The sequence below is a fragment of the Oncorhynchus nerka genome, linkage group LG27 (assembly GCF_034236695.1).
Source record: "Oncorhynchus nerka isolate Pitt River linkage group LG27, Oner_Uvic_2.0, whole genome shotgun sequence".
NCBI lineage: Eukaryota > Metazoa > Chordata > Actinopteri > Salmoniformes > Salmonidae > Oncorhynchus > Oncorhynchus nerka.
The window spans coordinates 72,130,138-72,202,226 of record NC_088422.1 but is presented as its reverse complement, the minus strand read 5'-3'; the positions used below and the strand labels follow the sequence as shown (position 1 = coordinate 72,202,226).

Below are 72,089 nucleotides of genomic sequence, written 5' to 3'. Positions count from 1 at the left end.
TTAGAAAATTATTATTGATAACTGGGTATTTTGGGTGGCAGGTAGCCTAGTGGTTAGAGTGTTGGGCCATTAACCGAAAGCTTGCTGGATTGAATAACTGAGCTGACAAGGTAAACATATGTTGTTCTGCCCCTGAACAAGGCAGCCAACCCACTGTTTCCTGGTAGGCCTTTCATTGTAAATAAGAATTTGTTGTTAACTGACTTGCCTAGTTAAATAAATGTGAAATCTTTAAAAAAATAAAGGTTCCATTCAGAAATGTATGAGCATGGTTTTTTATAGAACCTTTAAAAACGAATTCTATATAGCAGCTAAAAGGGTTCCTGTATTTTTAAGCTCCAAATAACCCTTATTTGGCTCTATATCAAAAACATATTTAAAAGTGTGTACATCACATGAGTAACGTGTGATGTGTAAAAGTCACCGTCTCTGTCTGTTTTCCCACCCAATCAGAGGGACTAGTCCTACTCCTCCCGCCCTGCCTGTGTTGCTGGCCAAGCTTCATCCTGTTCACGAATCACGCTGAAAAGGAAAGTCTGCCACTCACTGAAAAACAGCTCAGAAAAATATTGGTTGCTTTTTACTCTAATGCTGGTTGCCATGGAAATAGAAATGTGCCAAACAAAGGACAGAGGGAGAGGGAGAGAGGAAGAGAGAAACAGGAAGGAAAGGAGATAGCTTAACAACTCACGTGATGCGTGTGTGTGTGGTTTGTCTTGCATCCAGTAAAATATTTATTCAGGTGTGATGGAGTAAGTGTGTATGTTTGCTAAAGGAAGTTCAAAAGCCATCAAGACACCTATAAATATGTGTGAAACGTCTTGGACTTTTGATTGGTGATTATTTGGCTACTTTTATGCGTATGTTCAAGAGGAAGAGAGAGGAGGGAAGAGGGAGAGATTGAGCGAGAGAGAGAGAGACCATGTATTTGTGTGGGTGTTACGTGGGTGTCCTAATGGATTGGATGACTACGCTCTTGGTGTTGCACGGTTGTTTGCTGTTAAACTAGTATTCTCTCATGTGGTGAGCTATGTACTCTGTCAGTATTCTTTGATATTACTATGAACTATGAATAGGCATAGTATTGAAAAGGGTTTTACTCTGAAACATTCAAGGAGTATATTGCCTACTCCAGTCACGCTGAAGGCTAAATGAATGTTCGTATCGCCTACAGTCATATCACCCACTATAGTGAAGTTTGATACTGATATTTTTTGCACTGCACTACTACATAAATGGAATATGTTACATCTTTTTTTCACACTTTCTTTTCGAGAGCTGGTGCTGTTGGAGTGTGGGGTGAACTGTAGAACACTAATGAGAGTTTCAGGGAGAGCAAGGTACTGAGCGAAGAAGGAGAAATGGAATAGAGATTGGCCAATCAATTATTATTCCCTCCATTTTCTAAATGAAGAGCAGAGCACTAAGAGGTCAAGCAGCACTGTGGGTGGGCTGAAGTGAGAACAGACTGACACCTGAACTCAACAGGAGAAACACTGGGGAGTCCGGGGCTCAAATTCACAAAAACCAACATTGGACTACCAGTGGTTTACTTTTCATTTGCCACATGACATCATGCTGCCGTTATACCCTAAGATATCAAATCAATCTGATTCTCAGTTAGGTCTTAAACCAGAACTAAAATCGTGCATAATTTGGTCAGATCTGTCTCGTCTGTCCACAAGAGATTAGTTAGGACCTAAATTGAGGTCATGGTTCTGCAGCATCCATTGCCCGGCTGGAGAGCATTAGCATTGTTTGAGGTTTTACACCTTACCAAAGAAAAGGTCATTAGCAGATGAGGTCAGTTACCTGGAAGAGAGGCACCTGGTGGGTGATTCTGCTTTCCTGTTGGCTGGAGAGATGGAGAGAGAGAGAGAGAGAGAGAGAGAAAGAGAGAGAAATAGAGAGAGAAAATACATGAGCAGATGCTCACTCTCACGCAGCACAGTGAATTGCCCATACCCTGCCTAAACAAACCCAGCCCATCACAGGCAGGTGTGTGTGTTGTAGCACTGATACAGAGTACAGACATCTGTTCCAGTGACCTTTGAACCCCAGGTCTGTTTTCATGGCAGGTAGCAAAGCCCTTATCATCTCCTGAGAACTCTAAATGGCTGATTGGAACCATCGGGGAGCATGATGAACCATGGTGTATAAACACAATGTGAGCCACTCCCTCTGGTCCAGGCTTTTTATTCATTGTCTCATTAAGCACTCTTTATACACAGGGATTAAAATAGAATCAAATCAAATTGTATTTGTCACATGCGACGAAAACAACAGATGTAGACTTTATTGTGAAATGCTTACTTACAAGCCCTTAACACAATGCAGTTCAAGAATCCCACCCTTACAGAGAAAATGACAGTATCGACTGGAATTGCAGAAATACTACACCAATATTTTTATTTTATTTTACAAGGCAAGTCAGTTAAGAACAAATTCTTATTTTCAATGACAGCCTAGGAACAGTGGGTTAACTGCATTGTCCAGGGCAGAACGACAGATTCGTACCTTGTCAGCTCAGAGATTCAATCTAGCAACCATTCAGTTACTAGTCCAATGCTCTAACCACTATGCGACCTGCCTACCCATATCATAATAACCAGAATGTTGCAGTAATAATGTTTCATACATGAAAGAATATCTAGATCTGTGATATATGCAAATGTGTTTTCATCAACTACATTATGTCAGACCCGAACATTTAGTGCCACACAATAAAAAAGCTAGTATATTATATTGAAGTCATTAGTATAACGCTCAACAAACTATATCTTTGTGCGCTCTTCATAAGATATATTTCCATGTCTCATTTATACCCACCAAGACACTTGTATACAAATCAAAGCACATTTCTTTGGACAAAATACAAAATTCAGGTGTTCATTCAATCAGGAAAAAACTATAACTCTACATATTTTGAGTAGATAATACTGTTTAAAGCAGCACATTGACATCTGAAAAGATTACATGGTCTCTTGCTTTGTGAAACATTATGAAACTGCTAAATGCCAGTTACAGGCTCTTTGCTGCTGTCTTGGATAAAAGAGAGGAAATATGCATGTAAAAAGCCCAATTTGAGATCAATACAAAGAACAATTTGCCTCCATGCGTTGTTCCTGAGGGTGGAGAGACTGTGTTTAAATACAAGCTGTTTCTTTGAAAGGCTGAGGTGCTGGTCTCCAGCGGAGAATGGAGGCGATGTTCTGTATACTGTAGTCCACACACAGTGGGACAAAGCAGGAGCAGATCAGCCAGATGTAGTCAGGCAAGCATGCTGGTACGCTACTATACATCTACTTGTTTAACAGGACAGGAATACAGTGAGACAGTGGTCAACATGAACAGAATAGTGTGTGTCTTATTTGAACAATAAAATGCCTTGTGAATAAAACATATAGTGACTTTTATCACATTAAAAAGGAACTACATGATTTGTACCAATCATTGATATTGTTGCTAATTTCTCTATGATTATCAAGGAATTAAGATTATAGATGTAGTCTTAATGCATTAAGGGGTTAATTGGAGGTGTTTTCAATTGGGTTTTCACAATGCATGCAAAAAATGTGGAAGGGGTTTAACCAGATCTAGGACCAACAGGCAACAGCTGTGGAATCTATCTCCCTAATATGAACAGGTATATAGTATATTGCATATTCATATGTATCTGTTGAATGGCTTGGTGGAAGATTGGCTGGAGTTGTGGTGTGCCCTTTAAAAAAAAAAAGATATTCAGGGACTTTCAAATTCAGTCTCCTCGATGGTGACGTCACCGATGTTCGGAATATTGACAGGCCACCTGTCGGGCGACCTGCTCTTTAAAGCCGCAGGACTGTAACAACGCTAGACTTCTCTCTCTTTACACATGGCAAAGAGACGGGCCGTCATCTTTCTTCCTCAACATATAGCAAGAGAGTAAGCGACAAATAAACGGAGGAACAGAGATAGAGCAGGTTGACAGAGGGAGAAGGAAGTGCTATAGGTTGGCGCTAATTCATGATGTGCAGTTTATACCATCTGAACATAGTCCTTCTCAGCAAACCAGTGACGCGTGTGGCATCAGAAACCAGGGAGGATTGAAGGAAGAAATGCACGCTGTGTCTAAGTACTCTGAAGGTAAGATACTTGTATTTACTGTGTGTGTGTGTGTGTGAGTGAGAGAGAGAGAGAGAGAGAGAGGGGGGGGGGAGATTATGTTGGGGTCGGGGTGAAAGGAGAGAGGATGCCGGACAGTGCAACAGGTAGGCTGTAGCAAGCAAAAACCAAGCACACCGACAGCTTTTTCCTCCACCTACACAGTAAACTACTTGGGCTACATTCGTCGGTCAAAAGCATTGCTAAAGAACCCCCGATTGAAATATATTTATTGTAGGCTAGGTACCATTTATATAGTTCCCATAAACCATGACCTTTCGAACCGTAGACTACATTATATATTTATTCACGATTCCTAGGATTAGGATTGAGCAGCTGTAGTGCACCGCTATCAAACGGATTTGCAGTTCATTATTTGTAAAAACGTCTTCTACTTTGCTTTCCGATAAGTAGGCTATATGTAACCATTTCCGTTCGGACACATAATTTATTATTGCTTTATGCTACTTCCGATAGATAAACCATCCATAGCACACACACAACACTATCATCTGCCGTTCAGCACCACCGATGTGGACAGCTCCTTTCGCTATGTGTTGGTTGTAATTGGCCTGTTAGTTTCCCACTGTAAATGATCCACGGTAAACACAAAACTAGCAGATATATTTTATACAAATCATAGTTGCATAACAATTGCAGGTTAACGAGTATACCTGTTCATTGTTCCTGTTTAACCAATTGAAATGTCAGAATAGGGCAGCTGTACTTATTGATGCATTATGTTAAACTGGTTGAGAAAATGAGTAGCATATAATATGAGCAAACATGTTTAACAAACAGGTTGGTTAAATGAATTCAGTGGGTTTGGTGTAGTTATTTGGAACCAACCAGTATACATAAATGTAGAAATTAACCAAACCAATTCATGCTAGGAGTCAATATTTGATGGCTGATTGTTTGTGGAGAAATGATTTATGATATTGATGCTTCTGGCCCCCCCAAGGCTAAACAGATATGTGCAAGCAGGGATGCATCTGCCAGGAGCACATCGCGCGAAATTCAGTCTCAGCTCTAACCTTGAAGAGGGCAATCTGCTTCTGAAAGAGCAGCTCTTTTGAAGCGCCACAGGGTATAGAAAACACACACACACAAAAACAGGTCTAAATGGATTTTTATGTGTGTGTGTGTGTGTGTGTGTGTGTGTGTGTGAGAATGGATGCCATTTAAAGAGATACATTTGAAGTGCAGTCCCAGTAGTTAATGCCCAAGTGGCCAGTTTGTATGTGGGTCCCCATGGAGCCCAGGGGAGGAGACCCAGCATCTGAACTGTCCTTTCATCAGCCTGTCAGGGCAGGGAGCTGGTCACCCACACTGAGAAAGAGCACCCAGACTCCTCATCACCACACAACTCAGATATTTAAAGAAGAAATCCACAACAGCTGAGATGAGACAGGAAAGAACACAGCTGATCAGAGGAAGCGAGAGCAAACATTCACTCCAAATGCACTAATCTTTCTATGCTCCAATGAAAATAAACAAAGGATAATAGAATAGAAAGTGAATCATGTTTCAAAGCATATCCATCCCTGTTGGTTTATGACGATAGATTGTTCACACAGCTTTTGGTGTCTTAGAATACATTTCCATGGTTTCGCGGAAGCAGAAGGGAAGGAGAAACAGTGTGAACGGTATCTATGGAGAAGGAGGTGAGGTGGTGGTGTGGATGCATGGTAGAAGTCTGTTATACAGTCAGTTTGGTGGATAACATGTAGTCAGAGTTGAAGCTCAGTCCTAATGTAATGCAGAAGAGTGGGGAAGGAACGTGGCAGATCTGACGCCAGATGGATGAGTTGAGAGTCAGTCAGTGTGGCTGTGTGCCCAGAGAGAGTCACCAAGCCTCTCAGAGGACCATATATTCACTTACTGACATGGACACCATGGCCCTAACCCCCTAGCCGCTGTCTCTAACCAACCATTCCTGGGCATCCACACATCATAATATTACTACTCACATATCTCTCTTATGACTGACTACATTGCCTCTTATGACTACCTCAACCCCCAACCTTTTCTACACACTTACCCCCACCATCACCTCCAATCACTCTCCCCCACACCTTGAACACCCTCCATCACCCCAATCTATCACCCTGCATCTACCTGTAACCTTCATAACCCATCCCCCCTCCATCCCATCCCTACCCCTTCTGCAACAGCAGCCTACACTTCAACCCCAGAAAGTGGGTTAACGGCCATGATGTGTGTTTACCTTCCACTACACCACTGTATACCTCCATCCCTGACTTCCTCCCTCCATCCCCCAGCACCTTACTTTCCCTGAAATTTGTTTTATTACAGTAACAAGAGGGCTGCACTTTAGAAATCAGTAGAAAGTCCCTGAGCTCGTCTTCTTCACGCCCGTCAGAGTGTAGAAAATCCACTCTGAAATACATCTGGCACAGAAAGAATCTTACACTAGACGGGGAATCGTACGCAATAACGAGGTAAAACGATTTGGAGAGCGTGCAGTGCACACTAACGGAGTCACCATAGAGCACATCCATTGGGGAGGGGGCCAGGGTGGAGGGGGGCCACTGCCCCCAGTCTTCTCTCCTGCTGAGGCATGGCTGTGGGTGGTGAGGCATGGCTGTGGGTGGTGAGTCGCCAGGCTCCAGCTGGCCTACTGTCTGTGGCAGCAGCTCTGGTGCAGGAGTGGAGATAGATCACGCCCCACACATGAACAGGGTCACTGATAGCACAGCACCTGACATGAAATTACACACTAAGAGCAATGAAACATGGAGAATAGAGAACAAATACAGCGGACAGTTGCAGTCGGGCTACACCTCATGTGATCTTTTACTGTCATTTGATCATACACCAGCAAAATGTTATTTCGGTTAGTGTCTCCTGAAAATGGGATCAAACTGCCGATCCTTTGAGGTGACGGAGAATTGTAATCGAATGTGTATTGACCCAAAGGTGTTTTTATTTGATTTGCTGGGTAATTGATAAGAGAGAATACAGTCTGGATAGCCTGGGGATGTGGTGGATTTGATTTTCCTGCATTTTCCGGTCAGCAGCTGTAAGGTAAGATGTAATATTAGGACCTACAGGATTTCTTCCATTGTGCAAAATTCAGTTTCTAGCCACAGTTTTTACAAGAAGCCACATATTTAGAGCTTGTTTCCAAAGGCACCCCATTGGCCCATAAGATTACCCTTTAAGACAAAACAAAATAAATATACACAATGATAAAATGATCCAATGATCCCTTTAGATAATGGTCATTCTTAATTCAATACTAGGGAGGCTCTCTAGGTAGGACATGTACAGTGTTGTTGGGAATCACTCCATGTAGATGAGCTACAGTAGAAAATCATTCAATTGCAATTACAGCAACAGTGTGCACTGCACTCTCTCCCAAACATGTTTTCTCGTTGTAGAGTACGATTCCCCGTCGAGTGTAAGATTCCTTCTGTGTCAGATGTATTTCAGGGTGGATTTTTTTACACTTTGACGGGCGTGAAGAAGATGAGCACAGGGACTCTGGACTGATTTCTAAAGCGCAGCCCTCTCGTTACTGTAATAAAACAAATTGTTCATGTAACTCGACAGAGACCTCAGGGGAGACATCATGCTTGAGTAGTAAAGAGAAGCTGAGCTGTGCTCCAGTCATAGCAGACACTGGATCGTGTGCTGTTTCTAGAGCTCTGATACCTCCTCAGATCTGCCGACAGGCCACAGGCAGGTATTCTATTATTACATACAATAAGAAACAACAACGCCTGCTGTATTTCATGTTCCCCTGCCACTGTAATGTTAGTCTGTCAAACTGCATTTCAGATTGATTTGAGCTGTTTTCTGAGCCGTTTGCTGTCACTCGCGTAAAGATGAAGCCCCTGGGAACAGAGTGAAAGTAGTACCTAGGGCCATAAGGGATTATTTAGTGGTGGATGGGGGGGCTGTCTTGGCTCCTAACTCCCAATGTACTCCTGACAGTTATTCCCTCATCAGCTTCTTAATGTGAGATCAATAGGGAAGCCCCCACCAGTGTTTGTGTGTACCTGCATGCATGGGAGTGCCTGTCTGTTTGTTCATCTGTTTGTGTGTGTTTGTGCACATCATGCAGTATGTATGTATATCTGTGTTGTTATTGGAGATAGGGGAGGGTCTGTTTGTCTCCATAAGTCTCTCCACTAATCAGAGCCGCTCCACGCCTGTGGAGATACAGAACTAATGAAACGAGGGGTGAATAAAATGCCATTTAAGAAATTCCTGCCATGTTCCCTGCTGACAGGGCTGGGTTATGGGATGTTATAATGGAGTTAAGGTGAGGCCAGAGAGCTGCCCTAAGGGCATGATTATTCTCACTCAGAGTTATTGAATTAAAGTCCCCCTCATTCTCATTTCAGTCTGGTTCTGGAAAACTGGAATGCATTTTTCTTTTTATACCTGATTGTTTGGCCTCAGGGAGTCTGTTTTATCTTTCTCCCCCATGCCAGGTGCATGCTGGTCTAGTTTGTCAGTGTTACTTGGAATCAGAATGTTTACAACTGCACTGTCTAGACATTGTGATTTTAAATGTAACGACATATACTGTATCTAAGTGTTCTTCCTCTTTTGTTCACCATTCTACATCTTATGTCGAAAGGAGAATGTGAAATGTTCCAAGGTGGTGTATTTTAGTCACGGGGTCAGGCCGAGACAGGAAGAAACATGCTTTTGTGTTTGTTATTTTCTCCTTTTTTGTGTGTTGATGCAAAAAAAAAAAAGCAAATTGCCAGCATTTTATGAATCATAGTCTGCCATAATTATAGGCGCTCTAGTTGAACATTAGTTTCCATTCAAAGCGTACAAGGACAGAATTGGCCCTGGCCCCTCTCTGCCCGCTGTGTCGGTAATTGTATAGAGGACAGGCCTTCATTTGAGCTGGAGAGCATAATTCAGCCGGCTTTAATAATACATTACCATTCCATGCTGCAGCTATTAGTTCTGCCAGGACTCCAGCAGAAATAAGAGGAACATATTCCAGACCTTTTTCCTCATGAAGACCCCAAGTAAATATATAAATGGATGCAGAGGCAGGCTCTGCTATTTTGAACGAGTCTCTCATATTCACACTAGCGGCTGGCCCTATTATGGTTAATATATATTTAATTGGGAAAACGTATTTGATCCAAGTCAATTTCACTCTCACAGTGGGACTCCTAACGTAATACATTACCCATGGCGGTGGCAAGTTACCCTTTCCTCCCCAGCCAAGTCTGCTCCCATTGAGTGGAGCTGACTCCCAATACAATGCTATCCAATTATGACCTCTGCTTTTGTTTGTGATAACCCAAGCAGTTCCTTATGCAAAATAAATGGGACTTGAATATAGGCTAATCAGGCCAGTTAGCACACAGCCAAACCCGTCAGTGGGGGTAATGACAAAAAGCTATTTAGAGGCTAATAATTATATATTCATTGATATAGAATGATGTGTTTGTGTAGGCGTGTAGACAAAGAGAAAGCAAGAGGGATGGAGAAGAGTGGAGAGACGGTATTGTGACTACTTAGCCTTAGACCATTTCAAATGAAGCAGATTAGCCACAGTTCCAGTCAGAGGCGGCCAACACAGCTCCATACTACCTGCTGAGATCAATAGGGAATCATTCATTTACCCAAGTGCCTTATTTCACATTGACTCGTTTAAAATTCATGGACCCAACTCCCTTTCAGCACCTTTTCAGCATCCAAACAGGTTGAACTGCCTTTGATGAGCAAGTTGCTAACTTGACACTGACTGTTATACTTCTGCTACTCAGTATGTTCCGACCGTTAAACAGAATGGCTAAATATTCATCAGAGAGGATAGCGGGTGAGGTATCATGTCCTATTTGAACTCTTTATTTCTACTTCAATGCATCCAATCAAGAGATCTGATCGTGATTGAAAGTATCTTAGGAAAATTATGTGCATAAACACGGTCCATTGCACATTTAGTTTCTCTGTGTCCCGCCTCGTCACTTGGACCATTGGTTAAACTATGCATTAAATGCAGATTGAGCGTTTACAAGGACAACCCCTCTCCATTGATGGGTTTTATTAGACTCAGAGTGATGTGGCTGTATTGACTGTGTCCTTCCTGACCACTGAGAGAGGAGGGGGACATAGGTGACAGTCTCTGGAAATGAAGGACAATATTAAGGATTTGGGAGGGACTGCCCACTCACAGGAAAGGGCATTGGGATTTTACACCATGACATTATTAACTTCTCCAAAACAGGATTTGTAAGGGCACATAGAGCCTTAATAAACAATTCAAACAGTTTAGTAGCTATAACTGCAGTCTTGAATTTATTTGTCTTAATTACCTATTAATTAATACAGGTGATAAATTCAATCTTACAATGTATCTGGCTGGCCCTGATCGAGCTTGTCATGTCTTTTTATTTTCCCTAGGGAGATGACACTGCATCGTGACTCAGAGGGCTAACATCCAAGCTGGCCTTACAGAACGCTACAACAGAAACGGAGCCACAGCTCAAGGTGAAGAGTTCTGACTTTTGTGGTCCTGGACACTATGGAAGACTAGTGATTTTGTTGTTGTAAATTCAGCACCCAGACAACAAGTCATAGTCTACCTCAGTGTCCAGAACTCATGCATCAATGACACCTCAAGCTTTTAGTAGAGACATAATCATAGAACGCTTAGGAAGAGTGGACTCTTTTTTTATTTTTTATTGTAGGATGCACTGTAACCTATTGTCATTTCCTATGGCTCATGTGTTCTTTGACGTTTCATCATAAATTCACATAATGTAAGTCTATTACCATTAAAGAAAACTATCCATCTTGATTGAGGCAACTTTTATTCTTCTTTTAAAATACAATGGCTTTTGTCAATTCTGTGTTTAGGCTACATCTGATGTTAAAATGGACACGTTTCGGCCATAGAGGCTTCAATCATCAGATGCTGATGAAGACTTTATGGCCAGCCAAAATGGGTCCATTGTGAGTGTTGATATGGAATAAATACTCATATTTAATCCTCTTCGTTCCTATGTGGAACATAAGTTTTCTATGAGAGAGCGCCACTGCTGCTGATCTCCAGCCTTTTTGGGAAATGTGTTGAAATATGTTATAAAATAATGGATTATGTGATTATGTGTTGTGAGTTCTTATTCGATCAAGTCTTAAGAAATCTTAGCGTAGGTCCTTAACTTCTTCTTTAGTGTTACCACTAAAAAATCAGAAGGTTATTAACACTGTAATAACACAATGCACACACTCTGTTTACAGATATCATTCCATGGCCCTTGAGTGGCAAATAGTAAGTAGTAAGCCTTGGACAGGAAAGCCTTGTCCGTGCCAGACGGACCATAGTGCCAAATGACTCTGTATAATTTCCCAGCAGTATAGCCTTGATCAATGTAGTGAAATTCTAGACCTCTATAGAATTTTAAATAAATTTGCCGCAAGGAAAGAAGAATGTATTGGTGGAAATGAGTTGTGTTTATTGAATTTACAGTAGTTACTGGATGCAAAGAGAGATGGACAGATATGAAATGGAAGCCTAATGACAGCCATTTGTAATAGCTTTTTTTATATGAATATGCATCACAGAGAGTAACAATGAGAGTGGGCGTTACCTTCAACTCTGAGATCAGTGTAGGATGTTTCCATGGTTACTACCATGGCAACCTTTACCAAAAAACAGACATCAGCCTAGAACAAATCAGTATGGAATAGTCTGATTTCCATGGCCTCGAGGGTCATTGTTGGTGAAACTCAACAACCCTTTCACTGTGCTGTAGAACTACATCTCTATGGAAAAGGGGCATGCTGTAGAAAGCTGGATAATTGAATGGTGCCTCAACTGAAATGGACAGACAACCAAAATATAGATTTAACTGCTACAATAATATCAGGCTATACTGCAGGAAGAATAATCTCCAAGGTCTTTTTGCAACATTGAGTATTACAAATGGCCTGAAGTACAGTGAAAAATTTGGTATCATCTATTATGGATTCATTTCCAAATGCGCTGTATAAAACAATGTTGGAAAAATACCTTTGGGATCATTTTAGCAGTAGACCTCGGTCTACATTTTTCTTAGGTCATTAATTGTGCCATAGGGTTACGTTGAGTTGGTTTGAGACAGGGGCTCAGCAGCAATAGCCTCCCGAAATGGCTTTCCAAGCATAGATCCAATAGTCTCAAAATCAATTTCTTAAAGATCCAATGCAGCCACTTTATCTCTATATCAAATAATTTATGGGTAACAATTAAGTAACTTACTGTGATTGTTTTCACAGGGCCTATAATGAGCAAGGATGTGATACTACAACCAAAACATGACATTTACATAAATTCTTAGTGTTATTATTGGTGTATTTGTAATTATTTGCCATCTTTTATTTTGGATTTGCATTCTAGTATTTGGGAAAGGTTATTTTTAACGTGACTCCATCTGGCTTTCTGCAGAAACATGACAAACATGATCCATACAGCTCATTTGGAAAGTATTCAGACCCCTTGACTTTTTCCATACTTTGTTACGTTACAGCATTATTGGGGCGGCAGGGTAGCCTAGTGGTTAGAGCGTTGGACTAGTAACCGGAAGGTTGCAAGTTCAAACCCCAGAGCTGACAAGGTACAAATCTGTCGTTCTGCCCCTGAACCAGCAGTTAACCTACTGTTCCTAGGCCGTCATTGAAAATAAGAATTTGTTCTAGGCAAGGCAAAAACAGTTTTTTTTAGAAATTGTACCAAATATATATCTTTGTGTAACATTTAAATTTGTTTGATCTGAAACATTTAAGTGTGACAAATGTGCAAAAAAAAAAAGAAATCAGGAAGGGGGAAGATACTTTTTCAAGTATTTGCCCCCTTCCTGATTTCTTATTTTTTTTGCACATTTGTCACACTTAAATGTTTCAGATCATCAAACAAATTTAAATGTTACACAAAGATAACCCAAGTAAACACAAAATGCAATTTTTAAGTGATCATTTTATTTATTAAGGGAAAAAAGCTATCCAAACCTTGATGGCAAACCTTCATGAACAAAGTAATTTCCCCCCTTGTTAAATCATGCATTTACTGTGGTTAATCACATTTTTTGGAAAGCCGAGTTCAATTTCACTAGCCACACTCAGGCCTGATTACTGCCAGACCTGTTGAATCAAGAAATCACTTAAAGAGAACCTGTCTGACAAAGTGAAGTAGGCCAAAAGATCTCAAAAAGCAAGACATGACGCGATCCAAAGAAATTCAGGAACAGATGAGAAACAAAGTAATTGACATCTACCAGTCTGGAAAGGGTCACAAAGCCATTTCTAAAGCTTTGGGACTCCAGCGAACCACGGTGAGAGCCATTATCCACAAATGGAGAACATTTGGAATAGTGGAGAACCTTCCCAAGAGTAGCCGGCCTACCAAAATTACCCCAAGAGCGTAGCGACGACTCATCCAAGAGGTCACAAAAGAACCCACAACATCCAAATAACTGCAGGCCTCACTTGCCTCAGTTAAGCTCAGTGTTCATGACTCAACCATAAGAAAGAGACTGTGCAGAAATGGCATCCATGGCAGAGTTCCAAGGCGAAAACCACTGCTGACCAAAAATAACATAAAGGCTCGTCTCACTTTAGGCAAAAAAACATCTTGATGATTCCCAAGACATTTGGGAAAATATTCTGTGGACTGACGAGACAAAAGTTTAACTTTTTGGAAGGTGTGCGTCCTGTTACATCTGGCGTAAAAGTAACACAGCATTTCAGAAAAAGAACATCATACCAACAATCAAATATGGTAGTATGATGGTCTGGGGCTGCTTTGCTGCTTCAGGACCTGGACGACTTGCTGTGATTGATAGAACCATGAATTCTGCTCTCTACCAAAACGTTTGTGACCTCAAGCTGAAGCGCACTTGGGTTCTGCAGCAGGACAATGATCCAAAACACACCAGCAAGTCCACTTCTGAATAGCTTAAAATAACAAAATGAAGGTATTGGAGTGGCCTAGTCAAAGTCCGGACTTGAATCCGATTGAGATGCTGTGGCGTGACCTTAAAAAGGAGCTTCATGCTCAAAAACCCTCCAATGTGGCTGATTTAAAACAATTCTGCAAAGAAGAGTGGGCCAAAATTCCTCCACAGCGACATGAAAGACTCATTGCCAGATATCGCAAACGCTTGATTGCAGTTGTTGCTGCTGACGGTGGCACAACCAGTTATTAGGTTTAGGGGGCAATTACTTTTTCACATAGGGCCATGAAGGTTCAGATAACTTTTTTCCTTAATAAATAAAATCATCACTTAAACTGCATTTTGTGTTTAATTGGGTTATCTTTGTAATATTTAAATTTGTTTGATGATCTGAAATTTTTAAGTGTGACAAATGTGCAAAAAAATAAGAAATCAGGAAGGGGGCAAATACTTTTTTTTTTTATATATATATATACATACACACAGTATACAGTATATACACACACACACTTTACTCAGTACTTTGTTGAAGCACCTTTGGCAGCGATTACAGCCTCAAGTCTTCTTGGGTATGACACTACAAGCTTGGCACGCCTGTATTTGGAGAGTTTCTCCCATTCTTCTCTGCATATCATCTCAAGCTCTGTCAAGTTGGATTGGGAGAGTCGCTGCACAGCTTTTTTCAGGTCTCTCCAGAGATTTTCGATCGGGTTCAAGTCCGGGCTCTGGCTGGGCCGTCAAGGACATTCAGAGTCGTTGTCCTGTTGGAAGGTGAACCTACGCCCCAGTCTGAGGTCCTGAGCGCTCTGGAGCAGGTTTACATTTACATTACATTTAAGTCATTTAGCAGACGCTCTTATCCAGAGCGACTTACAAATTGGTTTCATCAAGATTCACTCTGTACTTTGCTCCATTCAGCTTTCCCTCGATCCTGACTAGTCTCCCAGTCCCTGCCACTGAAAAATATCCCCACAGCATGATGCTGCCACCACCATGCTTCACTGTAGGGATGGTGCCAGGTATCCTCCAGACGTGATGCTTGGAGTTCAATCATGGTTTTATTAGACCAGAGAATCTTGTTTCTCATGTCAGAGTCCATTAGGTGCAATTTGGCAAACTCCAAGTGGGCTTTCATGTGCCTGATACTGAAGAGTGGCTTCCGTCTTGCTACTCTACCATAAATGCCTGATTGGTGGAGTGCTGCAGAGATGGTTGTCTTTCTGGAAGGTTCTCCCATCTCCACAGAGGATCTGTGTCAGAGTGACCATCGGGTTCTTGGTCATCTCCCTGATCAAGGCCCTTCTTCCTCGATTGCACAGTTTGGCCTGGCCGCCAGCTCTAGGAAGAGTCTTGGTGGTTCCAAACTTCTTCCATTTAAGAATGATGGAGGCCACAGTGTTCTTGGGGACCTTCAATGCTGCAGAAAACAGCATTACATCCCCAACAAAGACGGAACAAGCAGTAATCTGTCTAATAGAATCTTCAAAATTAAGTATGAATGAAATCAAAGACTGTGGCGTTAATCATTTATGAAACTCAACAGAAAAACTATAGTGAACTATAGTGCCTTTCCAAATCATGTCCAAGCAATTGAATTTACCACAGGTGAACTCTAATTAAGTTGTAGAAACATCTCAAGGATGATCAATGGAAACAGGATGCACCTGAGCAAAATTCCAAGTCTCATAGCAAAGGGTCTGAATACTTATGTATAAGTTTTTCATTTTTAAGAAATTTGCAAACATTTCTAATAACTTGTTTTTGCTTTATCATTATGCTGTATTGTGTGTAGATTGAGGAACATGTTTAATTTAATCCATTTTAGAATAAGGTTGTAATGTAACATAATGTGGAAAAAGGGAAGCGGTTTGATTCAGATAACATAATATAACCATGTGGATATTGCAATAATAATAATGAGACTATGATTAACCATGTTTTAATATTGAAGGATAAACTGCCAAATAACCTACTGAATATTTGTGAGAGTACTCTTATTTTTCCTGTCTTATTCAAATGTAAAAAAACGGAGAAGATTCAGAATCATAGTTTGTTTGATTACAGTCATTGGACCAGAGCGGTTTCAATTGAACACGCTCAGCACATTACTTGGGACGGGTTGTGAATAGATACAGTACAGCTACGAACGGAAGTGACTTTTCATAGTACGCTAGTAGAGGATTTTAGCTAACCCTTTTCCTAACCTTAACCTAATTATCCTAACCTGCGGTCATGGATGTATACCCAAATATATGTTCTATCTGTGCCACCACATAGTCGAACCCCTTTGGATGAGCATCTGCTAGTGTTTACTGAATGACATCACTTCATCCAAACATTCCCACACCTTCCCTGCAACTCTTAAGTCTCTGCTGGAGGGTAATGGATTGGAAGATGAAAAGTTAAAAGTTTTCAGTAAGTGAATACATTGCAATATGTTATTTACGTATTCATTTGACACATTTGTTTTTTCCTGCTTTATGTATGCATAAGAGGTACGGGATAACTAATTTGTGTGTAACAAGAATAAAAACGTTTTAGCTAATGTTAGCTAGCTAACTTTTTTTGGCCAAATTCTGCTAGCTAACGATGGCGTTCTGTGAAGATACTCAACCAAATGAGCTATTTTGGCAACTAACGTTACGGTATACGTATGTATTTTGTTCTCGTAAAACAATGTTAGCCAGCTAACCCTAGTGAGTTAGCAACAAAAGTTACTTTCCTCGCTAGTTAGCCAGCTAGCTACCGAGACTATCATTAGATCTGGTCCATCTCGCGATGACAACGAATTGGCTGGTCATTTTTTATTTATTTAACTAGGCAAGTCAGTTAAGAACGAATTCTTATTTACAATGACGGCCTATACCAAAAGGCCTCATGCGGGACGGGGGTATGGGATTAAAAATAAATACAATATAAATATAGGACAAAACACATCACAACAAGAGACAAGACAACACTTCATAAAGAGAGACCGGAGACAACAACATAGCAAGGCAGCAACACATGACAACACAGCATGGTAGCAACACAAAATATGGTACAAACATTATTGGCACAAAGGGAAAGAAGGTAGAGACAACAATACATCACACAAAGCAGCCATAACGATCATCTGCTAACATCTTCAGTCTGAGTGTTGTTTTTAGCTGTAAATTACTTTTGTTTAGTGACTGGCATCGATATACCATTGCTGTAACTCCGAGTAAAGATGTTGCCAGAGTGATGGATAACGTTTTCTTATGTGCGCACATGGTGGCATACCTTTACGCACTTTGGTCCACGCTCATACGACGGATCGCCACTAATGCAAGCGCAACCGACGTCAGTGGTCGAAAGTATTTTATTTGGGATAGGGGTCAGAGAGGAATTTGCGAAGCGTTAGTATGTATGGGCTAATATTTACCTGAACTTGTCGCCCGCCTTCCTACCTTTGGGACAATGACTCCCATTATTAGGGCGGAGACATGAACATCTCGTCATTATATACAGATCTCTGGAAAACTTCAAATCATTGATTGGGTTCGTATATGCAATGGACACGCAATGGACCAGAGCTATGCCACCCTGTGTGTAGCTAAGCTAAAGCTAGCCTGCAGGCTGTGCGAGTTCCAATTCAAAGTTTTTGTTTACTTTGCAGCCAAGACGTCAGACATCTTTTCTATGCTAATTAATGTATACAAATCCCCAAAACAAATTCAGACTGGATGTGCTGTTTAGCAGATGACTAGCCATCAAATGACTAGCACATCTTGTTTTGCTAGATGCTTATTTTATTATGACCAGATAACAATGCCATCTATGAAGTTCCCATCATAGCATGGACTCATTGGCATTGTTTATATAACGATAGAGCTAGGCCTATATTTAAGCAATAAGGCCCGAGGGGGCCAATATACCATGGCTAAGGGCTGTATCCAGGCACACCGCAACGCAGATAGCCTGGATACAGCCCTTAGCCGTGGTATATTGGCCATATACCACAAAGCGTATTGCTATTATGAACTGGTTACCAATGTAATTAGATGGTTTTATACCATGGTTTTCAGCCAATCGGCCTTCAGGGCCAGTTTATAATATATTATTTACACAATATATTTGCTGTGCCTCTTTCTATTAGTATTTTCTTTCTTTCACACATTTTATTTCTTTCCAACATGGATCACATTGAATGTTAACATATTTTCTGTATGAGGATTATTGATGGGGGTTTTCTGTATGAGTGTATGAGTTGATTGTGGTTATTTTGGCCTGTGGAGGATGTCCTGTCTAAGATGATTGAACTCACAAACCAGAAACCCTGAAGGGACTCCTGGACCCCTGACAGCTAGCCCAGCCTGTCAGCGATGTCTCCCAAAGTTCCTGGCCATGGCAGGTCGGAGGACATGGCGGTGCAGGTCGCTGTTCGAGTGCGCCCCCTGCTGCCCAAGGAGCTGCTGCACAGACATGAGAGCTGCATGACGGCTGACCCTGAGCAGCGCAAGGTCACTCTGGGTCACGACCGACACTTCCACTGTGACTTCCTGTTTGAGGAGAACAGCTGCCAGGAGGAGGTGTACGCTGTGTGTGTCCAGCCCCTCATAGAGGCCTTCTTTCAGGGTTTCAACGCCACTGTCTTCGCCTATGGACAGACAGGCTCTGGCAAGACATACACTATTGGAGAGGCCAACATTTGTGAGTTTCTGGTTTCTTCCCTGCTACCTGCAATGTTTGGTCATTTAATAATTTTTGTTCTATGGCTTTTGAGTCCAATCAAAGGAGATGTACTAGCTTGTAGTGTAGAGGAGCGGAGAATGGATGCACGTCTTCTGGTGTGTGATATATAAATGCTGATATGCAGAGAGTTCACACCCGTCCTGGAAGCCAACTGCACTTCCTACAATTCAGCTGCCACAGCCTGCGGGAACAGTCCATACCAGACAGGCTTGCCATCTGATCTACTGGTGTGTGAGATGGCAAAGCTGTGTGGGTGGGTTATGGTTATAACACAGAGCGTGTGTGTTTGTGTGAGATGAAGTATGTGTTATATTAGATCAGTTCTGTGGTGCATGTGTATGTCAGAGGTACGTGTTCCTTCAATGAAAACAGTGCAAAGCTGCAGGCAATGGTTTTATATACGTACATATTTAATTATCTTCAGAGGTTACTAGGATATATATATGTATATGAACCCAGTGTCTGTGTGTAGCTTCCTTTAGGGATGAGGAGCAGGGCATTGTCCCCAGGGCTGTGGCTGAGGTCTTCAAGCTGCTAGATGAGAATGACCTCAGTGACTTCTCTGTCCGAGTGTCTTACCTGGAGGTGTACAAGGAGGACTTCAGGGACCTGCTGGAGGTGGAGACCGACAGCAAGGACATCCACATCAGAGAGGATGATAAGGGCAACATTGGTATGGATTTTATTTTTTTTTCTCAACAAATATTTATCACAAACAAGCATCTCTCTGTGTTGTCAGGGATCTTAAATTTCAACATGAGGGTAGGGAGTAGTCAAAGTCATGTGTGTTAGTTATTCATGGCTCTGTCTGTGCTCATGTTTGTGCGCTTCCCTGCAGTGCTGTGCGGGGTGAAGGAGTGTGAGGTGGAGGGGCTGGACGAGGTGCTGAGCCTGCTGGAGTCTGGCAACACAGCCAGACACACAGGCGCCACCCAGATGAATCCCCACTCCAGCCGCTCACACACCATCTTCAGCGTGCACATGGACCAGCGCCGCGGCGACTCCCAGGCCCATGGTAACCCCACCACAGGCACCGGGCCTCACATCCTCTCCTCTAAGTTCCACTTTGTGGACCTGGCAGGGTCGGAGAGGATCCTCCGCACAGGGAACACAGGGGAGAGGCTGAAGGAGAGCATCCAGATCAACAGTGGGCTGCTAGCCCTGGGGAATGTCATAGGAGCCCTGGGAGACCCCAAGAGGAGAGGCACCCATATACCATACAGGGACTCCAAAATCACCAGGTATGTAGTCCTCTAACATTTGGGGACTCATAAAATGGTGTGCAGGATATATTGCTTTCCTCCTTTTATTTTGCAAATTATTTTCCCCCGATTGACTTATGACATTTAAAATCTGTATGCAGGATCTTGAAAGATTCTCTGGGAGGAAACGCCAAAACACTAATGATTGCATGCATCAGCCCCTCCTCTGCGGACTTTGACGAGAGCCTGAACACACTGAACTACGCCAAGCGGGCCCGCAACATCCAGAACCGGGCCACGGTGAACTGCCGAGGAGAGCCGGACCGTGTGGAGGGGCTGGAGCAGAAGATCCAGGCGCTCCGCAGGGCCCTAGAGAACCGTCAACGCTCAGAGACCCGTATCATCGCCCGCTTGGACCCAGACAAGCGGTCGCGCCCAGGAGAGGGAGAGATCATCAGACTGCAAGCCCAGAGTGCCCACTACAGGACCTGCACTGACACTGCATACAGGTGAGATTAAACTGCTTTATTTTTCTTTATAATCATTGGCAATAAGTTCAGTAGTTGACTAGATGTAATATAATCAGTTTCATAAACAAAGTGCACTTTATTGTGAGGACAGATGTGTGTGGGTGTTGTTTGGCTAATGAGCTCAGGAGTAGTTGTCTGAATATGTAAGTCTGTGTACCCATCCCCAGGTTGCTGTGTGAGCTGCAGGGTGAGGGGACACTGTCTGCGGAGCACGTCCTTAGGGTGAAGGACTGGCTGTGTTCTGTGGAGGAAGAACGCAGCGGCCTGACCACTGCCTCAGGACCTGACAGCGGCATCGAGAGCAGCTCCACCGAAGACACCTCCGCTCTGAGGAGGGGGAGGGCTGCTGTCAAGAACCAGGTCATACACACATTAACAATCACTACATCGCTCACTACATATTCATAAAGCTCCAATTTATTCAAAGAAAAGGCTTAGCAAAATATTTTATCTTATCAACAAGAGGTTCATCCTAGGGCTGGGTAATATATCGTATTTTGAGGTATACTGGTATGGACTGCTATGGGTTTTAGCTAAAACGTTTTTGTTGTTGTTACACACAAATTAGTTATCTCTTATGCATACATAAAGCAGGAAAAAACTAATGTGTGAAATGAATACGTAAATAACATATTGCAATGTATTCACTTACTGAAATGTTAACTTTTCATCTTCCAATCCATTACCCTCCAGCAGAGAGACTTGAGAGTTGCAGGGAAGTTGTGGGAATGTTTGGATGAAGCGATGTCATTCAGTAGATACTAGCATATGTATACTGCTATGGGTTTTTACAATGCTGTTTATAGCGATATGTTGATACAGTGCTAAGTTAACAGTTCTATAAAGTGGACTACTTCACTGTCAGTTTTTTCCTAGTTTGATTTGAGTTTAAAGCAGTCAGAATGGCAGAAGCCCAGTAAAACCACTTAAAATGAATTTGTTGTTGTAACTCACCAAAGTAAAGTTGTTGCCAGAGTAATGGATAACATTTTCATATGTATGCACATGGTGGCATACTTTTAAGCACTTTGGTCCACATTCATCCGTCGGATATCCACTAGTGCACCCAACGCTAGTGGTCGAAAGTCTTTTCTTGTGGATAAATGATACCCGGCACACACAGAGAAGGTTCCGAGAGGAACATATGAAGAAAAAGATTTCACTGCTCATAAAACATACTTAGAATGTTGATTTTTCAGAAACATAAAATACTGTCAAATACCGCCATGCTGTCAAAAATGAGAAAAATATTGTCATGTGATATTTTGGCCATGTCACCCAGCCCAAGTTCATCCTATCCTAAAACATTCAACCAACTTGATGGAGTTATGGTGGTAAAGCATCAATCATCTCACCGAACAATCCAGGAAGTGTTGTGCTCTGTGACTCATAATGTATCTGTCATTGAACCCCACAGGAGGCAGAGAGTGGTGGAGAGGAGTTGGGCCGTGAGAGGGAGGAGAGTGTGGCTCAGCTCCAGGGCCAGGTCCAGCAGCTGGAGAGAGAGAACACAGACTTCCTGGCTGCTCTGGAGGATGCCATGGAGCAGTACAAACAGCAGGTCAGAACTACACAGCATTTTGACTTCTCACTGGCATTTTGGTGTTCAACATGACAGCACTGTAATCATCAAATCAAATAAATTTATAAAGCCCTTCTTTTCTCAGCTGATGTCACAAAGTGCTGTACAGAAACCCAGCCTAAAACCCCAAACAGCAAGCAATGCAGGTGTAGAAGGAAAAACTCCCTAGAAAGGCCAGAACCTAGGAAGAAACCTAATCATCAAAGAATAAAAGCAAATACATTTTGTCTCATTTCTTAGTCTGTCCTCACTTGCCTCCTATCATTTCCATCTTGAGAGATGATCAACATTGTTCATTGTTTCAATGTTATATTCTCTCCCCCTCCCCTAGAGTGATAAGCTGCAGGAGCAGCAGGATGTGATAGTGGAGCTGCAGTGTCTGCTCTCAAGGCCAGGTGTACCGGGGCTAGGATTACACCTGACACCACGCCCCCACACCGCCCCCCAGGGCTCCATACGCCACTCCCACAATGGACTCACCAACAGACAGGCATGAAGTTCTAGTCTCAACATTAATCAGTAGTGTGTTCCACAGTGTATGTCGCTGTGTGCTATGAGTGTGACTGTGTTGGCTGTAGGTTGGTCCACTGGGCTGTGTGGAGAGCAGCTCGTTTGGTGACCAGATCCAGTGTGGTTATGGTCAATCTTCTTATGACCACGAGGACCTGGGAGGGGGAGAGGTGAAGGACTCTGAGGAGGAGGACACTTACGTCAACATGAGCCATGACAGACGGAAGTATGGAGAGAATATCACATCTTTATTTAAAACTGAGTGAGATCATGCAGATTATAGAATGCCCAAGCATCATTGACTGTCTAGGTCATTGATGGCTACTGTATGTATCTCTTAGACACGTGAATCTGACTTGGACTAAGAGAGATATCATGGGTGGATCAGCAGCTGGAGGGAGAGGTCTCCTGTCTCAGCTGCCTGCCTCTGAACAATTCTCCACCAGGCGACCATGTGAGTCCCACAGCAGGACGAGGCCTAATACAATTCTAAATGAACTAATTCAAAGTTAAGTTATGACTGTGGAAGCACTAACATGTGTTTGCATCCCCTTCTCTCTGTGCAGCCAACTCCAGTGTAGGGGAGAGCTCAGTGGGTTTGGGGTCAGAGTGGGGCCTGCTACAGGCCCAGCAGAAGATCAGAGAGCTGTCTGTCACCATCCGCATGAAGGAGGAGCTCATCAGAGAACTGGTCAAGACAGGTACATACCTAAGACCATTCCTATCCTGGCTTTCTATATGATGGCAATCACATGCCTGTTTTCTCCCCATAAACAATACGCATTGTACCATGGAGTGGTGGGACAGATGTTATCGTGTGTTACTGTAGGTAAGGACGCCCAGGCTCTGAACAGGCAGTACACCCGTAAGATCTCTGCCCTGGAGGGGGAAGCTGAGCAGGCCAGGCAGGAGGTCCAGGAGGCCCAGAGACAGCTTCAGGACCTGGAGAAACATGAGAAGGAGACCAGCGGTGTCACTGACAGGACCAGGGCCCAGGAGTGTCGCAGGAAGATAGCTGCAGCACAGAACAAAGTACAGGTCGGTCTGTCTGAGTCAGACTCCTACACTAATGCATACTGTACACTCGTAACATCAGTTAGAGTGTCTGCTCATAGTGGATGTTTTGTATTTGCCTGTGTCGGTTTGTTCATATATATATATATGTGTGTGTGTGTGTGTGTGTGTGTGTGCGTCCGTGTGTGTGTGTGCGCGTTAGGTCCTGAGCCAGCGTCAGAGGGACACTGCACGGTTGGCCTTGCTGTCTGCGCAGAGCGAGCGGCGTGTTTCGGAGCTGGAGCGCAGCGTGCAGGGCATGAGGCAGCAGCAGGAGCAGCTGCAGAGACGTCTGCGACACGAGAGCCAACAGAAACGACGCCTGGAGACAGAGATGCAGCGACGCACGCACAGAGTCAAGGTGCAGCCCTGGAGAATGTAGAATACCTGCTAAGAAACAGTGGAGCAGGACAATGCTGTGGTTTTTACAGATTGGCATTTGTCACATCAAACGTCTCCAGTGATCACATGGCATCAACACATGACTAATTTGCATTCATAGCGTATTCCATACACTCCACTGGGGCCTAAATTCTGTGGACAGAATCATAAAATATGATGCCTGCCTACCTTGGTATCCCTCTGTTTTTACTGAATACTCCTTCTTTCCCTCCCTCTTTCCATCCCTCTTTCCATCCCTCCCTCCCCAGGAGTTGGAGATAAAGAATGAACAGCAGCAGAAGATCCTGAGGATAAAGACGGAGGAGATTGCTGCCTTACAGAGACGCAGCGGCAGCAACGGCTCTGTCATATCACTGGAGGAGCAACTGGTGTGACATGGGTCTTCTACAATGCTTATGAAGCATTTATATAGCACATATGAACAGTTGATTAAGTATTTATACACCAGTTATACAATAGGCATAGAATCTCAGAAGCATTTATATAGATGTTACATACAAACCATGTTCATTCACCTCTATGCAGTAGTTTTACCCCATTTATAGAGTAATTCTACAGCCGTTTCACGTATTTTATGTGGTTTTACACTACATATTAGCTACATATTTAGCCAAATGGCATGTTTCAACATCCAAAGGCTTTATTTCCATTGTTAAAAGTGAAAGATGAAAAATGCTCCCGTGCGTGTTCCTCTGTGTTCCCGTGCGTGCAGAAGATTGAGGAGCAGAAGCGCTGGCTGGATGAGGAGATGGAAAGTGTTCTGGAGCAGAGGAAAGGACTGGAGGACCTGGAGGGAGAGCTGACCAAGAGGGAACAGATCCTAGCCAAGAAGGAGGCCCTTCTGCAGGAACGCAGTGGCCTGGAGACCAAGAGACTCCGCTCCAGTCAGGTACACACACATTAAACAGGCCCCACACACACTCAGTGGCCCTACAGGTATAGTGGTTTGCCAAGTTAATTTCACTGTCAATTTAATGATTTTCTGTACTTCTATTTGATAAATCATTCATAAATCTAGTACGGCCGAGTAGTGTCTTTCCTTCAACTGTAGTGTATCTCTTCTCTCCCCGTAGGCCCTCAGTGAGGACCTGGTGACATTGTCTGGCCGTATAGAGTCTCTGGAGCGGGAGCTGAGTGAGAGGAATGGCCTGCTCCGCAGCAGCAGTGCCCAGGACTCCCAGCAGATCCGCCAGGAGATCAACAACCTGCGCCAGGAGAAGGACACACTGCTCAAACAGAGAGTGGAGCTGGATGACAAACTACGGCAGGGTAGTCTGCTCTCACCAGAGGTCAGAGACCCTACAGGCTTACAGAAGCTTCTAATACCGCCCCAACACTTCTCTGTGGATTCTTTCCATACGTAGTATTTGTATCGTTTCTGTAGTTTGGCGTGTTAGGCGCTGAGTGTCAATATTAGCGGTGCACTTGTAGTTTGGTATATTGTGTGTGTGCCTGTATTCCTCCCCCATTTCAACCCCTGTGGTTCTCTTTGTTCTGTCCCCAGGAGGAGCGGTCTGTGTTCCAGCTGGACGAGGCCATCGAGGCTCTGGACGCTGCTATAGAGTATAAGAACGAGGCCATCACCCAGAGACAGAGGCAGCTGAGGGCCTCTGCCAGCATGCTCTCCCAGTGGGAGATGAACCTCATGGCCAAACTCAGCTACCTGTCTGCCTCAGAGACCCGTGCACTGCTCTGCAAGTACTTTGACAAGGTCTGTCTGTGTGGCCCTCTTCTCTACTGTTTTGGTTTTCACTGTGTCTGCTCAAATACATGGCCGCATAGCCTATGTGTACACAGCAAATCTCCATTATGATTCAAAGCAGCATGGAAATGGAGTGAGAGAAAGATAGATAGGGAATGTAAGTTGTTTGTGTGTGTAGGTGGTGTCGCTGCGGGAGGAGGAGCGTAAGCTGCAGCTGGCCCTGGCAGATCTAGAGATGCGTGGTGAGGAGCAGCTGCAGCTGGTGCAGTGGCTGGAGAACGCTCTGGACCGCACACAGCTCGACACGGATCGCAGGCTCACACAGCAGCAGAAGGAGCACGAGAGGAGTGTACAGCTACTGCTGCAGCAGTGCCGAGGTGGGCCTCACACACAAATAAATACACACACCTGTAGGATTTAGGCAGAACATGTCAGAATATAACCAACATTTTTTGTTTTCAACAAAGATTTAGGCACATTTGCCGTTTTTGCTCCACCTCAAGCCAACAAAATGAGACACAAGCACAACTACGCATATCTTTTAAAAAATATATATATATTGTTGATATTTTATCTCCATTCAGTTTGCCATGTCTATACCTCCCATTCAACCCTCCCACACCCAGTGTGATAACAGCCACCAGGCCCATTATCTGCAGCGCAGTGTTCCTCAGGTATTGTTGTGGTCCCCCTGATGTTTACTTCCCTACAGAGCAAATGGACGAGGGCCTGGCGGGGAGGCAGAGGCAGTACGAAGGCTGGATCCATAACCTCAGTAAAGAGCTCAACCACTACAAGACTGCCAACCTGGAACTGAGCAACCGGTTCAGGGAGCTGTGTGGCAACACCAGCCAACCTATGGAGCAGGGAAAGGGTAATGTATGGCTCATTTTGGATAGGAACATACTATTGTTATTTTTTTCAAAGCGCTCTAGTCAGTGGGTAAAGTACATTAATGTAACATAATGTAGGTAAGATAACAGAAGGTATGGGTATTAAAAAACAATCCAATCTCTGATTTCTGCTCAAATAATCCTCATCTGCTCAAATACTCAGACATCTGCTCTATCTCTCATGTAAAATATGCACATCTGTCAGGGAATAATAAGTATTCAGTGTTTGACTGAGTATTCCTCTTAGTCTGTCCTGTTCAGTGCTGGGCTGTGAGGCATGTGAATATTCATTATTTTATATGTTGCGGTTCCAGTCTTTGAGGGCAGAATAGGCAGTGGCAGTGTGGAGAGGCTGAGCCGAGGCCCAGAAGACAGCCGTAGGGGAGGGCCAGGGGAGCCAGAGAGACCAATCAGGTCCCGGGAGGAAATAAGGGAGCTGGTCAACGCACCTCTCCCTGCCACATGGAGGCGTTCCTCCCTCCCCACCGAGGACCCCTGCGGCATGGAGGAGCTACAGCAGCAGGTGGCCATGGAGACGCCTGTAAACCGGGTGGTTCAGACTGGTACGGGCCCTTGGAGTGGGACAACATCTCTGCCATTTACCAAATCACGCAGAGAGTCCCGCCGATCCAGCCTCAACACCGGACCACTGATCTCAAACAATTCCAGAATTGATGTGAGGAAAAATCCTGTTTAAAAGCACAAGGACCTCATGGTAGAATCAAGTTGAAATGCAAAAGGACCTTAGGCAGAATTCAGTTTAAATGCCAAATGGCAGGATCCTGTTTAAAATGCAACAGAATCAAGTTCAATTCAACATGTCAAAAATAACTTATTTTTGTATCCTGTTTTCATATTGTTAAAAGTATGTATTTGTTTTATAACCTGTAAGTATCTTTTGTATTCATTCATTCTTATTTTTCTATATTTGTGGTTTTATAAATAAATGTTGGAAGAAAGCTCTTCATTTTCTATATCAAGCACTTTTCTTTTCCTCTGTGGAATTCATATCCGCTTTTACAATCATAGACGTTGTCATCATCGGTTATACTCTTCACTGTTGCTATTTTGTCATCACTACCCATTTCTGTATGTGAAATAAAATACGATTCTTGCTTCTGTAATCTCTGACTGACAAATATGTTGTAAAGGCGTAATATAAAAAATATTGAAAGTTGTGGTTTATTGGCTAAATAAATTATAAAAATTGCTATCTTAAATGCATAATGCCATACATTTGGACATCAATCAATCAATCAAATGTATTTTGTAAAGCCCCTTTTACATCAGTGCTATATCCCCAAATGGCAAGCAATGCAGAGGCACAGTGGCTAGGGAAAAACTCCCTAGAAGGGCAGAACCAGGCTCCGAGGGGTGGCTAGTCGTCATAGAATTAGAATACTACAATGGGAATTAAAACTTATTACGATGGGATAAAAATCAACCATTTTGGTCAGGGAGTTGGTCTGTGCTGTGATAAAATAGTGTGAAATAATGAATTTGAAGAATGTAACTACACTATGATTGTTAGTTAGCCAGACAGTTCTAGAAGAATGATTCCATACATTTTTCCATTAACTTCCAATATGCCAAACTTACATTCAAACAATGCAGTCACTCCACAGCCATACACTGGCTGAAATCAGTTGATGGCAAGTTGTAGATGCAACTTGATATTGTATCATATAATAGCACTCATAGCTTTCCAAGAAAATGAAAATATAGACATTTATGATCTATTTACATATACATTACCAAATGTATGTGGACACCTGCTCGTCAAACATCTCATACTAAAACCATGGGCATTAGTATGGAGTTGGTCCCCCCTTTGCTGCTATAATAACCTCCACTCTTCTGGGAAGGCTTTCCGCTAGAGCATTAGTGAGGTTGGGCACTGATGTTGGGCGATTAGGCCTGGCTTACAATCAGCGTTACAATTCATCCCAAAGGTGGTTGAGGTCAGGGCTCTGTGCAGGCCAGTCAAGTTCTTCCACACCGATCTCGACAAACCATTTGTGTATGGACCTCGCTTTGTACATGGGGCATTGTCATGTTGAAACAGGAAAGGGCTTTCCCCAAACTGTTGCCACAAAGTTGGAAGCACAGAATCGTCTAGAATGTCATTGTATGCTGTAGCGTTAAGATTTCCTTTCACTGGAACTAAGGGGCCTAGCCCAAAAAATGAAAAATAGCCCCAGACCATTAGTTCTCCTCCACCAAACTTCTCAGCTGGCACAATGCATTGGGACAGGTAGAGTCCTCATGGCATCTGCCAAATCCAGATTTGTCTGTGTTCTTTTGCCCATCTTAATCTTTTCTTTTTATTGGCCAGTCTAAGATATGGCTTTTTCTTTGCAACTCTGCCTAGAAGGCCAGCATCCCGGAGTCGTCTCTTCATGGTTGACGTTGAGACTGGTGTTTTGCGGGTACAATTTAATGAAGCTGCCAGTTAAGGACTTGTGAGGTGTCTGTTTTTCAACTACACACTCTAATGTATTTGTCCTCTTGCTCAGTTGTGCACCGGGGCCTCCCACTCCTCTTTCTATTCTGGTTAGAGACAGTTTCCGCTGTTCTGTGAAGGGAGTAGTACACAGCGTTGAACGAGATCTTCAGTTTCTTGGCAATTTCTCACATGGAATAGCCTTCATTTCTCAGAACTAGAATAGACTGACGAGTTTCAGAAGAAAGGTCTTTGTTTCTGGCCATTTTGATCCTGTAATCGAACACACAAATGCTGATGCTCCAGATACTCAACTAGTTTAAAGGTCCGTTTTATTGCTTCTTTAAACAGGACAACAGTTTTCCGCTGTGCTAACATAATTGCAAAAGGGTTTTCTAATGATCAATTAGCCTTTTAAAATGATAAACATGGATTAGCTAACATTAGCTGATAATGGGCCTCTGTATGCCTATGTTGATATTCCATTAAAAATAAACTGTTTCCAGCTGCAATAGTCATTAATAGTCAACAATAGTCAACATTAACAATGTCTACACTGTATTTCTGATCAATTTGATGTTATTTTAATGGACAAAAAAATTGCTTTTCTTTCAAAAACAAGGACAGTTCTAAGTGACCCCAAACTTTTGAACGGTAGTGAAGTCTATAAATGAGTTTGGCTGCTACAGAGGGCAAATATGGTACACAATGATTTCTAATACTGATCTAACGATCCTGGATAAGATATGCCTCAATGTAAGGGGCAAAAAACTTTCGAGCTTGTGTAACCGATGTGAAATGGCTAGCTAGTTAGCGCACTAATAGCGTTTCAATCGGGTGACGTCACTCGCTCTGAGACCTGAAGTAATTGGTCCCCTTGCTCTGCAAGAGCCGCGGCTTTTGTGGAGCGATGGGTAAACGAAACTTCGTGGGTGACGTGACTGTTGTTGATGTTCAAGCCGAGGTAGGGGCGAGAGGGATTAGAATCTTCTGATCCGTAGTCAGACGCGTTATGCGCCACCTGCCCGCAGCTGCAATTGGTCAATTCATGGTAAATTATTGGTAGTGAAACTGTACAATCTGTTTCGAATTTGCAAAACATATGGTATGTTACACATTCTAGCTAGGTGACTAACGTTAGCTAGGCTAAGGGTTAGATAAAAAGGAAGAGTTAGCTAACATGCTAAGTAACGTTAGTTGCAAAGTAGTAATTAGTTGAAAAGTTGCTAATTAGTTAAAATTGTGCGTTATTAGATTTGAGCTCACAGACTTTAGGTTGAAAATGCAGAGGTATATGGAAATCTCCACATTGTTACAAAATTTGGGAGAAACAAAGCAAAGAGCTCAATTTGGCCTCTGCGTGCCTACTGACATTCCGGAAATAGCATCACACCATTCAGGCGCTCCGACTAAATTTTCAGATCAAGCATAAATTGGCTCTTAACACTACTGTCTGTGATGATAACCGGGCACCCCCATAACAAATCACCTCCTCCTACTGAAATGTAGACAATGTTCTGAACGTTTTATCTCACTCAGTACAGCAGCCCGGCCCCGATTTGTGGTTGGCAAACTGTGTTATGAATAGCCTGCGTGATGATAGAATAAAGCTTACGCTACTTTGCTTCACATATGCCTCTATTACTGATAACAAGGCATTGTTTCCGCAGAGCCTTGTTATTTGGATGAACTAAATAGACAACCCATCATGTGAGAATCTCGTTTTGTGATTTGGATGGGTGGCGCAAAAACAAAATGAACGAGCTTGCCAGGAGTCGAACCTAGAATCTTCTGATCCGTAGTCAGACGCGTTATCCATTGCGCCACAAGCCCTCTCCTGCTCTATATTGCCAAAATAGCAACTTTTTTATTGGGCAATTCCTGGTAAATTATTTGTGGTGAAACTGAATGTGATTGATTAGCATAAAGCTAGCAGCTTGGTCAATCTAGCGTCAGCAATAGACATACAGCGTTTACTGAGATGCGGTCTGTGCAGAAGGCAGGGCACTCATACTGCGTAGAGCAGTATTGACCCCCCCCCTTTGTTCAGGGACACATTATTCAATTTCTGTTAGTCACATGTCTGAGGAACTTGTTCAGTTTGTCTCAGTTGTTGATGTTGTGTTGTTATGTTCATACAAATATTTACACATGTTAAGTTTGATGAAAATAAACGCAGTTGACAGTGAGAGGACTTAGAAACCTAGGCCTAAAATGGCTGCCGGCCACAGTTGCAACAACCACTGTTTTGGTAAAAAGCTGAGGGGTAGGGCAGGAGAAATGTAACGACACTCTCAAATTCATAGACAGAAGTTGGCCATCCTTGATATCAAAATTATAGTTGTAACCATGTTTTGAAGCTACACAGTGTACATGTACTTACATTTACAGTGTAAGACCAACATTGGAGTAATGACAGCTAAGCTCATGGGGCATTTAGTTATATGTATATTATATTTAGGGGGGGGCATGCAAATCAAATTGTATTTGTCACATTCGACGAATACAACTGGTGTAAACTTTACCGTGAAATGCCATCAACAATGCAGTTTGAAAATAAAATAGTAACACAAGAATATAACTATATATATGTTAGAATGAATACATACAGTGTCAACAATAGGTCTCCTGGACAAAATGCTCGACGTGTAGCTATCTCAGAAAAACTAATAAAAAAATGCACCTAAGAAAATATTTTATGTCCAGCAGGGTGAGGACCAATCATATAGCTGTCCGTCTCCGAAGAAATCCGAAGAAATTACGCACAAGCCAATCACAGACAATACCACTGCAAGAAGTTACCAGGAATAAACCAATGATAAGAAAGCAATGGCGGGCATTTGGTATAGAAGCGGGCTTGTGGCGCAATGGATAACGCGTCTGACTACGGATCAGAAGATTCTAGGTTCGACTCCTGGCAAGCTCGTTCATTTTCTTTTTGCTTCACAAAACAAGATTCTCACATGATGGGATGTCAATGCATCAAAATAAAAAGGTTCTGCTGAAAATAGCCACTGTTATCACCAGAGAGGAATATGTGAAGCTAAATTAACATTAGCTAAGTTAGATCTTTGTTATCATCACGCAGGCTATTCATAACACAGTTGCCGACCTCAAATCGCTGCCCGGGCTGAAAAACATTGTCGATATTTCAGTTGGTGATGTATTATGGGGGTGCCTGGTTGGCAACACAGACAGTAACGTTAGCGTTAAGAGCCAATTTATGCTTGATTTGAACATGTGGGCGGAAGCGCCATATGGATGGTGTGACGCAATAACGGAGTAACGCAATAACGTAGGCATGCCGAGGCCAAATTGAGTTCCGTAATAGCATACTTTGCGCCTCCCAAACGTTGTAACAATGTGGAGGACTCCATATAGCTCTGTATTTATATGATTGGTTAACGGGAGGTGGGACTGCAGGTCCTGTATAAACACAAACGCAACAGCTCTGCTCCATGAAGCACAAGAAGTATGAATGCCCTGACTTCTGCAGAGGCCCAGGCAAAAAACGAAAGGAGGGTGTTTGGTCACGTAATCAAAAATGTATACATTCAAATATCATAATGACAACTGTAGCTAATTAGCAACTTTTCAACTAATTACAATTGTTTAGCTACTTTGCAACTACTTAGCATGTTAGCTAATCCTAACCGTAACCCTTTAACCTAACTCCTAAATTTAACTCTATCATGAACCCTAACCCCTAGCTTAGCTAATGTTTGCCAGCTAGCTAACATTAGCCACCTTGCCAGAATTTGTAACATATCATATATTTTGCAAATTCGAAACATATTGTACGAATTGGGTATTGGACATCCACAAATTAATACATACCATAAGAAATGTAACCTATCATATTAAATGGGGTGTCTTCGGATTTAGGTACAGAATAATACGAAATGCTCTGAAACCAGGTTGCAAATCGAGCTCTGTCTTGTACCACACAGCTTCCCAAATTTTGTAACAATGCTGAGGGCTCCATAAAGCTCCCCAATGAGATGATTCGTTGACGGTAGGTGGGGGTGGTACGTCCTGTATATACACAAACTCCTGCTCCAGAGTACAGGCATCAGTGTAATGCACATTCCTTCGACGATAAACGCAAATCCAACCATCACCCCTGGTGAGACAAAACCGCAACTTGTCAGTGAAGATACCTTTTTGCCAGTCCTGTCTGGTCCAGCGACGGTGGGTTTGTGCCCATAGGCAACGTTGTCTGGTGAGGACCTGCCTTACACCAGGCCTACAAGCACTCAGTCCATTCTCTCTCAGCCTATTGTGGACAGTCTGAGCACTGATGGAGGGATTGTGCATTCCTGGTGTAACTCGGGTAGTTGTTGTTGCCATCCTGTACCTGTCCCGCAGGTGTGATGTTCGGATGTACCGATCCTGTGCAGGTGTTGTTACACGTGGTCTGCCACTGCGAGGACAATCAGCTGTCCATCCTGTCTCCCTGTAGCACTGTCTTAGGTGTCTCACAGTACGGACATTGCAATTTATTGCCCTGGCCACATCTGCAGTCCTCATGCCTCCTTGTAGCATGCCTAAGGCACGTTCACACAGATGAGTAGGGACCCTGTGTCACGTACTGATCTGTTTCACCTGTTCCTGTTATTGTCTCCACCCCCTCCAGGTGTCGCTTATTTTCCCCAGTGTATTTATCCTTGTGTTTCCTGTCTCTCTGTGCCAGTTGGTCTTGTATGTTAGTCAAGTCAACCAGCGTGTTTTTCCCATACTCCTTTTGCTATTCTTCCCGGTTTTGACCACTGCCTGACTCTGGACTACTTTCCCGCCTGCCTGATCATTCTACCTGCCCTGACCTTGATTCTGCCTGCCCTTCGGTACCTTTTGGACTCCGAACTGGTTTTGACCCTTTTGCCTGTCCACGACCATTCTCTTGCTTTACCCTATTGGATTAATAAATATTGTAAGACTCCAACCATCTGCCTCCTGTGTCTGCATCTGGGTCTCGCCTTGTGTCATGATACTCTGGGCATCTTTCTTTTGGTGTTTTTCAGAGTCAGTAGAAAGGCCTCTTTAGTGTCCTAAGTTTTCATAACGGTGACCTTAGTTGCCTACCGTCTGTAAGCTGTTAGTGTCTTAACGACCGTTCCACAGGTGCATGTTCATTAATTGTTTATGGTTCATTGAACAAGCGTGGGAAACTGTTTAAACCCTTTACAATGAAGATCTGTGAAGTTATTTAGATTTTTACGAATTATCTTTGAAAGACAGTGTCTTGAAAAAGGGACGTTTCTTTTTTTGCTGAGTTGAAATTACACCAAATACCAGTTGGATAACAGTTGAATAGTTAGTAAGCAGGTAATAACTGTTTGTTACATAGAATACAACAGGTGCATAAACTAATACACAAAGACACTCTGGCTCCACTAAGTCTACTTACTTTGGGCAGTGAAGCACACACACTAAAGGAGTCCAGATGAAAGGTGTCAGGAGGTGGTAATAATTTAATGGGGAAGTCTAGAGGTGAAAGGAGCAGCACAGAGATACAGGAGCACCCACTCTCTCTGTGCAGTTGAAAGAGACTGTAGTGATGGGTCGTTCACGAACGATTCGGCTCGAAGAGGTGAACGTTGGGAGCCGGCTTGCATATCAGAAGAGCTGAATCTATTTATAAAAATATTTTTTAAATTAAGATTTGAATCATCTCAAAAAGATTTTAATTAATATAATGAACTAATTCAAAGAACAAAAAATAAAATAATAATATAGGCCTAAACGCTCAAGCGCACACACATTCGTTCTGACTGTCTGCTCAGACTAACAGCCTCACCTGTTGTTCCTGTCAATCAGACACGCAGTGTCAACCAGTGAACCAAAGATGCGTGAGGGAGGGCCGAGCCAGAAATGTCTGGGAACTTGCAGATGCCTTGGTTGAAGAGCGGGGTAAAATCTTACAGCAAGAACTAGCAAATTTGGTGCAGTCCACGAGGAGGAGATGCACTGCAGTACTTAATGCAGCTGGTGGCCACACCAAATACTGACTGTTACTTTTGATTCTGACCCCCCCTTTGTTCAGGGACACACTATTCCATTTCTGTTGGTCACATGTCTATGGAACTTGTTCAGTTTATGTCTCAGTTGTTGAGTCTTGTTATGTTCATACAAATATTTACACATTTTAAGTTTGCTGAAAATAAACACAGTTGACAGTGAGAGGATGTTTCTTTTTAGAGTTTAGATAGTATAATCTGTTGCATAAATATACTTTACCAAGTTGCATAGCATGGTCGAGTTATGAGTAGTTTTACTGTTTCATTTTTTGCTGATTTTACATTAAAAAAGTTACTCTTTAAATGCACATGTGTAATAGCATCCTTCTTTTTTACATTTATTTCAATTGGTGGAATGCTGCAGTTTTGCAAATTGTTATTTATTTTTCTTTGATATGGTGCAATATTCTATTATGCTGTTCAGATTGTATTCGTTTTGAATGGTTAGATTTATATGCACTTTGTTTATATACATTGAGAAGTTATACTTTAAATGCAAATGTTTAATATCATTCTTTTTCATAACAAACACATGCATTTTTAAATACATTGTGGTTAAGGTAGAGTATGATTTCATTTAATAATTTAATTAGAATTGTTTTAACACCAATCATAGTCAAACTATCGCAAACTGTTTGACTTGAAAAATACAAAGCATATATTTTTTAAAGAGTTGTTTGGGAGCCAAAAGAGCCGGCTCTTTTTGGAGTGCTGAGCTGAATGAGAGGCTCAGTGAGCCGGAAAACCCATCACTAGGAGACTGACATTAGAATCAGCCTGAACTGGTCAAAACCAGGTAACTGTCTGCAGCTGATTGGCTAAATAGGTCTGGCAATCAGAATCACAGTTGCCGGGCTACATGGCAACAAATCAGAGGTTAAGTTGGCCAAAGTCAGGAAGGTGAGAGAGTTCAACAGCCAGACACTTCAGCACTGTAATGATGAGCGGTGTCAGAGGGAAAAGGCTATGATCATTGCTACCTGGGATCCTTGGGATGTCCTTACCCCTTTGAAGTTGACATTTAAATGGTTAGGGTTGGTTAATTAAGGGATATGGTTAGGGGTTAAAGTTAGGGTTTAGGGTATAGATGTCACAAGGATCCCATATAGCACTAACCATAAGGCTATATGGACACTGCTGACCTGTAAATTAGGTTTAAATTAGGTTCAGGTTAGGGTAAGGGTTTAGGATAGGAGGATATTGTGAACTAATGTCTCAAGGGGAAAATTGTCTTAGACACTGTACATTACACACTCAACATAATACATACATTGCATGTTAAACTTATCATCATACACTTCTCATATAGCCACATACATAATACTTAGAATATTCCCTTATTCTGTCAGCAACATACTAACACAGCTCAGCCATACTTATTGCTGTTTAGGTATTATATGGATATGGGAATGAAGCAGTGCTTATACCTGTTCAGCTTACATGTGGGTACCATATAGCAGGGGTACTGAAGTACTATTTGAGAAGCTCCGGTCACACAAATGTCCTAGGTGGCAAAGGTCCGGATGGATAATGTCATTTATCGGTGTAGTAACAAAACCCCACCTCCCAACCCATGCGACCCAAAACTGTTCACACCCCTCTTGTTGGTGGAGAGAAAATGTTGCTGTTTTAAAGCTAATTTTCAGCAATTCTACACATTTTGCATGTGGCAAACATTTGTATTTTCTGTTTTAAAGCTATTTTCCCGCAATTCTATGCATTATTCCATGTTTTATGTGTGTTTTTATGATACAAGGAAGCCCGGTTTGTATTGACCCCGTTCTTGGTCCGGATCCCATTCGCAGCCCACCAGTTGAGTATAGGTGCCCTCGTGTCTGCCTGAGGGGAGCTAGTGATACTCAGACTAAATTACATGGGAGGGATCTGAAACACCTTTCTGTGCTTGTCTGATAAAGGTCTGTTCAAATACAGTCTGCAGGGAGAGATGTTGCCTCACACCGATTACCTTCATGGCAATTTGTATCAGGCAGGCAATTTAAGATTTAAGTTGGACTGATACATTGACAAACCAGACTGTGATGCCATATCTCAGGATACTAAATGACCACATCGTAGAACAGGAATATTATTTTCCGGTCAACTCCAAAACCCTGAGTCTACTTGGACCTCCCAGCTCAATTAATAGGTATGCCAGTTGTCCTGCTGCTCCGGAGTCTCCCGTAGACAGAGTAGGGCTTAGACCAGCCTTTGGTTCTCCATCAGCAGAATCTGGTGCTTTGTGTCTACAACTTGCTGTCCCACTGTCTCTCCATCAACATCAGCTGACACCCCAGAGCCTGCAGTCTGAACCCAGAACCACCCATAGAGAAAAATACCTGGGGCAAGGGGTTATTGAAGTCTTCATTAAAAATGTGTTTTCTGTCTCTCAGAACTTTATGCCTAGTTATACACAGAATGTACAAAACATCTTCCTAATATTGAGTTACACCCCCTTTTGCCATCAGAACATCCTCAATTTGTCAGGGAATTGACTCTACAAGGTGTTGAAGGGTTCCATAGTGATGCTGGCCCATGTTAACTCCAATGCTTCCCACAATTGTGTCAAGTTGACTGGATGTTATGTGGGTGGTGAACCATTCTTGATACACATTGGAAACTGTTGAGCATGAAAAACCCAGCAGTGTTGCAGTTCTTGACACAAAAACCGATGCACCTGGCACCTACTACTGTAGGTTCAAAGACACTTCACCCTCTGAATGGCACACACACACAATCCATGTCTCAATTGTCTCAAGGCTTAAAAATCATTCTATAACCTGTCTCTTCCCCTTCATCTACACTGATTGAAGTGGACATTACAGGTGACATCAATAAGGGATCATAGTTTTTCCCACTAGCACTGACTTTCCTGATAAATACTTTGTTTGAGGAAAATGTATTGATATGATTGTGATGTGTTGTTGTCTCAACTATAGTAGCTACCTTAAGATGAATGCACTAATGTAAGTCACTCTGGATAAGACCGTCTGCTAAATTACTCAAATGTAAATGTAAAATGGATTCACTTGGTCAGTCTATGTCAAGGAAAGAGCAATGTTTTCTCATGTTTTGTCCACTCAGTAGATTAAACTAGGCTTCATAAACTAGGTTTTTACACATTTGTGCACCTGCAAAATACATATTGTTGTCTTGTAGGCTTACCGACTGACATGGTGTCTTTTAGCATTCTCCAGACAAGCCTAAAGAGCACCTCTTCCTGGTAGCTGAGCTGTAATTACAGGTTGACAGACTGGGGTCATCTCCGTGGCCCTCTGCTATGTCCTGAGACAGGAGTGAACAGGTTGATTCTGCTTGTGTGAACAAGCTTTTCAGGAGGTCTGACTTTAAATAATATTCATCACACTATCTTGAAATATCTGTAAGAATTTATTTTTTTTATGAAAAATGCTTGTTGCAGACGGCCGTCGTGCAATCTGATGTAAGAGAATGGTGCTCGCCCCACATTCCTGCATGTAGCTGAGCAGTTCTCTGAGAGTCGCAGTGTGGAAAGTGTTGCAATTCAGACACAGCGACAAAAGGACATGGATTTGTTAACCATGTCTGCTATAGGAGCCATGTTGACCTACTTATATAGTTGTTGTGTTGTACTGTCTATAGTTTGTCTGTCTTTGTATATTCCACTTCATTTCTAGACTAGTCCTACAGTAGAGGGCACTATAGTCATAGTCACATGTAGGCCTATATAGACACACAGGTGACCAGTAATTAGGGATGTATAGGTATGGAGAGCATATGTTTCCTGCTCAAGTGTTAACCCTTTGTAACTATGATATGGCAGATGGCAATTATATCTGACAGTGTGGAATTCTTGCTGTTTTAATATTTCCTGCTAATAAATGGGCAAAAGACCCGACTAAAAGATCCAGGACGGGAAAGCAGATATGTTTTGCACGTATTTATGAACATTTGCAATCCAGCCTGCGCTGGCTAGGCTACATCTGCCCTTTTCCTAATTTGATGATGGTCATTAAATGTTGTATGCATATTATGGAACATAAGTTTGTAAAAACCATTTGTTGATCAATTGTTTTTCAACCCCATTTGTTTAATCGAAGTGTGTTTGTTATTCATAATTGACTCTTAGTGTCAAATAGCCTGCAATTTGAATTGTTTTACTTTATGGATTCATACACTAGACGGCGGCAAAGGACTGGAATAGTTTTGCTAATCTCTTTCCAGGAGGAGCGACTTCACCTAAATTCCAAACGGAAAACTTTGTAGCCTTTCTATCTCTGGAGTTGATGACGTGCCCTAGCGGAACTAAGGGACTCGGGGGGGTAAGTAAATTGTGATCGTTTTGTCTAACTTTCTAATAGGATTTCCGTCATATTTCCATCATAAACCCAACTCACTGCAGTCATTTCAGATGTGCAATGAATGGCCCATCGCCTATTCAAGGAGCAAATTCTCGTTTGGACTTCCTAAAACTTTTTACGAAAATATTGTATTTTTGTCTTTATTAATAGGCCTAGGCCTATTCACAGTAATTGTGAATGTATTTCTTCAAGGCCATGTGGCCTAAATAGTTCAATCGTGCCTGTAGCCAACCTGCTCAGGGAGGTTTGTGGTGGATTCCATCCCATTCCATCATGCACTGTGGCGGGTGGAAACTGGTGGTGCGGCTTCCTTCCCAAAATTATTCCATACGGACACTCAAAGAATAGATTATGTCCTTTTTTTGCACACATGACAATGGTGTATGCATGAACTAAATCAATGAATGATGTATCCAATTTTACTCTACTTATGGAAATGAATCTTGATCGGTCATATACTGTGTCTAATTTGGGGCGCGCGTAACGTTAGTGAGAACCGAGTGCAACATAAAAAGTTTCCTTAGGCTTCAACCTACTGAAAATTGTAACGACATCAATTGTAAGGTAATATTTTATTTTTGCTTTAAACTGATGAGCCATTAAAAAAAAAAAAAAATCTCTCTCACACACACACACACACACACACACACACACACACACACACACACACACACACACACACACACACACACACACACACGCACATGTGGTCGGGTTACCGTGTTGTTGGCCTAATTTATCAACGTATAACAACTGACACACACACATGTATGGAAATGGCGTGTCTCGACAATATGTCAACATATAATTGTTTATTATAAGGAGACATGTAATAATCCCCCCAAAATTAAACACATTAAACATTTTATTATAATTTAATAATCATGTTAAAAAATCTCAATAATTCTAGATCTCTGAAACTGTGCACTGCCATTTGTAGGAACACAACTTTAATTCTAAAGTTACATATTGAACAGTGTTGAAATATATAGTTCACTTTCATTAATTTGTTAACCAACTGCAACAACAAAGCTACTTTAGGACTATACAAATCATTTTACGGTCTTGTCTGCACCAAACATGGAAAATATTGCATTTGACTTCTAAGAAAACAAGGACTCTTGGTGCAGTGAATCTAATTCCTAGGTTTAGTGTCTTTATTATATTGGCATATTAGAACAAATATCTTATAGAATATCGATTGTAGTTTGTAAACTTTTTTAGAATATGAGAATATGCATTGGGGGAGAAATATAAAATATAAACGATCTATTAAAGATTAGGATTTTTGTGTCTCGACCATAATTTTGTTGATTTACTACCATCATTTCTGATATATTACAAAGCATCTGACACAAACAATTCGCAATCCTATATTACAATGCTGAAACATATTGAAATATGCCTAATATTTACAAAATTATCTTAATTGCCCAATTAAATTTATATATTGCATTTTTCGATTACAAACATTATAGAGGTTATGCCTAGAGCATATCCCATTGACAATAACATGAGGAATGAAAAACATCAACCGAGCGCTAGATGTCGGTATAACCCAAGTCAGTTTGACCATTGTTCAAACCAATTCATGGATTTCTGATAGGCCCTATCCTCTTTTATCAGATTACGGTCAATCCATGGGTCAGTGACATAAAATGAAGATTAAAATAACCCACGGTCAAAGCCTATACGCACCTCAGTATTGTTCGATGTCATCGATTTACGGATTAAAAAACCTACTATTTGGGACATATTTCAACAATTTGATCTGGAGATCCAGCAGGTTAATGTATGTGTGAATATAGGCTATGGATTTTTAGGCTGACCTGGGTAACATCACATCATATATTTTATTTAGATAATGCATTGTAAAATCGTTTATCTGACAATGGCTCGCACAATTGGTTAACAAGCTAGTAATACATCAGTCTATATAGACACGAGCACTTAATCTAACCTTAACTGACCCTCTCTACAAGGAGAGACCGGACTCTCAAGGAAAGCACCACTTTGTTATAACAAAACCCAGGGTTTAGAGGTCAAGAACTGACCTGCTCTCTCCGCGTTAGTGACGTGTTCTGTCACTGCCTGAGCCATCAAGCCCTCAAAGTCCCTCGTGACAATAGTCCATGACATTAGTCTATGATCGATTAATGAATATGATACACACATGGGCTAATAGACATGCATTTCATCCATTCGAAATTCCATATGTGTGTGACATAAAGTGTGTGTGTGTGTGTGTGTGTGTGTGTGTGTGTTTGTGTGATCTAAGTGAGTAAATAGCCGAGTAAAGCCTATCTGCAACCATATGATTTTACCAAAAATAAAAACTACAATGCCTTCAGTAACATTTTTGTTTTTTTGCATTAGACAAAGGGCACAGTCAAGGCTGTCCAGTTATTATACCTACCTCAAGGAGCCTTTAAAAAAGAACGTACTGTACTGAAATTCCAAATACTGTACCACTTGGCAGTTGTTATGTACATATTGTTGTTTTATTCCTTTTTCTTATTTTCTTAATAACTGTAAGATGTAAATATTGTGTCGTTCCTGGAAGCTGTGGCCGTAGTGAAAACCAAATGATACCTGTGTTTATCTGTTTATGCCGTATTTCCATTGTCTCGTAAATAAATGTATTTCTATTTAAAACATGATGATCAGGATCATTTTCTTACAAGGTGCTTCATCACTGAGAGCTGTATAATCATGCCTTAGCTTTGTTTGGTCCACCATCCAAAATGGTACATACATGGTACATAAATGGTACATTTAAAAAAGTACACTTTTTACAGTATCTCTGCATATTATTTTCTCTACTTCCCTGTCCGACTGGGGCCAAACGGAGAGAGGAGATCAGAGATAAGTTCAAGAATTTCGTCTTCCAAGCCTGGGGAAAATTGTATACCCACAAACATAGTCCAAATAGCTTTTTGAGTTACTTTAAAATTGATTTGTTGGTTGTGATATTGCAAACTTAATTGAAACTTCAATCGGTTTAATAGTTTAGAGAAATTAGATCACGACATTTCATGAAGCATAAAAAATCGTTTACCCTCCATAAAGTATTTTGTATTTTCTCTATTGTCATTGCCTATTGGATTAAAGTAGCCGACATACACTGCTGGACTGGATCTTTGGGGTGTAGAATATCTGCTTTCAAACATGAAACATGGAGAGAGCCAAGCATTGAAGGTAAAAAGGGGGATTAGCGAGAAGAAAATGCTCATGCTAAAAGTGTAGACTGCAGGTCTAAATAACTCCGCTGATAAATGAAGATATAGCAAGCTGCATTGATTACGTCTCATCACATAGCACGCACTAACCCATAGCCCACCTGGACAGTTTGCCAAAACGGTGGGAGAAAAAAATGCCATAATAAAAAACTAGGATAATATAGCCAAATAAATATGATAAAGACATATAAATTACATTAACAGACGTATTGTTAATGTATTATGAAAAGCTACACCGCATCTTTACTGAGCACATCTACCACAGAGCACATCTAAGACTGAGCACCAATAGTATCAAAGTACAGAACCACAAGGCAAAATCCAGTTTCAATAGATTCCCTCTCTCTCTCTCTCCTTCGGTGATAGGCCTATTCTAGCACCATATTTCATCCGAATTATCTTAATTTAAATCTGCCACACCAAAACCCGAAGGTGGATTGTGCAATACTAGGCCTAGCTCAGTATGTCGTCATCCAATAACATTCATATAGAATTAATGGGGGGAAATGCATCTAATAAACACAAATAATACTGTTGTAATAACATTGTCATAATGCTTGCTTCTATAAGGTGTTTTTAAGGGCTAAATGGTTTGGGTAAGAGGTGTTTAGCAATTTCTGTTACCTAATTTAGCATAAAACACACACACACACACACACACACACACACACACACACACACACACACACACACAGAGGTATAAAACCCGCGTTAAAGTCACCAAACGTACTTAAAGCCCATGCAAACGAATTGTAGCCTACCCGTTGCCCTATGTTTGGGGTAATCTTTCGATATTTTTCTTATATAGTGTAATAACCAGGCGGTAATATTATCTCAAATAGCCTATAGCCTAAAAATGAATAGAAAAAAACGCTTTCTCACATAATGGCATACGCGCAAAGCATGCTTAACTCACACGTGCATACTCACTCTTGTACCAGACACACACCCGCTCGCGCACACACACTCACACACACACACACACACACACACACACACACACACACACACACACACACACACACACACACACACACACACACACACACACACACGTCCCCTCTAGCCTGTCTGTGATTGGTCACTCGGCCGTTTGCTGCTGGAGTGACGTCACTGCAGAAGAGAACTGTCAGAGGAAGAAGCATTTATAGAAAAAACTCTATGCTCTCAGGGTAGTGAGAGCAACCGCGGCACGGAGGAGAGCTACAATGGATAAACTAACGGGCCACGGGAGGACCGCACTTTGATTTATAATCCGTAGAGAGATACCATCTCTTATGCCATTCACGAGAGACAAGTGAAATAATGGTTAAGGGATAACACAACCTCGGAAATAAACCACCAATTCGACATGGATCGTTCCAAAACAGAGGTTTGAGCATCGACAGCGCCTTTTAGAAACCGTATGCCTCCGCCTGCTTCGAACGGCGAATTTGGGATGAGAAGCATTTATCGTTTTCTGTACAGACACATGTCCTCTCTTAATAGGTAAATAATCTGATTTCATTTCCTCGGTAAAACCTATTCTATATGCTAGCCATATGCTTCTCATCCTTTACCGGAACCCTTACTGTTGACTTCCACGCGGATACGCAGCCCTCCATTGGATGGCAAAAGAACCAGGACAAATTTCCTCGCATTGAAAAGTAAGGATTCCTTATTCAATAGACGTCGATGTGAGTTTATTTCAGGCTTAATAACATACCGCTAGCTGCAGACACTTATCGTTGTTAATCATATCGCAGCCATCAATTCTGACCATCTATTATATATATATACAGTGTTAAGGAGTTTGAATTGATCTAGTCTGCATAAAGTTGTCTAATTATGGGACAAATTAACCTGTGTTTGATCTGATCAACTGTAGCCTAGGCCTATATAGTCGAAAGAGCGGATAGATCTACATCGCCCTGTATAGCCTCTATGACATGTATAGGCCTATTTGTGAAATAAACGCAGTCCTCTTGGTCGTGCAGATACTGCTAGGGGTTTAATTTATATGGTATATTGGTTATATTATTTTCTACATTAATTTAGTAAGATAGTCGGTGTGATGAAATTGAGCAGTTTCAAATGTAGCCTATAACCTGGTAACCTAACTGCTTTGTAGGAATATCCTCATCCATACATTAGGATGTGTAATGTCACCCACACCTTTTCACATACAAAGAAATGTACATAGAATATGCAATTATTTTGGCTATTCTCTAAAATAGCAATACAGTGGTATACATTTCTGTAAATATTTTCATTGTTACATTATATTAATAACTAACAACATTGCGTTGTGTTAAATTATTGATGTGTTAAATCAAAATGATTTGGAAATGGCTTACAAGCACACTATTATTCGTGACTTTTTCAATTAAAAGCTATGACGTCAGACGCACTGATAAAGGGAAACGTGGGTTCATCACGAGGTTAGTCTGTCTTTAAACATGTGCAGAAGGCTCATTATAGATAGACTAACTACAATACTAAAGCCGGTAAAATAATGATGGTCTACAGGCCTACACGCTTTCGTCTTGATTACATGATTTAGCTTGTTTTTTTACACTCTCTTGTGAGAAATGAATGAATTAGTGAATGAATAGCCTACATGTGTGTTATTGTGGGTCTCCTCTGTGATCTTTTGAAATAGATACATTTTTCCAGGAGGGGAAAGACACTAAATTATATCCAGATATAAATAGCCTATAGACTAAGGATTCCAATAATAATATGACATTAATAATAATACAAATCATTTCATTATAGTGATCACATAGTGCCATGCAGTCCTTACCATAATAGACACAGGCTATTTTTCTGGAAAAGTCACCAAGCCTATAATATACTGCCTGCAAATACGGTGTCAATCGATGCAATTAAATCGTCTGTGATATGTTTTTACATGAATTGATCTTCATTATTGTCATAAGATATGTGGTGGGAGTGGAATGCTAAGTGGTGAAGATGGTGATGTTGTATGGGAGCAGAGCTATAAATAGAACATTTCAATGTTAGCCAAGTCCTCCACTGGTTGAGAGTCTATTGATCGATTTACTCTAAAGTGATTTAGGATTTAATATGACGATGATTTAAGTTATGCAGAATATAAGGATCTTTCACAAAAGGCGGGAAGCTGGTTGCACGTCCAGGCCAGGCTTGTAGCCCTGTAGGCCTATATGCTAGCGATGTCATCATGCATGGGTCTATATCAGCGAGAGTAGTTAGAGATGGAGACAGATTAAAACCTTTCACAGAGTCTTATTCATCGACCCCATGGCCTGCACATCAACTAATAATAGGATATATTTATATTGATGTCTATTGATGTAGGCCTATTTATTATTATTATTATCTTATTTTGGGAAGGGGCAGGTTTGTGGATACCAATTGGTAGTAGCAATATCATTATTAGGCTAGTTATTGCATTAACAAAATGTTTATTTTTCATGTTAGGTGGAACCCATACGATACTCTGGCAGTATGTACGAGGAGGAGTCGGTTGCTATCTTTGGTTATCTAGCTGTATGAGTGTTACTCGGCCGTCATAAAGCTAGCTAACCGAATGTAGGAATGTCCTCCAAACCTGCGACTCGGACAGGAATAAATGATGTCTAGGAGTAAAGACACAAAATAACATAATTGATATGCAATTACAGGTCAATACCTCATTGCCTTTCCGGTAAGTTATAACAATTTTCCCTAATCATTTATTATAAACATCTGTTGAAACACTTCTGAATTCCTCAAAACCTGATACAACCCGAAATGAATGCTTTTTCTTATTTCATTTAGAGAATATATTCTCAAAATATAAGTAGGGTAATCTTTATAGCATGCCTTTAAATGATAAGTCAACATTTTCCACAATGGATTCAAAATCATGTTGTGAATTGAAGTGTATATGTGTTCCACTTTTGTTTAGTATGCTTAGAGCAAGAATACTCTATACATTTATTTATTCCATCACGCAAGGCATCTAGAGTGATTTTGCCGAAAACATATTCTAAAACGAAAAATACTTAATAAAAAGCCTTTATTCCGGTCAGAGGAATAGATAACTTTATCCAGCCATATGAGTGAACTGTAACAATTGATATTCGGGCATGAATATGAATAAAGCTTTGTCGCATCAAAGTATCCGTAGTTGACCAGTATTCTTTATAGTTCTCACTGCATAAATCAGGTTTACGCAGCACACGCAAACACATATTGAATTAAAGTTTAATCAGATGGATTAAGATTTGTGGCTCATATTGATATCATTCTTGTCTCAGGTGGAAACGTTTTGATTTTCCAGAATATGGCCGATATTAGCCTTTATGACGTATTTAGGCATACTATAGGCCAACGCCTATGAAAAGGACGGTCCTGATTAAGATGAGCTATGTCAGTCGATATTTCAGTCGATATTAAGTCAAGCGATCCATGTCATTACATAAACGCATACTTTCAGTTGTGTTCTCACATAGAGTTGTGTTGTCTAGAAAGGAAGAACACTTAAGATATTCATGGTTTTTCTAGATTTAAATGCATTATACCTCCCATGTGAGTCTCACAATACCTTTACGCATTGTGCGCACACCTAATCGGCACAAATTATTCAAGTGTCTCAATTTGGACTTTCTGCCTGGCCCTTCACGGTGCTATAGCTATCCCTCAAAAGGCAACTTCTATAGCTTCTCTTGGAGAACCAAATCCGGGGATGCATTTTCATTCAACCAACAACTCCTCTCAGAGCCTACAGTGGCGCTCAATGGCTGGAGCGCGCTCCTGGCTAATTGGTTTGATTCAGTAAAGGTACGCTGGATTTGTGAAACGTCCTAGCGAGCTTTTCCCACGACTGGCCGGATCTCTCCATTCTAGTGTGTCACCAAACTATTTAGAATTTCCACTGGTCAACCCAGTGACATAGGGCCTACTAGTCGCTACTCTGATAATATCGTCCTTAACCAAAACCGCGTCCTCTTGATGTCTATTGTGAGCTTTACATTATCCAAGTGTAGGCCGATATCCTCCTCAGGTCTTTTAATACTGAGAGTAGGCTAGTTGTTGATGATGGAAATGAACAACTACTATTAACTCACTTGATTTGAACATTTCGTATTCTAATCAATCTCAATTTATGCTTAAAATATCCATCTATTATTATTTATTGTTCCTTCACCTTTATTCACTAACTGCATTCTGATTGTACCTCTACTATCCTCAAAACAAAAAAGCCTTGTGTCGACCTCCTCCAACCTGCCTATCTGAATCTCCTCATCAATAACTGTAATGCAGGCTCTGATCCATACAAGTCCCAACAAAGAAGAATGGAGACATTATCTAATTCAACCACACCAATCTCACCACTCTATTCTTCTCTAGGCCTAATCCATATAAACGTGTCCTTTGCCTGTTGTAGAAGAACCCTTGGCATGACTATTCTATTTCCCGACAATGATCAAATGAATTGTTGCTGAATGTTAGTGATGAGAATTCAAGCATATTGTTTTAATGGATACGTTTAGTTTTTTTTTTTCACTATTGCATTGTATTGTATTTGGAAATGTCTTTGTTATTGTCAAAGGTTGATCCAGTGCCCTTGTCACTGCAGTGGCTGCCTGAGATACACCCACAAACTCTGCAGTATGAACAGCACAAGCTGTCTACTATATGGTAAGTAAGGTATACAGTACATGTGCATATTATATGGTAGAGTAACAGCTAATGGCAGATATAGAGAGGCATGATGAGAGGAGAGAATATGAGAGAGAGGTTGAAAACAGAACATGAACATGAACCAATCGGGGTGTGAATGACAGGTGCTAGGATGCAGCTCCGTGCCTCTTGGCTTCAGGTTTCTCTACGCCTCCATGGGAGCCTTGGTGGAGATGAAGATGTGTAAAAGCTCCAGTATGTTCCTGGTTTGTGCTGGTGGCAGCATGACCCAGATCTGAGCTGGCTCCCTGTAGTCGTCAGGTTCTGACTCTGCTGCCTTCAGCTTTGTACTACAGAAAGGAGGAAAGAGCAGAGGAGGAGTAAAGGAGGAAAAACGCTGAAACTTCAGCATCTGCTTCAGCCACTTCTTTCCTCTGAATCCATTCTGTTTACAAAGAGGCTGTCTGCCTGTTTCATCTCATCTGGGTTTTGTTTTCCGACCCGCCACCCACCCACGTTCCTCACTGATCTTCAAAAATGCATTCTCCCTGAAGATGGAGGAACTATGGTCTCCATCTCCCACTCTCTCTCTCTCATTCTCTGCTTTTATAGGCTAATAATAGAATAACCTCCTTTATGGATTCTAAATTCATTTGACCTGACACAGTAGCAAGCAGATTGCTATTCTGAGTACATTTTACAGCCTGAAACTATATTTCCTCCTTTTATTCATGAAGGCATAGATTAGAACACTAAAATAGAAATTAGTATTATGAGTCTCTTTTACATCAATTTAATCATGAATCTTTTTGTGAAATAAATAACTAATGATGAACAAGTACACTCTTTACATTAGACCATCTGTTAAACGGGACAACGCACCACAACGAAGCATTTTGTGCTGGCAAGATGTAGGATGGCTGGCGGGTAATGTTTTTTTCTCCCCGGCATCTAACCACTCTCTGACGAGCTGGCAACCCCTTTAATTAATTAACGATGTTGAGAGCAGCTCGTTCTCTATTGTCTCTAATACACTGACCCCCTCCCACGGTCTGAAACGACAGCAGGCTCACATACACACTAAAGCAACATTGCAGCCACTATGGGTAGCACAAAGTCAGTACAATATATGCCATACAGCCTACTGTACACCATTGCTTGTGTCAAATAACCAGACTGTTTTAATTCTTCACTCTATTAAGATTACTATAAAAAAACTTCTCCCAGAGTCTAGTACCTTGTAGTGGTGTGACTGTCGGATACAAAGGAATTACAGTTATTCTGTCCTTTTATTTCCCTAAAGACAGATTATGTGGTAGTTGCCATGGCAGTGATAAAAGGGGGTCTGTTTTGTGCTTTATTTCCTCCACAGTGACTGCCAGCCATTCACACCAGGTCTGGATTGAGCAAGGGGAAAGTGGCACAGTCGTCACAAAAAAACAGAAAGCAGGAGGGGAAGAAAAAGGCCAACCCCCTTGTCCCTCTTCCCTTAAATCTCCATCACCGGAAGCCTTTGGTGCCATCTGTGCCCCTGGAGAAAAGGACGGGCGAGATGCCTCCACCCTGTGCCAACGGGGACAAAGGAGCTGCCAGTTAGAGCGGCCCCCCTCGCAGGCAGCCAGAGGACTCTGTGTTACTGACTGGGGCTGAGCTACGGAAGCCATCTTGATGGAGAGTCTTGCTGCTGCTCCTAAAATGGCTGTGTTGGCATGAGGTAGGGCTGGCAGCACCATTAGTTCTATCAGGCTTTTATCCATCACTCCCCTCATCAGTAGGCTAGCCTCTGTCAGCTCTCTTATCTTACCCTCTCCAGTCTGAACTGGCTAACGAGTGTGGCAGGGCTTAGGAGATATTAGATAAATTAACGCTTGTAGGCTAGAGAAAAAGCAGCCCCATCCATTACTGTTTAGATGTTAACGAGGCATTGCATTAACGAACTGACAATAGCCTTGTATGATTTTTTGATTGTAATGTGCATTCATCACACATTGCAACAGACAATCAGTTTTTTTAAACAATACACCACATTAAATACACGTATTTCTATATGAATAAATATTTATCTCTTAACTAATCCTAATTTTGAACGTGTATCTCTCTCTCACACACACACACACATTTACACGGCACACACACACAATCCTTGCACTCTCAGGTTACATAAATCTGATCATGTGAGATGATGATGATGCCCTTGTGGCCTTCAGCCACAGAGCAGAGCTAGCTGACTCGTTGGTCATTACACCTTCAATCATTCTCAAACCTACAATCAACCCTCACGTCTCAAACCGCTGTTTGTCTCATACATACAACTTACATATGTGTCTCACATCTAAACCCACTGTTTTCTAATACTTAGCCTACAACTTCTCTCACTCATGATACGTCTATCGTGTATGCATTCATGCCTCATACTATAATGTGTCTCCTACCTACATACATCTTCTATGTTTCACGACTATTGTCCATAATATGCACATTCATATGCACCCTGCCACATGTCTTAGAGCTACATTTATTCCTGTATATACTGTCAAAGATGTGGATATTGCTTACGTTGCACATGGAATTACAAAATACAAGGCCTTTTTCATTTTCCATCATTTTACCTCATTGTTTACTTATTTATTTTCATCTGTCATGAAAAACGTGCATATTCACAAAATAAGACAACAGCAACTATGGTTGTATCTGTGTGTTTATCATAGAGAGGGAAACACGATTTACAGTACTGTAGGCCAGGCCTATGTGTCAGTCATGTTGGATGGAGTACTGTACAACATGTTCTGTTTATATTATCATCTGGGTTATGGTGAAGAGTATAATTGGAGTATGATTTTTCATAGCTTTAAATTATCAGTCAATGTAACATGGCAAATGTATTTCTACAGAAAATATTTATGTACATTATAGATGTTTCTATAATAGTTTGAGAGGACATAGGTATTGAAGTTGACCTTATAGGCACCTCGACTTGAACTAAAAATATGTATCTTGGTCACAGTACAGGATGAAATGATTATAATGATCAGAGCAGGTCATTGCTTTCACTGCACATACTGCTGTTGCTATGCAATTTAGAAATTACACGTTGAGACAATTAGCTGGACAATTATGTTAACAAGCTAGGAATATGAATATGGCATGATAAATGAAAAAAAGGTAGGCTACCTAATGTAGGTTATGTGGTTGATATAACGTTAGTATAAAACGGAATTTCACAGTCTAATATTACAGAGACTGCATGGCAATATCAAATGTATTTAATCTCACAATGTACTGAAAATATTTTATATCGAAAATAAATAATCATATTCTTCTGAACAAGAAATGATTCGCATACTCACTGAAGGTAGGACCTTGACTGCCTATTTAGAAACCGATGTCCAACACAAACCGGATGCAAATCACGACCTTGAGATAGGATCATTTGTTGCAATAGAAAACCCACAAATAAACGCAAATATGTATAAAACGGCTTTACATACGGCCTACTTCATCCATCACTATTAAAGACCACATATTTGTAAGGAAGAAAACACCAAAATATAGCCTGTTACTGAATCATTGGCTTTACAGAGATGACAAATAAAGGAAACAATGATGCAACTGCAGCCGTTAATGAAGAGCACCAGACAAGCTCTGCATATTAACATAATTGCATAGAAACGAGGAGAGAAAGCAGAGCCGTCTTTAAAGGAACAGCAGCACATTAGAGGCGCGGGCTGCAGCCTTGTATGCACGTGGGGTTTAGCTGCACGAGACATGCGACAGCAATGTGGAAAATGTGGGATTAATTTTTGCCAAATGTAAAAATATCCAGTTTAACCGAATATCCCCTAAATCCTGAAGTCCCTTTACTGTAACTAATGAAATGTAAAAGCCAGTGTAGATCATCCCTTACAGTAGGGTATCTTTTTATGAAACCTTTATGGCAGCCAAACAAAACCACACCAGATACAAAGAGAGAGTGACGTATAATACATACAGCCTAATGCCTCCTATATGGTAAATATAATGTCAATTGTTAAATTATGATGTCATTTCATTACAAAAAACAGGCCTATAGACACCTTCCACCTGACATCATATGGTATATTATGTTTCTATGATATTTTGATTAAGGGATAATACCCCACTAAATCATGTAGGGAAATAGCATTCATTTGGAGAAACATTTATTTGTATTCCAAAAAATGTATGCTTAATTGTTTGCACAAACAAAAATAAAATCACAATGCTCTTTGAGTGATTATACATCTTACATGAATTGGATGAAAGATCTACGCTAGCCTAGCCTACCCATACTTGCATATATTTATCATCATGTACAGTACATGGGATGATAAATGAATAACCACTATGTATTTTAGTACTATCAAAGATTACTGTAGCTTTAACATAACAAAGAAAAAAATGTGCCTTTAATATGATGAAGGAAATCCGCTATGCCTTTAATACAACAAAGGGTAACTGTGCCTTTAATGCCCAAGCAAGCTTTAATTAGACTAGCAGTCTCTCCATAGGGGGGAGGGGCCTCCTCATACCTGATTTGCATATTTTCAAGGCCTCCATCTCAGATGTGTCACTGCGTAGAATACAGGGATGGGCAGACATAAAAAAGCTTAATGGATGAAGCAAAGGACTAGCTCTACACACAATGTGTAAATTAAACCTACGATCAATTGTAGGGAATCTTATAATTAATAGCATTTGATGTAAATATGATGATAAGTGTGTGTGTGTGTGTGTGTGTGTGTGTGTGTGTGTGTGTGTGTGTGTGTGTGTGTGTGTGTGTGTGTGTGTGCGTCCAAGGTAAATGCCTATGACATTGAATATGCTTTGTTAAGTCTATTCCTGTGTTCAAATGCTATCACATCTGCCTTGTATTAATTAATTAATCATTTCCACTATGTGGATTAGGTGCCATAGCAACTATTCTACGCAGAGCACAGATGTGAGTCATTTTGCATTCATGTGAGAGAAAGTTCTTACAGTGATCCTTTTCCACCATATATCTGTCATAACATTCTCATTTACTGTATATTCTACTTTCAACACATGAACGCAGATAAAAAGTCTGTTCCGTTTCAGACTGACTGTGGGACTAAAATAGACGTATTTTGATCCTGATGCTTCATGTCCCATTTACTCAGAGACCGTGGGCTTGTATTTGGATGATTCTTACTACTAATTGGGGGGTGATATAGAGAATGCTCTGTCTATAATCCTCCTGGTTGAAAGGTTTAAAGGTTATGAAATCTGTAAACATGACTGATCTCTTTGTTTTCATTGGGTGGATTGATTTCATATGGCCTAGTTCCCAGTTAATGAAGAAGACTATTGCTGTTACAGTAGTCTACATGCATATCTCCCCATTGTCTTCAACCCTGATTGTTAACGCTGGACACAGGGAATTATTTGGTGGTGATGTGGTGGGAGCCAGTTGTACAGTATGTAATCAGTGATTTGTCAGTGAATGCAGTAGCATTGCAATCTAATTCAGCACCTAGGACAGCATCAGTTTAAGGCAGATGTTTTTACTGTAATGACTGGTGATGTTGCATTCTGCATGCACATGTGCCGAGTCGATGCACGTTTTAATTAGACATTGGCTGTGTGAACCAAAACACGTTGATTTGATCAACCAGCTCTCACAGTCTCACGTCAGAATTAGACGTTCATCCATGTTTCTCAAATGTCAAATTTCAAAGTTATTCCAAACGTCAAATTTCAAAGTGTTTAAGGTTAATTTTAGGCATTAACTCCAAAATCTTAAGGTTAGGCATTAACTCCGAATGGTTAAGGTAAGGTTTAAGGTTTGGGATCAGTTTAAAACAAAAATCTCAAAAACAACTTTCTATCGCTGGATTAGAACATGCAACCTTAAGCCCATCCGCCATCCCCATCCACAACGCCCTAGCAAACCCAAACCTACTTGATGGTAAAAGCACTCAGTGTTGCCCCTGGTGGCCGGTTTCCACATCATCTCCCGATGTCCTCAGACAAGTCTAATATTGACTTGTGTCACGAGTGACCTGTCACGAATGTGTTCTATAAGAGCATGGGACAATGCTATCTTTCCGCAATGTGACTAATGCCACATTGTAGGGTGCCCATAGACACGGAAGTCTGAAATGCACGCGTGAACAGAAAGACACACACACACACTCACCCACATACAAAATAACCATACAGATTCCTGTTAAATGTTACTTTTAGCCCTTGGCACAAGGGAGAGCAGAGAGCAAAAGTGAGCTGTGATCTCTGAGCCCGGGCTGCAGGGCTGCAGGTCGGTGTAATGCACTGTGTACTGCAGCTGTCTGTCTGTAGCTAGTCTGCCTGTTGGTAAACAGTAGATGGAGTCCACATTATCATTCTGCTCCTGGCTCCCCTCCACAATGACTGCTTTGTGAGGAGAGCTCTTGACGGAGGTCCACCACCCCTCTTTCCCACCATTGTGTGGGTGGGTGCTGCAGGAGACACAGGGGGTAATGGGGTGGGAAAGACGCTCCATACCAGACACTGCCAGATGCCTGCATTAGCGCCAAAACCATGAGAGTGCCCCCTGGAAAAGCAGCCCCTCTCCCCCCGTTTTTCTATGTATTTATGTCTGTGTGTGTTAGTGAATGTGTCTCAGTGTGTGTGTGTGTGTGTGTGTGTGTGTGTGTGTGTGTGTGTGTGTGTGTGTGTGTGTGTGTGTGTGTGTGTGTGTGTGTGTTTGCACAAATTATCAAATTAGTTTAAAGCCCTAAATGAGCTGTTTTTGAAATTATGCTGCGCTCTTAAAATAATAACTTAAAGGATAGTCAGATGCATGTGTTAAAATAATAACTTAAAGGATAGTCAGATGCATGTGTTTAAAATAATAACTTAAAGGATAGTCAGATGCATGTGTTAAAATCGTAATACATAGTTACCATGTTGGAAAACCTAAACGTATCTTAACTCACTGAGTACGCTGGGGGTTACTGCCCCTCATAAAATCTTCAACTACCTGGTGTCTATAACAGCCAGCATATTAATGGTTGTTTATGGGAGAACAATTTTCAATAATTCCCAGACGTAATATCTTTACAGAATCATAGGATTTAAAAAAAGCATCATTTGTTAGATTTTCCAATAAGTATGGATTAACAAATTGGCATTGAGTATGTCGTGTTACATTTCAGCTGGGTGGCAGACTGTATTCTTGATTCCCCTTCTACCACAGACAGGCTATTAATTAAACAATCACAATATATTACCCTGTAAAAGGAGGCAGCCAGAGGGAAAGAAAGGAGGGAGAGAAGTTGTTGTTTTTACCAGGGGGCAGACAACACTATTTCACAGCAAAGCATACAGACAATGAAGAAAGTAGGTGATAATGTATGCAGGAACTAAGGAATGAGAGGTAAACAAAAGTAATGACAGAGAATGTGAGAGGGATAGCACAGAAGAGCTCACTTAAATATCATGTTTAAAACAGTTGTAAAGAGAGATAAATTATGTTTGAGCGTTAACAGGTTTATCCATTCAGAATGTAAGGTGGTGGGGAGTGTGTGCGTGTTGGGAAAGTGTGTGTGTGCGTGTGCATGTGTGTAATTATGCATAGTATATGTGTGTTTTTATGCACTTATTAACACTTCTGTGTGTTTATATGTGTGTGTGGACAGTCAGTGTGTGTGTTGGGGGAGGGACTGTACTGTCTGCCTCTGTGTGTCTGTCTGTGTTTCCATGTGGCAGAGGCTGCAGCTGGCATATTAATAGACAGGGTGAACAGGGGTCTGGGAGCTGTCTGGAACCACCTTGTATTATCCCACTAAGGAGCTCAATCTGAATCAAATGCAAGATACTGATCATACTTGGGTTATGACTATAAAATGAGTTCTTTCTTTTCAGAGTGTTACCGTAGCTCTATTCTGCCATTTCTCATGAGGTCAAGTGGGCTGTTAGAGAATGGGTTAACAATAAGAATAGAATGGCTGTGAATGCTTCTGTTACACCTCCACTGAACTGTGGTTCCCACATCCCGCATTGTACTGTGACAGACTGTTGCTGAAGCCTTGTGGATTTGATCAAGATCTCCCTGCTAAACACAACCAATGTATCAAGACATTTTTTCACCATGATCCAGGCAGAATTAACAATTGACTGGTGGGTTCAGACAAACACAATTAAATTGCAAAGTAATCTTCCATCATATTCAATGTTATAACCTGTCCATAAAAGGGACTAAATCACACACCCTGCTCTGAGCTTTGTCTAAAGATTGTATGTTTTACGCTCCCTCTCCTCTCCCCCTGTGAGGATACCTCAGCTGCGTTCTCGTCTTAATCTGGGGATAGATGCGATTATCCCACCAAGAGTTGTTCTCAGCTTTGTAACGGCGACAGGGGACCTTTCACTTCTCTTTTCTTCCCACGGCCCAGTAGCCATAAACAGCCTGGACCCCCAGACATGGGCCTGCCTCAGCTTACAGGCATTAGTCTGGAGACAACATCCATAACAGCCCTAGCTAAAGGCTATGGTGTATTCACCAAATAAGGGCAACCAATTGGTCAACCAAACAAGTTTTAATGACCACTTCAACAGGCATGTTGTATCCATTTATTGTGGGATCATTTAGAAAAGGTTAAGGAAATGTATCACTAGATAGTCTGCACCTCCATTGTACTGCTTGTATCTCTCTATCTTTCCATCACTCACACGACCTATGAACATTTCAGGCTGTCTGTCAAGTTCAAGTTCACAGCGGTGGGAATGTCTAGACTGATTCACATTCAGTACTTCTTCATCTACTTTTGTCAACTCTCCCTCCCATCCTCTCCCCTCATGGTCATGTCCAAGGCAGGCTGGGGGAGCCCAGTGTTCTGTGGTGTTTCCGTGGCGTTGCTATGACAGAGGGGCTGCGGCGTTGTTATGGTAGCAGGCCTGGCGGGCCCAGCTATGTGCTGGTGAAAGGGACAGCCTGTCAGAAAGTGTGTGAGAAGTCCCTTAGGTCCCCCTTACAGCTGGGCAAAGGCACCCTGTCCCCCCACTCTGGTCCCCTCTTGTCCCCCTCCCGTCCCCCTCTTGTCCCCTAGCACACAGCTCAGAGCCTGGGAACACAGCAACACAGAGAACATTTTATATTCATCAGACTCCCCTCTCCCCCTCCCTCCATCACTCACTCCTTACCTCCCTGTCTCCTTCACTCTCCCTCCATCTTTCTCCCATCCTGTCTCTCCTATGCATCCCTCCCTCCCTCTCTGGGACAGTAGAAGCAGGACCCTCTCATCTGTCTGCCTCTTCCTATCCTACTAACTGGGAGCTCATCCAGTCAGGTTGAGGCTTTCAAATCGAAATGGACTGGAATGGCGCTAAAGACTTTGAGTGAGAACACTGGGGGCTATGTGTATTTGGACATTTTAAATGAACCTGAGTGTGTGTGTGTGTGTGTGTTTTGTTGAGGTCTCATTCAGGACTGAAGACGAGTATTGAGTATAAAAGGCTGATGATTTGCATAAGCTGCATGCTGTCTGAGGGTTTGGCGGGGGGGGGGGGGGGTGCAGAGAAAAAAATATATGAGAGAACATAAAAAAGAAAGAGGGAGAGATCCCGCATTGTGGAGGCAGAGAAAAAAAGAGGGGGCTTGAATAAGGGAGAGGGTGAAAATTGACAGAGAAAGGGTCTGGCCAAGTCCCCCGGTGGGATTAAATTGTCCAGAAACCTCTCTATATATAATTTGGTGAAATTGGTAATGGTGCGGGTAGACTGCCCCTGTGTATATTCAAAACTTGATGAGAGACAGCTAGATTTGTCTTAGTTGTTAAGTTGATGACAGTTAAGGATGACGCAATAAACACAGTTATCAGAAAACTTTAATATCCCACATGAATTCACAATGATTCTTTGTATTGGTAAAATCTGTCACTTTTCTGCTTCTATCCACTCTGAAATTGCTTTGCACATACTGTAACACAATTGTCCTTATTATTCATAACATTTCTATTGGTGTACTCCAAGTACCGAAACTGGTGTTAATGTGTTTTGAATAACCCAATGTAGAAATAGATGGAAGACTGTATTTATTATTTAACCAATCATTCACTGACTGACACATTCTCTGCTTCCAAACTAGATTCCATCAAGCGTCAAGCCCAATATCATTGTCATCACTCCATCTTACTGTGACCTAAAACAATACTGGTCACTGTTTACAGTTAGCCAATCCGCTGTTTTCTGGGTTCCTGTGTTAAGCAATGTGACATGGGTGACTTACATGTTGTTTCTGATCTCTGTGTCTCCAGGTCCTGCAGGTGTTGACAACCTCTAGGGGAAGACTCTTCCATCAGCCCTGAGCCCTGAGCCCTGGGCCCTGAGCCCTGGGCCCTGGGCCCTGAACCCTGAGCCCTGGGCCCTTCCTCATTGGCATCCTCTCCAGTCAAACACTGAGAAATGAGGGCACTGAAGAATCCCCCCTAAAGTTAACAGACAATGCTTGTAGAAATTTACTGTAAGGACAATGTATGGAGATATTTACTGTAAGGACAATGTATGGAGATATTTGCTGTAAGGACAATGTATGGAGATATTTACTATAAGGACAATGTATGGAGATATTTACTGTAAGGACAATGTTTGGAGATATTTACTGTAAGGACAATGTATGGAGATATTTACTGTAAGGACAATGTTTGAAGATATTTACTGTAATGACAATGTTTGGAGATATTTGAAGACATTGTTTGCAGAAGTTGCGCACAGATTATCTGATGATATATTGCACGGCTGAGAGTGTATAGTTTCAACATAACTTTTAACATTACAGCAGAATGTAAGACAATGTGTGTAGGATGTGAAATCAAAAGGGATGAGATCAACATGTGTTCATACCTTAATTTGTGTGTGTGGTGCGTGTGTGTGCGTGTGTGAGTGTGCGTGTGCGTGTGCGTGTGTGTGTGTGAGTGTGCGTGTGTGTGTGAGTGTGCGTGTGTGTGTGTGTGTGTGCGTGTGCGTGTGTGTGTGTGTGGGGGGTGGTCCCTACTGTACTTTTAGAGTACTCTGGAGTGTACTGGGCTTCAGAGAAGCACTACAGTGCCCTAATGTGTGGGCTGTTTACAAGAGAAGCTCTCTGGATGTCTATCCTCTGTCATGTGCAATTAGTTACTTTATGAATAGAACTGACTACTCTATGCAAATACATGTGAATGACTCACCCTCTGGCTGTATTGCAAATGTTGTTTAATGTTTGACTGTCACAGTGAAAAGAAAGACATTGTTTGGTGAAGATTCCATCCATTTACTGTATCCATCAAATGCTGCATTTTTCCTATTACAAATATTATCTGCATGCGTTCATAGTGATCAGGGAATGTTCTACATGAAATGTGTTAGATACAGTATTGAAACAGTCCGATTAATAGCTGTCTCATTGCCTGATTTTTATTATTATCCTTATTCAGAGAGATAGACAGTTCTGGATAAGAGCGTCTGCTAAATGACTTAAATGTAAATGTTAAATGTTGAACATACCTGCAATAAAGAAAGGGACACATACTTGTACTTGTACACAAACGTCTTACAAAACATGTTGTTGTAATTGAGTTGTGACTTGTCATGACTTCTGTGCTGTTTGGATTGAATGTGTATACAGAATAAATAATACAACAGATGTCTAAAATATTCTAGTGTTTTTTAAAATTGGAAATACAGAAATGATTGATATTGAAGTTTATATGTCTGCATTTAGACAGACAGCCCAATTCTGAATTTTTTTTAGACATCGGATCTTTTCACATCAGATCTTTTTCAGAGATTATCTGATTGGCCAAAAGACTAATAAGTGAAAAACAGATCAGAATTGGGCTGCCTGTCTAAACGCAGCCTAGAGACACAGACTCTGAGAACGACAGTATGTTGTTCTTAAAGACCGTATGTGTGTCAGCACCTTGGAAAGCACACGACAATAGAAAGCTGTTGGTAGATTGGTCTGGATCTTCTATTTACCAGATGAGTGTGAATATTATGCCTTATTTTGAAATGTGAATATAGGCCTACAACCGTTTGGACATAAAACCGTTTGGACATCCTCATGAAGTCTTCTGAAGTAGCCTAAAATACATTTTAAAAAGTAGCCTACCAAGGATTCTAAGCTCTCAGGTTTGTTGGTCTTTGATCGGTAACTGTTTTCAAATACATTTTTTGCCTATGCATTTTGAGTGACAGGTGACACGTAATTGCTGAGAAACATTGAACATAACCTAAAATTATTCTGAAAAAACTGAGATAAATAAAATCATGCTAATGGATTGGACGAAATCTAAAGTGCAAAGGCATAATAACATGCAAAGAAAATAGACGTGAATCAAAAAAAGAGAGAAACACTGAAAGTGTAGAAGTTGAGCGAGCCGGTTGAGACACAGTGGTGCAGAATACAGACATGCTCCTGCAGAGGTTTTCCTCCTTGAGCTAATGCCCTCTCGCTCAGAAGGCGTTGTTGTTTTGAACATTTAATTGTTAATTGCTCTTTAAATTCTATAGAGTATCGCCAATCATTCGCCATTTGACTTCAGACTGGATAGCACAGACTCCTCGAGTCAAAACAAGCAACTCGTCGTTCCCCTCAAAGATGCCTCATCGTGAATTGACCGCAGAAAAAAATAATCTGAAAATCAAATACATTCTACCCAAATTAATAGGCTAGGCCTACATCTGAATTTTAGATTTTTAAAAATCACGAATCATTGCTTTCACAAAGCCTGTGATTAAGGTAAGCAGCGAATTGTTTAATTTTGTGTTGTGCTTAACCAGTCTGTAAAGCAATGATAATGATCATGGGTCTGACAACTAATTTACGGCTATGTTGTCTCTGCATTATTAGTCGCGTCCACGTTGGGAATAATTTGCATTGGTCACTGACATTTGGTCATAGATTGGCCCGAAACACACTCCAACCGAACGTTTAGTTGATGCCAAAATACCTCAAGTGATTTCTTATTCTAAATATATCCAATACGGTTATCAAAAGTTATATTTTATTTTCGACCCTTCCAACTGAAGTCGCTTTCGTTTGCCCATAGACGGGATGGCTACTTAGTATCTTTGACTCTCTCACAGATTGTTTTACGACGAGCTTGATGTCATGGGCCACCTATCTCTGACACCTTTTTAATGAAACATCTAGCCTATACAAATTAACGGTATAAGAATATAATGTCGATACATCTTTATTAATCGTTTATTAGCTTAGATTTCTGGAGTGCCTACAGTAGAACATCTCAAAATAATACGTACTTTTAACATTTTGCCTCCATGTATTAGCGCTTCAGATACCCTATACGTGAACACTACACTGGCTTTACATTCTAGTCAGTTGAGTTTACTTCCTCAAAGGAGGTTTAATTGCAGATACAATAGTCTACAATAAAACGTTTCTGGATTGCTTTACATAAAATAAAATGAGGGTTAGTGTTCAAATAGAATATTGTTTATTGCACGTTCTTTTGTCGGAAAAGCTGTATGACTTTCCGCCTAAATGCAGACATTTTGCTATCCCAAATAGCCACAGCATTCAGAAGACACTCTGAATGTCATTTGGTGAAATTAAAACACAATGACAGAAATGATCATAAATGTGCACTTTATTGTGTTTTAGTATCAGGAGGGGATCAAGCAGTAAGCTGAGTGTGAGTCTATATTGCTGACAATCCCATCTCCAAGTCCAGTGCCAAACAGGGCTGGATGGATGCGCCAGCCAGAGAGGGTTATGACCCGGCAAAGACCAATAAAGTGACACGTGCTTATCAACATGTCCTGCTCACAACAATCCTGGGGTGTTTTAAGACATAGTAATTCACTAAAAGTATAGATAACAGGCAAGTAAGAAAACAAATATCTATTTTAAAAGGTTTATAAATACAGTAGTTGATGAAGTATTTACATAATTGTCTATAAACTAACTAGTTTGTAGATAGTTTATCAAATTAACATTGTTATTCCTTATACTTCTCTATTTATTCCCATACAATTTATCCAGTGAATCTATAACTAGCCATCTATTATAATCAATTTAACCTTTCATAATATGTATTTTTATGTAAAGAGTTTTATCTTAAATTCTACATTTCATTCTATGATACCGGACAGTTCATGGGGCACTAATGGGCAATGTTATGTTGAAATGCAGGTACTTAAAAAAAATGGCTGCTCTTCATATTCAGGAATGACGTCAAATATAGCTTTCATCATTGCAATATAACAATACAGTGTATAGAAAATAGAAGTTTTGACGATGGGATGAAGGGTTTCGATGCTTGGAATGTGATTCAGAGAGGGACCTGTTAGAATCCTAGATGTCAGTGGTATTAAGTGTCTCCCCAGGGCCCTCTAGAGCAGCTAGGGGTCAGAGGGGATGACCGCAGTTTAAGTGGCTTGTCCGTCTATTCCCCAATGGCCAATGGAATGAACTCCATTGACAGGAGCTGACATGAATTTCTTTCACAGTGACACTGAAAGTGTGATCATTTGATTACAGACACTGAAATATGCTTATAATCATATCCCCTATTAGGTAATAAAGGATTACATATAAGTGTTTTAATACAGTATATTCAAAACCGTACTCTGTAACCTTGACCTTGCAGTTTTTCAATGCACAATAGACTTAAAATTCCAATAATATACCTATTTTTCCTTGCATTTTAAGGGTTTTTAACTATCAAAAGTAACAATGTATCCCTGACTAAAAGTACAATTCATTTCACAGGACTTTAGATATCCCATCTCTTACAGAATCCCCACTACTCTTGCTTGGGGTAAAACGTTTATGATAATGTAAATACATTCTGTATGTGTGCAGTGTAAACTGAAGCCACTCCCACGATGCTCCCAGCCCAGCCTAAACTAGACTAGTTGTGTGAATGTGAAAAATACTTGAGAAACTGCCCAGGCTCCCAGACGAGCTGACTAGACCATGTCTCAGCCACAGGAACTTGACTGCAGGTGTTCTGTCACATGGCACTCCAAGATCATTTGTATTCATTCATTTATTCTTCTCAGATTTTCTGCTTGTCATAAGGAGATAGATAGGGCCTATTGTAGCGGGAGGCATTGAGGGTCCTCATACTTACCATCACTGAGAAATTAATCTTCAGGCTTGCCGTAGGAGAACAAAACAACCTTTTATGTGCCGTGTAACAATATGTAAATAAATGAAATACTCGTCATCATAATTTAATCTATTTACATTGCTACACTCTAAGAGGTGTTCTTGGATGGAGGAACAACTAAACCATCCTGGGGAGTAGGGACGTGACTAAACATGGCACCTATAGTCTAACAGCTCAAACTCTATCATTCCTAAAACGGTTTATGGGACTGTAAAATATACATATTTTCTGTGGCTATCATTATGAGATGTGGAGGGAAAAACATCTAGCCAACTTCAGAATGGACTGTAAGCAGTCATTGTCAACAGAACACAGCATCTCACTGTATGTAGCCATAAACTCAATAGAACCAAGAGCCTCCTGTACAAGACTAGCACTCAGAAACGCCTGAGCCCCCGTGCACTGATATCAAAACACAATCGTGTACCTCTCTTAACTGCAAGTGGAGAAAGAGGAGAGCAGAGAAAACGGCCAGTCTTTCATTGACATCATTATGGCCGTCTCCTGAATGGAGAGCAGGCAGAGCGCAATTAGCTATAGACCAGCTCCCCCTGCAACGGAGGGCCGTGGATTATTGCCCAATCATTTATATCTTCCAAGCCAGTGAGCATTAGGGCCTGTATTCTGTGTTAGCATAAGAATAGAAACAGGTCCTGTGAACTTCACCGACCTATTGACCCTGCTCCCCAGACATGAATAGCACCACTTTCAGGCTCCCCAGCCTCTCAAACAGGCTTGAACCATGCCTAAAGTCCTAATCATGGTAATTTAATATATCTTAAGCCCCTGGCTGCTTTAGTGGAGCTCCTCTATAGTTTGTTTTAGGCATTCACTCCTTCTCACCTCATCATTACCGCTCCTTATTTGGCAAATTTAAAGGGCTGCTATGACACTACAAGTCCCTTTTCATCACCTAAATAAGCTGTGCTGCCATATAATTAGAAAGGTTTTCTCAACTATTCAGTCTTTTCAGATCAAGACAACAAAAAGAGGAAACCTCACTGAGGCAAGATACTGTACTCTGGCATGAAGAACCATGCCAGAGAATGGCCCTGTCTTGGACCTAATTCTACACTATTTACATATGTTGCAAATTATGGCCCACCATAACCACTGGCACACACACACTCATGCGTATATCTCTCTGAAAATACACGCATACACATGCACACACACACACACCTCATTGAGTTGTGCACTGAGGATGCATGATAATACGATGTGGGAGGAAGAGGAAGAGGAGGAAGGGCAGGGTAATTTAACGCTGGGGATAGACCTAATAGACAGTAGATGAAGATGCATTTAAATGTCTTTCTCAATGATGTTCCTCCTCATTGTCAGTATTATTGGTTACTAAACCTGCTGAACAGTCCCAAACTGTACAAACGTAATTGTATAACTGAGAGATTGTATAACTAGACTTTTACACATAGGATTATTTTATATCAGTGTTCATGTAAATGCGAATGAAAAGATGACAAAATGCCTGAAAATCTCAAAGCACAATGAACAACTGGGGAGTGACTTAGCTATGCACGTCTCTCTCTCCCTCCCTCCTCCGCTCTTGGGTGTGTGTGTGTGTGTGTATGTGCGCGCGCGTGCGTGCGTGAGAGAGAGAGAGAGACATTTTTAACAATTTCATCCATATTTTTATTCACTCTTTATATTACAATCGCATTCGGTAGGAACAATATATCTGTCTCAACATAAAAGCACAAACAACATCGTTACGACAAAGTATATACGCAAGCATCCTTAACACACATGCGCATTTCAGTGGAGAGGTGCAAAAGCGACCTCCTCAGGAGAGAGAATGCATTTCTACAGACTGCAGCAGTTTGTAGTCCAATTATACACAAGGGTTTGTGGTAGTGGATCGAGAACATGAAGGAAGGCAAGCATCTCGGCAATGACTTTTGAGGCATATAGCTCTGTATACTATAGAGCTGAAAGGAGAAGAAGTACTGGCCCTATTTGAACTTTGGCAATGGCTTTTGGCAAAGTAGAAATTATGCACGTGTAGCCAAAACATTACTTTTAAAAGATAACCTTATCATTTTCTATTAAATAATGTTCTCGAGAAATATCTCAATAAATCATTTTTGATAGGGTGCCCGTGCGTATTATAGCCAATCATATATCAGTCATGAACATGAAGTGCTCACGTGAAGCATAGCAAAAAAGTGCCCCATATCAGAATGTCTTAAAACAATAAACTAAATAAGCCTAAAAAGAGTTGGCAATGTGTTCATAATTCATTGAAAATTGAGTTCAACTTTAGCCACATCAAGTAGGTTAACGTTTTTACAGAGTATGTGTCGCTGAGATGGAATAGGCCTACATTAGATATGAAACATTATTTTATACGGATATGACACTGCCCCTGTGTCCGCGTAAAGCAATGTGCCCAACATCAATTAATCTTTAAATAGCTTTATTAAAATATATGTTCTTTTATGTAATTTAATTTTATAAATGCTCTCATTGCCGCTGCTACAGCGTTAACTACACAGTGTTAAACATAATTAAACATAATTACTCCTTCACCACTGCCAGCTATACTGTTAATGCACCCTGGGCAGGCGGGAAGGTGTGACGTTTGGAAAGTGTCCAGGTTTAAAAGCCTTCTCTTTGTCAAGAGGGATAGACACATGGCCTTTATGCTCCCAACAAGCCTTTTGATCAGTACAACAGCATAAAGTCATTTAAAAAATAGCAGCCGATTTGCAAATAGCAGTCATTAACACATCCACAAAGTATTTTATACTGTTGTTTTATGACGCATGTTCGTCTTTTTAGTGTTCGATTCTTATTACTAGTATAGGCCACTGTTTCTGTTTTCAAGATGCTGAGAAAAATAACTGTATTTTTATCAGCAATAAAATCTCACTTGTCTAACTAGATCATTTACTACATATTGTACTTGCATGATATATGTGTGATAAGCTATATAATTTTGAACAGAGAGAGAGAGCGAGAGAGATACCTGCTATGCAGAGAAAGTCTAGTTGGGCGCTGTCCAGGGTACAAGGTGCTGAACCATGTGACTATACGCATGTATGAGCATGTCGTGGCCGTGTCGTGGCTGAGTAATTACCACTCTTTTCTAACAACCACAATTTCTACAACTATAGACCTAGTTACAGCGAAGGCAGAAACATATTTAACTCCTTAAAGCACGATGGTGGCCTGATTAGACTCAAGACATGAAACACTTTTCAACAAAAACTGAAAAGGTTAAAGACCAAGGAGAGCGACCCATATATTGCACGCGTGAAACAAAGACGAATTCGATCACTCCATTGATGATACATAGCTTGTAAGTGTTTTCTGAATGTGCCCTTCGTCGTGGTCGTACTAACATGTAGTCGGCCTCAAACATGATGCCAAGTAGGCCTACTCTGACAAACGAGCGTAGAGTGGCACTAATGTAAAGTGTAGACCTAATGAAGAAGAGCAGCACTCGTGCTCTCTAATTTCATGATGTTTGAATGATGTTTGAATTCTTCGTGGACATAGCCCTGTTAACAATAGGTGTTTCGTGTTGTAAAATAAGTGCTCCTCATCAATGTAGCTAAATAGATTTTCCAAGTCCAAGTATGGGATGAATAACCTCCCATAACCTTAACATATCCCCAAGTGCTCCAGTAGGGCTACTGAAGGCTACATTCGATAAGATATCTAATGTATTTTGAACTTATTTGTTGGGCAATTAATAACCAGCACATTAATGCACACTGCTGTATTAGGTCTATAGCTTTATGCATGCATTAGAAAACCTTGGTATGCTCGATAATAAATAGCCTACAGATCAGGTGAAAATATATCCGCTTATAGAGAGGCCACATATTGTAGGCTTGTTGAATAGTGTTTAGAGAACAGAGCAAATCGGTAGGCTAGGCAGGGCATGTTGAGTGGGATAACTCACAGAGCCCGTGGCGGACAGAGAAATACTCTAATCTCCAAATGAAATGAACTCAACTGTGTCAATATGACAAAACCCAACTGCTTCCAATACAATGCTATAAAGACCAACGACATCTGATAAAGAGCTTCAAAGTTTGAGCTATTATGGAAAATCATGATTTAAATGTTTAAATAGATGACGTCTAAATGGTGTCTCTATTCTTGGCTCGCTTTGATTGGGCTCCCGTCCAGAGGGCTGCTTATTTCGATACGTTTCAGAGCTTCATAGTTTCAGCGTTTCTAGTTGTGACATCAGAAATCTCATACTATACACTCTATCTTATTTATCATTTTATGCATGTGTTATTGTAGCAGTTGTAGTTGCAGAACTTCTTCAAACACTAAAATAAAGTTACTGTAATGAAATAACGTTTTAATAAGTTTTCAAAAGAATGTGCTGACCATACCTCAGGGGTGTGGTTGCCAGCTACAGTAGTCTGTATTTTAACTATGTGATGCATTTGACATGCTACTACGATGCTTATAGCTTTTCAATTGTTTAGTTTTAAGTCCTCTTTGCACAAAGACCTCGACCAACGAATTGACAATAAAACATTTCGATCAAGCACATTTCTATGCTGCGGATAAAAGGGACTTCAACTGTTCATGTCAGCCCCTTTGAAACAAAAGGGATTGTCATAGCATCATAGCAGGAAATATGTTTTTATAGTTCAATCGTTATGCATTTCTCTATTATATCTCAGCTACATATTTGATCTCATCAGAACGGAATTTCTCATATTTTATAGGCCCATTTTTGATTTGAGATTAATCGGGGTTATATTTAAAATTATATTTTAGAGGAGTGGAAATTATATTCAACTTTCCTTTTCAGAGTTGTATAATTATCGATTTGTAATCGTTTAATTGTCATCAGGCGAGTCTCGTAGGAGAAACAGGGGGTTATAAACCACACTATCATAAAATCATACTCACTGTAACCTTTGTTTCTCTATTTTTCAAAAATTTCTATGAATTACATTTTTTTCTAGAGATATTTGCATGCCACTGTAGCCTAATAGGCTATATTGCAACTTATATGGTGTTTGTAAGCATTTCTAAATGTGTGCTGATTGCCTTTGTGTTAATAGTAGCCTATACATTTTAAAGACTATATTGTACTTATGGTAAATACTATTTGACTTCTCCTCGTAATCGTCTATTGTAACCACCCTTTCAGATGTTTTCATCAAATAGCCTATTGAGATTATTTTCATAATGTGTTGGTATTACGTATATATAGTTCAACCAAATCTCTACTATTATTTCGATCTATTAAGTGACATATATCCATTTATAGAAAACGTTTGGTCCTTATAAATGCAACATTTGATGTATTTTATTTATTTAATATTTTCTTCTCAAAGGGTCTTTTTTTAAGACACTGAAATAAATCGAAATAAATGTAGCTTTAGCTATACCATTTTCTAAAACAACAGGGACTATGTTTTAGGCTATTTTATCGCAATGACTGTCCTAAGTGAAATTACTGTACTACATCCCATAAGGGAAAAGGAGCTGCTAAGAGTGCGGCATCTAGTGGCAACCTGTAATCAATGCTCATTAGTAAGTAGGCCCGGAAGCGGATGGGAATTCCGTGATTTCTCCATGAAAGCATAGAGCCCATGTATTTAGATGATCTAACTCATGTGTATTATGTCATCTGAACGCGAGACTCTGCTCTAGAATGGACATACACCAGTGTATTAAACACATTCATTAAGCCCCAAAAAGTATAACAAAATAACACAGAGGCCTATATTTAATCATGGCCACTCACTGTAGGGTTAGTTAACAGTGGGGTCCATTCATGGCGGTGGTGCAGTGTGTATATTTGTAGGGGGAGGTTGAATATATAGAGAGTAGGAAGTCACACAGTAGAGTTATTGTCCTAGCTGTCTCATAGTCAGAGAGAGAGAGAGAGTCTAAGCGTTCTCTTTCAGAGCCTGGTGCTCCAAGTGGCACAGCCTCAGAATGTTAATGGAGACAGAACAGACCATGGGGGAAGTAGCCAAGACCAACACCACCATTACTGCCGGCCCTACTAGAGACCTGGATCTGTGCACTGGTTCTGGTTCTATCCCCCTTTTGTTTATTGTGAAAAGCGGAAAAGAAAGAGGGAGAAATGTGTTAAGCTCTTCCGTTTGGGTCTCTCTGAGTGATTGATACAGTTCCTGTGTAGTAGGAAGGACTCAATAATGTTGCCCACTCACTGCCATCTTGGTGACTGGCCAGTTAAGCCTATGTGTGGGTTAGGTCCAAGTGAAGTGATGCGTTTTTTTTATTCATCACATCTCAGTCAAACATATATAATTATATATGTCAACCACAACTCAAACAAGACATTGCCATTTCTCTTGAAAAAAAAAATCTGTCTGTTACCTATTTGTAACTTCTTTCACTCTATTGTAATGGCATTGTTATGTTGAAATCTCTGTTGATCCTGTGGAGTTCCAATGTGGTATCAATTTTCTTTAAACTCTTGACCTTCTCAAATGATTGCAACAATGTACAAACATATTCATTATAGCAGCTTGTAATGCCTCAGCATCAACTCATGCAAAGTGCCATTCCAAATCCATTTCAAGTCTGCCGCTCAAAACAACTTAGAAATATTGTGATCATTTCCAAATGAACATGAATTCAATTATGTATGTACAATCTATATGTGGATGCACACTGTTAACTATATGGGCCATTAAACACGAGAGCACATTACAAACCAGATTTTTCCAGGCCTACCCCCCACATACAGACCATGCCTGCAGAAAGTCAATGTAAGTGTAATATAGATGACTACATAAGGTATTGTGTTTCACACAGAGAGCAGAGGCTGCATGGTAAACCCAGTGGGTGAAGATCAGATGCCCAAATCGCTGCCAGGCTTCACTGTGCCAGTCTATGCCACTTTGGCACCATCTGCTGGTAACGCGGGCCTCTGTCTCAGCCTTGCACTGGAGAACTCAGCATGTCAACTGTACTATAACTATACTTCTCGTATGGAGAACTCTATTGTTCAGCAGTCTATTCTAGGTCAAAAAGGCTCGTTAACAGCTTCTACCCCCAAGCTATAAGACTGCTGAACAATTAATCAAATGGCCACCCCCTTGTACAAATTACCTCGACTAACCTGTACCCCCACACATACCTCCTGTATATAGCCTCATTATTGTTATGTATTTTGCTTTAGTTTATTTAGTAAATACTTCATTTTCTCTATTTTCTTAAAACTTAAAACTGCATTGTGAGGAGTCTGTTTGAGAAACAGTCCTTGTCACATTCATTATAAGGATTGGACCAAGGCGCATGGTATGTGTACATTCTTGTTTATTAAAAGAATTAACACTGAACACACTAACAAAATAACAAAACGAAACGCTATACAAACGAGTGCTGACAGGCAACTACACATAGACAAGAACTCACAAACACAAAAGGGAAAATGGCTACCTAAATATGATCCCAAATCAGAGACAACGATAAACAGCTGTCTCTGATTGGGAACCATATCAGGCTAACATAGATATACAAAACCCCCTAGACCTACAAAAACCCTAGACATACGAAAACACCTAGACATACAAAAACCCCTAGAGTACCCACCCTAGTCACACCCTTACCTAACCAAAATATATAGAAAACAGAGATATCTAAGGTCAGGGTGTGACAGTCCTCAACTGGCAGCTTCATTAAATAGTACCCGCAAAACACCAGTCTCAACATCAACAGTGAAGAGGCGACTCCGGGATGCTGGCCTTCTAGACAGAGTGCCTCTGTCCAATGTCTGTGTTCTTTTGCCCATCTAAATCTTTTATTTTTATTGGCCAGTCTGAGATATGGCTTTTTCTTTGATAGTCTGCCTAGAAGGCCAGCATCCCGGAGTCGTCTCTTCACTGTTGACGTTGAGACTGGTGTTTTGCGTGTGCTATTTAATGAAGCTGCCAGTTGAAGACTTGCGAGGCATCTGTTTCTTAAACTAGACACTCTAATGTACTTGTCCTCTTGCTCAGTTGTGCACCAGGGCCTCCCACTCCTCTTTCTATTCTGGTTAGAGCAAGTTTTTGTTGTTTTGTGAAGGGAGTAGTAAACAGCGTTGTACGAGATCTCCAGGTTCTTGACAATTTCTTGCATGGAATAGCCTTCATTTGTCAGAACAAGAATAGACTGACGAGTTTCAGAAGAAAAATCTTTGTTTCTGGCCATTTTGAGCCTGTAATCGAACCCACAAATGCTGATGCTCCAGATACTCAACTAGTCTAAAGACGGCCAGGTTTATTTCTTCTTTAATCAGCACAACAGTTTTCCGCTGTGCTAACATAATTGCAAAAGGGTTTTCTAATGATCAATTAGCCTTTTAAAATGAAAAACTTGGATTAGTTAGTTATTACTTTTATTCCATAAAAAATCTGCCGTTTCCAGCTACAATAGTCATTTACAACATTAACAATGTCTACACTGTATTTGTGATCAATTTGATGTAATTTTAATGGGCATAAAGGACATTTCTAAGTGACCCCAAACTTTTGAAAGGTACTGTAAATATATAGCTGTGTCCAAACTTTTGACTGTTACTATATATATATATATATATATACATACATCAATTAAATGTTTCAAAGATAATAAGCTGTCAAGAAGACATGTTATCCATTAC

At 41.0% G+C, this 72,089-nt stretch overlaps 1 protein-coding gene, 1 long non-coding RNA gene and 2 other non-coding genes across 6 annotated transcripts; 3 read left to right on the top strand and 1 right to left on the bottom strand.

The window, feature by feature from the left end:
• Positions 1–16,218: 16,218 nt before the first annotated feature.
• Positions 16,219–27,795, top strand: LOC115112373 (kinesin-like protein kif7). Of its 2 annotated transcripts, none has more exons than XM_029639392.2 (20): positions 16,219–16,496; positions 18,377–18,755; positions 19,270–19,470; positions 19,636–20,038; positions 20,161–20,508; positions 20,697–20,889; positions 21,947–22,090; positions 22,443–22,601; positions 22,690–22,847; positions 22,963–23,075; positions 23,188–23,322; positions 23,451–23,659; positions 23,838–24,035; positions 24,325–24,444; positions 24,789–24,965; positions 25,150–25,365; positions 25,581–25,787; positions 25,957–26,155; positions 26,491–26,652; positions 26,986–27,795. In XM_029639392.2, the coding sequence occupies exons 2-20, from the start codon at positions 18,428–18,430 to the stop codon at positions 27,366–27,368; spliced, it is 4,053 nt and encodes a 1,350-aa protein (XP_029495252.1). In that variant the 5' UTR covers positions 16,219–16,496; positions 18,377–18,427; the 3' UTR covers positions 27,369–27,795. The 2 variants fall into 2 exon arrangements, with proteins under 2 accessions (XP_029495252.1, XP_029495254.1); XM_029639394.2 differs by having other exon boundaries at positions 18,341–18,755.
• Positions 27,796–30,874: 3,079 nt separating this feature from the next.
• Positions 30,875–30,947, bottom strand: trnar-acg (transfer RNA arginine (anticodon ACG)). Its single transcript has one exon. It is a non-coding gene; the product is annotated as a tRNA-Arg (tRNA).
• Positions 30,948–31,967: 1,020 nt separating this feature from the next.
• On the top strand, positions 31,968–32,040 carry trnar-acg (transfer RNA arginine (anticodon ACG)). Its single transcript has one exon. It is a non-coding gene; the product is annotated as a tRNA-Arg (tRNA).
• An 11,852-nt stretch (positions 32,041–43,892) lies between these two features.
• Positions 43,893–59,333, top strand: LOC115112372 (uncharacterized). Of its 2 annotated transcripts, none has more exons than XR_010461581.1 (4): positions 43,893–44,353; positions 48,268–48,356; positions 49,711–50,052; positions 58,610–59,333. It is a non-coding gene; the product is annotated as an uncharacterized LOC115112372 (long non-coding RNA). The 2 variants fall into 2 exon arrangements; XR_010461580.1 differs by lacking the exon at positions 43,893–44,353 and adding an exon at positions 46,122–46,377.
• The last annotated feature ends 12,756 nt before the right edge of the window (positions 59,334–72,089 follow it).

Coding starts and splice junctions, on each gene's coding strand:
- LOC115112373 (XM_029639392.2), top strand. CDS start 18,428: ATGTCTCCCAAAGTTCCTGGCCATGGCAGGTCGGAGGACATGGCGGTG. Junction 20,039..20,160: donor AGGGACTCCAAAATCACCAG/GTATGTAGTCCT, acceptor ATCTGTATGCAG/GATCTTGAAAGATTCTCTGG. Junction 23,660..23,837: donor CAGCACAGAACAAAGTACAG/GTCGGTCTGTCT, acceptor TGTGCGCGTTAG/GTCCTGAGCCAGCGTCAGAG.